The sequence below is a fragment of the Pan troglodytes genome, chromosome 10, assembly GCF_028858775.2.
Source record: "Pan troglodytes isolate AG18354 chromosome 10, NHGRI_mPanTro3-v2.0_pri, whole genome shotgun sequence".
Classification (NCBI taxonomy): Eukaryota; Metazoa; Chordata; class Mammalia; order Primates; family Hominidae; genus Pan; species Pan troglodytes.
Genome location: NC_072408.2, coordinates 134,436,412 through 134,508,500, shown reverse-complemented (window position 1 = coordinate 134,508,500; position 72,089 = coordinate 134,436,412). Strand labels below are relative to the sequence as shown.

Below are 72,089 nucleotides of genomic sequence, written 5' to 3'. Positions count from 1 at the left end.
TATAATGATTTTATTATTAATATATTATATAAATAATATATTTTACTAGTAGTATAAATTACATATAAATACATAATGCATATTGTTAATATACAATATAGTATATATTAATATACAATGTATTGTTATTAATATATAACATAGTATATATTAATTTATATTTTATTATTAATATATAATATTACATACGCATATTTTATATGGTCAAAATGATATTGAAAAGTGTGGGTGTAAGTGGAGATGTGGAAACAAAGGCCCGAATTAAACCTCTAGAAATGGAAAATCATATATGTGTGTATATTCTAGGATTAATAGCACTATCAGAAAAAAACAGTGAACTTGAAGATACAGCAACTGAAAATTATCTAAAATGTAACACAAAGATAAAAGCCAGGAGGAAATGAGCAAACCATCAGTGAGCTGTGAGACAGTATCAGTCAGCCTGATGTATATTTAACTGAAGTCACAGAAAAAATGGAGGGGAGATGTTCAAATAAGATTTTTTAAAAAAATAAAATCTATACATCTGCAGATCTAAGGAACTCAAGGATCCTCAGTTACAATGAACATGAACAAAACCATGCAAAGTTGTATCATAATTAATTTGTTGAAAACAAAAGTTAAAGAAAACATCTTTAAAAAGGATGCGTGGCCAACATGGCGAAACCCCATCTCAACTAAAAATATAAAAATTAGCCAGGCGTGGTGGCGGGGTCCCGTAATCCCAGCTACTCAGGAGGCTGAGGCAGGACAAACTCTTGAACCCGGGAGGTGGAGGTGCAGTGAGATACAATTGCACCACTGCACTCCAGCTGGGTGACAGAGCAAGACTGTCTTAAAAAAAAAAAATCATTATGTACAGAAAGACAAAATTAACAATGACAGCACAATTCTCAGCAGAACCAGTGCCAGTAAGAGGGTGGTGAAGCGACTTTAGATTAATGCACAAAAGTTTGTCATCCTAAAATTCTAAATCCCACAGAAATATTTTTCAGAAATGAAGGAGAAATGAAGATGTTTTCAGTTAGGCAAAAGTTGAGAGATTTAAAACCACCATACCACTGAAAGGAATATAAAAAAGTTAATCAGACAGCAGAAAATAAAAGCAACTGGAACTCTAGTCTACAGAAAGGATTAAAGAATATAAGAAATAATAAATACGTGGGAGAATTATAAAATGATTATTATTTCTTAAATATCTTTAAAAGATAAAAGACCGTTTAAGGAAGAAAAACAATTATTGTGAGATTTAGGCTTAAAACATAGAAATAAAATGTGTGACAGCAAGAGTATAAAAGTTGGGCAGGAAACATTGGAAATCTATTCCTATTAGTTTCCTGTACCATACATGGAGTAGTACATTATGACTTCATAGTAGGCTGCAATGAATTCAAATTATAGACTATAAATCTTAAATCACCCATCTAAAAATCGGGAAGCTAATAGGAGAATATGGAATTTAAAGTGGAAGTAAATAACAGTTAAAGTGTAAATAAAGCCAAAAGATGTTAAAAGGGAATAAAAATAATAGAAGATACATAAAGAAAATTAATAACAAGATGTTTGATTTAAACCTAACCATAGCAGTAACATAAAATATGTGGTCAAAAGATCACAATAAAAAAGACATAAATTGTGAAATTGGATATAAACAAGCAAACTATATGCTTTCTACAAGAAACTTAAATCAAAAAACAAAAACAAAAAACCCCCAAAAAACACAATGATAAACCCAGTGTAAATATAAAGACACAAGTTAGATTAAAAGAAAAATATAGGAAAATATTCACCCTGGAAATACTAATTTTAAAAAGCTGAAGAGGCTTTATTAATATCAGATAAGTAGGTTTCAGAAAAAGCACTATTGCTGTGAATTAGGGTCATTTCCTTATGAAAAATGAGCCATCGATTGAATGATACAATAATATCAAATGATTATGTACCAATAAAAGAGCTTCTAAATATATGCAGCAAACACTGATGGTGCATAAAGTAGAAATAGACACACCCACAATTATAGTTAGAGAAAAAAATTACCAATAAACACATACTACAATAACAGTATTAAAATCAATGACCTGACTGTTTACGTTAAAACATCAGATAAAGAAAAAGAAAGCACATCAAGCCCATCAGAAACAGAAAAAAAAGTAAAAAAAAATAGAAGTCAATAAAGTAGAAAAGAGAAAAAGAAATAGAGAAAAATCACTGAAACCAAAAGAACATTTGTGTCAATACTCAAAGTTGGACTAAGGTTATTTTAGTAGAGAGACGTTTTCCTTCCACTATAATGTGTGGGTTTTACAGCCAATAATTGTTGCTCTTGCAATGAAACCTCAGCTGTAACAGTTTCCTCTTGATGCCTGCAGACCTGCATTTCCTTCATTGTCAAGGAAGGAAAAGCATTATGAAGTTGAAACATTTTATCTCTATCTGAACTTTTTTTCTGAGCATTTGTCTTTGGCCCTGATGTTCATGTTTCATCAGATCGTCAACCTTCTATGATGCAACTCCAGCTTGTGTCCCCACCAACAGACTGATGTTATTTGTTTATGGGATGAAAAACAATACCTGAGGTTTTTCCTCTGGAATTAATATGCAGTCCCAGCGGGAGAAGGGACAGTGAGCCTTTTGGGGCATCACCATTGTAGGTGTATAAAAACATTTCTCAGTCATTGAGTGTTTTGCATTTTGCTATAGTCAGAACTAATTTATATTTCATGTTTCTCATCCTCATTTTTGTCCACTCACAGCAGGAGCTAGCACTTTTTAGCTAAAAAATAAATTTTGGAGATGGGAGTCCAGGAAAATTCCCTTCCTGTCATTCTTTCAACTAAACAAGATTACCTATTGGCTGGGTGTTTCTTTCAGTCTGTGTGAGATGCTGAAATCAGAGGCTTTTCTCTGACAGCGCCTGTTAATCAATCATCCACAAATAAATTTGTATTTTTGAAGTGCCAGGTAATTATAAATCAGATCCTAGGTTAAAAACAACACTAAAAAATGCTCCCCAGATTCAGATTTGATTGAGAAGTACAGACTCTGATGGCATTAGAAATAAATTTGCTGATCGTCAGGGATGACTTTGGAAAAATATCCAAAATTTCTCCCTCTGAATAGCAATAATAATACTAGTAGTATACTGCCCTAGTTAGTAATTAGGAGATATTACAACCCACAATTTTTTTTTAAACCAGAAAGGTACAGAGATTAATGTGAAATGGAGAAATGTTGTCTACGTTAAGATGGAGAATTTAACGTTTAGTTTCCCCTACTAGAATGTAAGTTACATGAGGGCAGGTGGATGTACTAGTATCTAGCATGATGTTTCACAGAGGCTGGTTAATGAATGTATTTGAAAATAAAAACAAATGAATTGCATAAACTGGTTATGATTTTTTTTTTGTTTATTTGCTTATTCAATGACAATGTTACTTAGTTCTGTGGCAGATATGTTGCCCTGATTTACAGGTGTCCACTTCCTCTGAACACACGGGGAGGGGCTGCACTTGCTGGCTTTCTTCAAGTTAGGCAGGGGAATTTTCTCTGAGTGGTTAATAATGTGTGAGCGGAAATTATCCACAGCTGGAATAATTTGATTGCTGGCATTTCACCCTCCGCGCTCATTCCTGCGGTGTGATCACGGAAGCGTGTGCCAAGGTTGTCATCCATCAGACTGAGTCCCCGAGTGAATACAATCTGCAGGGCCTCACCTCCAAGACCAACCGACTGTGCATCTTTAGTACGACTGCAAAATAGTTCCTTGTTCCTTTAAGCCAGAGATTGGCAAACTTGTTTTTTTCTACAGACCCAGATAGTAAGAATTTTAGACTCTTCCCGAAGCTACTCACCTCTGCTCTTGGAGAGTGGTATCAGTCATACACAATCTGGAAACAAATGGGAATGGCTGTGTTCCAACAAAACTTTATTTACAATAGCAGTTTGTGGATTTCATTTGGCTCTTGGGCCATAGTTTGCCAAGCCCCACCTTACGGCACTGAGATTCCGGGGTTGTTAACACAGTGTAACCTAGCCCATCTTGACAAACACAACACCACAGTTTTCTAAACATGATGATGAATAAGGTGGTCTCTGACCTCAAGAAATTAGATGTCTAGAAGAATAGCTAGTTAGTACTGAAGAGTTGATGCGAGGTGATTGGTGTAATGGATGGAAATCATCATCTACCACCACAGATTATGGAGGGTTTTTTTTTTTTTTTTTCTGAGATGGAGTTTCATTGTTGTTGCCCGGGCTGGAGTGCAATGACAAGATCTCAGCTCGCTGCAACCTCTGCCTCCCGGATTCAAGCAATTCTCCTGCCTCAGACTCCCAAGTAGCTAGGATTACAGGCGTGTGCCACCACACCCAGCTAATTTTTTGTATTTTTAGTAGAGACAGGGTTTCACCATGTTGGCCAGGCTGGTCTTGAACTCCTGACCTCAGGTGATCTGCCTGCCTCAGCATCCCAAAGTGCTGGGATTACAGGCATGAGCCACCGTGCCCAGCCCGGATGTCCTTTTTAAACACTTATTTTTTAATAATTACACTTTTTAATTTTCCATTGCATTGGGTTGTTATGACAACCCCTCACCCATGACATAACCAAGCCTTTTCTTCATACCATACTTTTCATGTGACTCTTATCTCGACCACCACTAAAAGTGAATATGAGCCCCGAGGCCCAATCTACCACCAACCAGCCCAGTGTCTCCTGCCTGCACAGCAGGTGTATTGTCCTAGTATTTGGTTCCTTCTTTATAGACAGGAACCAAATTACAAGAGACAGGTTTTATTGTTTGAATCATTTGCAAGTAGCATTCTAAGTCACCACTGATTTTGCAAGAATTGAGCACTATTCAGTGTGCACTCACTCATTTGTATATTATTACCATTTACATTAAAGTCTAAAATATCTTAAAAAAAAATGACCGCAAGATGGCATTAGCGTTTTTATCTTGGCGGTGGGATTAGGTGCAATAATGATATTTCTCTGTGATTTTTGGTGCCTTCCAAATTTCTCTCTAATGAGCATGTATTACATTTGTACTAAAAAAAGCAATTTATATAAAAGGAAAAGCATTACCATTGTTATTCTTAATAAGCCTCTTAATTATTGGGTAGATATTACACATTCCACGCCAAGTTGCACACAACCAGAACAGTCAGTTTGTACAGAATTCTCTAGAGCTAGGATAGCAAATTACGCTCAGCTTCCATGCGCTGTCTCCCTGTACATGGTATTTGTCTTGGGTAATGTGGTGAGAGGAATTCAAAGACCAAAGCCTTGCCTCAAAAAGAGACGGGATTGATTAATCATGTCCGCTGCAGGTTTAGGATAGGTAAGCAAGGATGTACTTACTATGTGTTTGACTAGCCTGAATTTATAACACCATTATAAGGCAATAGTGATTAAACATCTTTACTGGTGCTAACAATAATGGAAGTCATATAAAGCTAATAACGAGTCTTTCCTTCTATCATAAAATTCTCATCACCCCGAATCTAATTTGTGATGCTTAATACTACCAATATCACCAGATCCCAGAGATGCGACCACCTGTGGGGTAAAGGGTGAATTTTGAAGAAGTGAATAACATATCTCTTATTATCTCTGTATAAATAACACTGAAGAAAATATTAAAAATGCAACTGCACATGTATTCATATATGCAAATCATGTTTCCAGCAAATAAATTGGGAAATTAAACTTGTCAGCTCAACCCTAAGCTAAAACTTACATGATTAATTCTTACTTCGTTTTCTTATAAGTAAGTAACATACAGACTATCAAAGATTTGGATCTTATAGGTTACTATGAAAATTGCCTAAGGAAAACAATACTTATAATTTTACATTTTTGAGGTCACTTTTGCATGATAGATAAGCAATTCAGTTACTTAGTTACAGGCGCTTTTACACAGAGTAATTTATTTTCTCTCATCTACATGATGCTTTTTTATCCTTCAAAATTATCTTTTTAATAGAGCATTATTGCCTTATAATTGACATATAATAAATTGCATATATTTAAAGTATGCAATTTGATAAGTTTTGAAATATGTTTATACCGCTGGAATTATTACCACAATCAAGATAATGAACAATAATAGCTTTCCCAAAAGTTTTCTTCATGGCTTTTTGTATTTCGTCACTCCTGCTCTAGGCAACCCTGGACTGACTTTCTGTCACTATAGATTAGTTTAAATTTTCCGTGATTTTGTGCAAATGGAAACACATGGTGTGTAGTCCTTTTGTCTGCCTTTTTTTTTCACTCAGTGTATTTATTTGGATGTTCATCATTTATGCTGTTGGGTGTACCAATAACTCATTCCTTTTCACTGCTGGACAGCATTGCCTTGTACAGATAAACAGCAAAGTATTTTTCTGTTCACATATTGATGGACATTTGGGCTGTCTCTACTCTTTTGGCTAATGCAAATAAATCTGTTGTGAACATTCACATACAACTTGTAAGGAGATACCCTTTCATTTCTTTTGAGTAAACACCTTGAGTGTGACTACTGAGTCATAGGGTAGGTGTATAGTTAAGTTTAAGAAACTTCCAAAATGTATCCAACGTATTCCAAATCACGTACATTTTTACATTCCCACAAGCAATGTGTGAGAGTTCCAGGCCCTCTGCATCCTCACCAATATCTGGCATGATCAATCTTTCTAATTTGGCGTATTTTAATAGGAGGGTAGTGGTCTCCCATCTTGGTTTTGATTTGCATTTCCATGGTGAATAATGATGTTTAGCATCTTTATAAACTTTTTTTTGCTTTTTTTTTTTTTTTTTGAGACAGAGTCTTGCTCTGTCACCCAGGCTGGAGTGCAGTGGCGCCATCTCTGCTCACTGCAAGCTCTGCCTCCCGGGTTCACGCCGTTTTCCTGCCTCAGCTTCCCGAGTAGCTGGGACTACAGGCGCCCGCCACCACCCCTGGCTAATTTTTTTTGTATTTTTAGTAGAGACGGGGTTTCACCGTGTTAGCCAGGATGGTCTTGATCTCTTGACCTCGTGATCCGCTCACCTCAGCCTCCCAAAGTGCTGGCATTACAGGCTTGAGCCACCGCGCCCGGCCTACAGACTCTTATATTTCATCCTTTTCTCTTTTTATTAGATTAATGTTATATTATTTGTGGAAACATTTTACATATTCTGGATCCAAGCCTTTTATCAAAAAAAAAAAATGCATCATTCACAAACATTTCCAACAATCCTTGCCTTTTGATCAGCAGGTCTTCATTTTTATTCAATCAAATGTATTATTTTCAGAATCTGTTATGAATCATGCTTCAGATGTTATAGTAAATAAAACTTTGACTTCACTTCATACAATTTTATCCTAATTTTCTTCTAGAAATCTTATAGGTCTTTGATCCATTTTGAGTTGCCTTTCATGTATGAGGAGGTGTATGGGTAGAGATTGTTTGTTTAGTATATGGTTATTGAACTGCAGCAATTCTCTCTCCAGCTACTCTCACCTAGGAACTTCAGCCACTCTTATCTTCCTGGAATTCCATCTCTGCCTCTGCAACTGGAGATATCTAGGCTCTGCCAGTACCTTCCTCTTTACTTGGCAGCCTGGGAGTTTTCTCTTGGTGGTAAGCTGAAGCAATTGTAGGGCTCGCCTCATTTATTTCTCCTCTCTCAGTGACCAGTTGCCCTGCACTGCCTGAGGCCTGAGGTCAGAAACTCTTGTTTCTAATATGTTTTCCTATTTGTTGTGTCAGCCAGGAAGGCAAATTCAGACCCTTTTGTGTCATACTGACCAGCAACAGAAGTTCTTTTTAATCCAAAATCTATTTTAAAATACATTCTCTATTAGGTACAAAAAAATCAAAGCAAATTCTAGAAATCACCAAGTCACATGCTGTCAAATGACTGGCAGTACAGCAAGTTCATCACCAAAGTATGTACATGGTGTGAGAAACTACTATCACATTTGGTCATGGTTAACAATGTGGCAATCAATCCAATTTCTAATATCAGTACGGGGAAGTAAATGCATTGATACTAGAGAAGGCATATGGAGTTTAGGTTGAGATTTAAGTTTTCCAAATTAGTTTCACATCAATTGCATTCATTCTTTGGGTAGGGTGATCTTCTCCCACAGGATTATAAACATGCATATTCTCATTTATATATTCACATGTTATAAGCAGCTAAAGTTATCCAAATGTATGCATAAATGTAAGACATTTGCATAGCAACTTTAAAATATTTATTTTCCAAGCATTCTCCATTCTATCTTCCTGTTTTATGTTTTGGTATATACAGAAATATTGGCAAGGTTTTTATGACATGCAACACTATATAACCAATTTGTAGATCTTTTTTATTTTTCTTATAAAATAAGCCAAACATATTGTTCCAATCAATCCATCTTTCTTCTTAATTAATGCTTTCTTCTTATGCAATGCTTGCAGGGATTTTTGAAGCTATAAAATGAAGTATAAATTACATAGAGGAATGAGAAAAAAATTATATATGTTCCTATCTGTGGCATTTTAATTTTTTCAACTGTTTAGTAATGTTGATTTGAACTAGCCGTCATATTTACTAGCAAATGCTAAATCAAGAAAATGTTCTAAAAGTTTACTAGAAAGAAAAATCTGAAAAGATTAGGGCAGAGAAGGCACAGCCTTCATTTTTGTTTTTCCTGAAGAGTAATTCTCTTTTTATTTGTGCTTTCCTTCTCTACCAGAATAATGGAACACACTAAATTGTTCTAAACTCCCATGGAAAACATTCTGCTCACTCCCAATACTTTTCATAATATTAGTCCCAAGAGTTTGACTAAGTAACATTTTGGGAAGATCATTGCTATCCAAAAATACATTTACCTTTTTTACTCCAAGAGAAGTATAAATTCATCTTTAATACTTTTTCTTTCCACATTCCCTCTCATTTATATGATATGGGTATGCAATGTAAGAGAAGCAGAAGAAAAAAAAGGAGAGAAAGCAAGGGAGTTAGAGAAGGAATTTAGCCTGCATTAGCCATCTAACTTAATCCTAATTAACATTCCTATGGGGCGCTACTAAGGTTACCAGAATTTTATACATAACAACAAAACCAGCTATCACTTATGACACATCTACTGTGAGCGATGGGCTGTGCACTTTTCCATGCATTATCTTATTCTTGGAAGCAACAGATGTGATCGATCCTATTATTACACTCGTTTTTATAGATTTGGCATTTCCCCACTGGCGAGGTGCAGGGTTGGGACGTACTGCCAACCACGTGATATGATCTCTGGTGAGGAGACCATCATGTGCTTGGCAGGGATCCTAACACTCAATAAAAATTAGCTTAAAATAGCGTGATCCTGGAACCAAGTCTAAGCCCCGGGGTTTACCTCGCCAAGTGCAGAACAACTGAGACAATTATTTTAATGAAAACAAAAAAATGGTGACTTTCTACCAATTATGAAGATGTATGATTTCTCTGTAGTAATTAGGATTGTGGTGTGGGAACAAGGGTAGCCCCATAGAATTCAGGCCTGTCCATGTATCCTGTTTTGGCTGGTACATCCTTAGCAGATGTGATGGGAGCAGAGGCTTTCCATGGGCTTTCTGGGCTTCGCTTGAGCACTTGTGCTCCAGTCCCAGATGGATGCTTCCTCTTTGGATTTCATTGACATTTAAAACGGGGCCAATGCAATGATGCAATATCATCCCCAGCCTCCTGTCTGAAATGTCATCTAGCCATTTTCTCAAGCACTCTACCTTAGAGCTACCTCTGTTCCCTTTTATCTGAGACTGTCTCCCATCCTCAAGTTCTACCTTTTAACATCCACTTTTGTGTCAATTCCATCAGTGACCTACATTTTCCAGTCCATTAGATTGAGATCATATTAAGAAATCACCAAATTAGGCATTGCTGGATGCCAACTTTTAATGGGCATTGGAAATGTCAAGGGGTAGAGAGCGGGATCTTTACTGAATCCCTCTCAGTGAGAGAGCTGTATAGAGTAAGAAAAAATATCCCCAGCATGGGCAACGTGGCGAAATCCTGTCTGTACAAAAAACACAAAAATTAGCCGGTTGTGGTGGCATGTGCCTGTAAACCCAGCTACCCAGGAGGCTGAGGTGGGAGAATTGCTTGAACTGGGGATACTGAGGCTGCAGTGAGCCAAGACTGCACCACTGCACTCCAGCCTGGGTGGCAGAGTGAGACCCTATTCCAAAAAAAAAAAATAAAAATAAAATAAAGAAAAAATATCCAGTCATATTTTCTAAGAGAATATTTCTGATTAACCACATGGTCTGTAATTGTTATTGTTACTGCTGTTGTAGTCCTTCTTTTCGCTTTTTTTACAGTAGATGTGCAAATTAGGGGCTAGAGCTGAATTGCTCAGAACAATAAAAGTGAAAGAGAACAATGATTACCTCTGACCACTCTTCCCCCGTAGATTACTCTCTCTTTCTCCTGAATAATTGTTGTTATAGTTTTAAAATACTGACTTTAAGAACTGCAGGCTTGTTAGCCAGTCCAGAACACACCCATTTAACTCAATACAGCCCTATTGTGCGTTACAGAAAATGTTTCCTTTCCACAGAAAATTCCAAACTAGGATCATGTCACTCTCTAAAGAGTTGGTCCAAAGATGGGGAAATGGCCTGGAAAAATTTAGAGCCCTTGCTGGAGTTCATTTTTGGCCTGAGCCAGTTTTCCTGTAGTGAATGCAATAATAAGATTCCCCCCTCTAGTTCTGTGTTGGGAACACTGTGAAAGCAATGTTCTATTTACTTTTTAAATTTTCCTAATTCTCAGACAGCAGTGCCTCAAACCATTTCTGATAGTAAATAGATTAAAGATGCAATGTCAAATTTGAACACCGTCACTAATGTGAGAGTTTTGATTATCTGCTTGGCAGAGATCCTAACACTAAAACAAGCACACCTAAACTAAAACAAAAAGGGAACCTGCTCCATGGCAAAAATTCTTGACATTATGTAAAATTTCTCAAGTGCAGAAATATTGCAAAAATTCCAAATCAGTGGGTCTAACTTTTCTAGGATCCTGCTCTAGATGAGGCCGGAGAACTCATGTTTCTGGGAGAAGGGTCCCCCGACAGCTGAGGGTTGTAGTCTGTGATGCCCAGTGGCAGACAGTGACGGGAAGGGGAAGCCAGGGTTTTACCCTCGTTTACTTGCTGCCTGGTGGCAGCTGAATCTCCCGTGTGGATCCATCTCCCTCTGCATGGGTTTGCTATGGTTCAAGATTTAAATCTAAGACCCAGGCTCCCGCCTTTAATAACATCACCATGTCCCTTTGTCTCTCTAGCTGAGGGTGAAAGCCACTTGCGTCAGTTGTTACTATCTGAGTGGCTTTTCAATCACCTCTGTGGAAATTTCCCTGAATTAAATTCCTTCTGTTTGAAATGCCTGTGCTGTCTGCTTTCCTGAATGAAACAACATGAGAAGATAAATTTACCACTGCAAACATTTATTGAACATCTACTTTTTGCCAACATTGAGAAAATTCCCTGCTGTCCTAAGACAAGACATTTCTCAGTGAAGGCAGCGTTCTCCAGACCACTCCTCCCAGCCCCAGGGTACTTGGTTCTGCTTCTGCTTGTTGGGGTCTCATCACCTGCAGGCTGACATCCTGATGCCTGCCAGCACCTTTGTGAGGATGCAGTTACTTCTCCACAGGGACCCTATCATTGCTCCCATGCCAAACAGGAGACTCCAGACGCAGCATCTCTCCTGTAGGCATTTTGAGGAGTGTTTTTGGTCCTAAGTTTGGTGCTCCCACAACTTCCAGGGCAAAGTTCTAGAATTTTATCTCCCACTTGGCTTAAGGTGAGAGACAAATACTCCTCTTTCTAGGTCAAAAGAAAGAGGGACTCTCAGTTGATGTTAACTCTCTCAAATGGGCTTCTCTCTTTCACATCCACTTCCTGAACTCTTCAACTTCCAAACTTTTGTATACTCTTGTTTTCTAGTGTGCAGATGGATAATCTAGCAATTTGCTTTGGAATATGAGAATATTTGCCAATACCACTGGTTAGTAGAGCACTTTTGACCTTAAAACACGCAGTAACAAATGTAAACCATCATACAGCCACACCCAGGGACCTAATTCTGATAGCCATAGAAACATACTTCAGACTGTGCAGGGAGTGTCACCAACAGGCTTCAGCTTCTCTGCCCTGAAATTCATCACCACATTTGCCCGGTTTTAAAAATAGCCTTGTTGAGATACATAATTCAATGCCATAGAATGCTCCTACTTAAGGTGTATAGGGGCCAGACTCAGTGGCTCATGTCTGTAATCACAGCACTTTGGGAGGATCACCAGAGGTCAGGAGTTTGAGACCAGCCTGGCCAACATGGTGAAACTCCATCTCTACTAAAAATACAAAAAATAGCCAGGCGTGGTGGCACGTGCCTGTAATCCCAGCTACTCAGGGAGGCTGAGGTACGAGAATCACTTGAACCCAGGAGGCACAGGTTGCAGTGAGCCAAGACTGCCCCACTGCATTCCAGCCTGGACAACAGAGTGAGACTCTGTCTCAGAAAAAAAAAAAGTGTGCCGGTCAAGTTATTTTACTGTATTAAGGGAGCTGTGCAACTGTCATCTCAGTCAATTTTAGAACATTTTTGTTAACCTCCCCCCAAATTTTTGTACCCAGTAGCAGTTGCTTTTCATTTTTTCCCCAATCTCACCAGTCCTGGGGAATTACTAATCTACTTTATTTCTCTATAGATTTGCCTATCCTGGTCATTTTCTATAAATGGAAACACGGTGTGTGACTGGCTCATTTCAGTCCACATAATGTCTTCTAGGTTTGTCGATGTTGTTGCATACTGAAGGAATTTCTTCTTTTGTAAGGCTAAATAATATTCCCTTGTATGTGAATATCATGTTGTCTTTATCCATTCATTTTAGGATGAACATTTATATTGTGTCCATAGCTTGGCTATGGTGAATAATGCTGCAGTGAACATGGGCGTGCAGATGTCTCTTCAGAATCCTAATTTTACTTCTTTTGGGTATATACACAGAAATGGGATTGCTAAACCTATGCGATTTTTACTGTATACAATTATAACTCAAGGAAGCGGATTTGAAAGCAAACAAACAAATTTAATTTTTAGAGCTGCTGAGTTGCAGAGACATTTGGATGCTCAGCCAAGACAGGTCTGTTGTGTAAAGGTCTGGAGCCCTGGAGCATGGGGTGGGATGTCCCCCGCTGAGGATGCTGATGCCACAACACTGCCCCTGTGCAGATGGCTTCTAGGGTTGGACCACCCTCCCCTCCTAGGAAGTAGCACTCCCTTGAGTATACTGCAAAATCCTTCAGGCAACAAGTGCTCCCTCAACTCTGCGCCCAGTTCCCTTCCTGACTGCCAGACTAACAACTAGGGTTGACACCTAGCATAAACCAGGTGGGTATATGTTGATACTGAAAAGGTAGTGCAGAGAGATCAGACATTAAAAAAACACATGGGACAGATGAGCCTGCCTGCATTAGCACGAACGAGGGGAATTGCTCACTTTTTGGGGATGGATTTTAAGGGCCAGGATGGCAATACTGCATACATGAGCATTCATTGCCTTGAGACACTTTCTCTCATGGTATTTACACCCTAGAAGAGTCCCAGATACTGGGATGAATTCACTGCTGGGAAGATTTTTAGAAGCCTAGAAAAAACACTGCTGATGGTAAGAAAAAAGAGGCTGAGGGAAATCAGTGTGTTGGAATGAATATACTAAGTCCAGATGACTCAGCAGAAAATCGTGTTTCTCCAGAAAGCCCCTAGGAGATACCAAGGCGATGGCTTATGCTGCAATGTGCATGGGAATGTGCTGGAGAGACAGCACGGCGTCTCTAAGAGGGTTGGTGGCAGTTCTGCTTTGCAGGCCAGAGCTGACCATAGGAAGGCTGTTTGATCACCTGGCCAGGACCATCAACATCCATAGGGATGTGGAAGCCCTGAGGTAACACAGGTGGCTGCACTTTAAACCCACAAGCCAGAAGGCTGCAATCAACATAAAACTCTCAGCAAGGGTGCAGGGACATTCGAGGGAGTTTGACCCAAAGGCATTGTGGAGATGGATAGCAGAGAATGGCCTTTCTCAGAACAAAATGGATGGGCCAGCAACCAGGGTGCTACTTAACATCTGTATCTTTAAAAAGGCAGGCCGGTGGTGGCTCATGCCTGTAATTCCAGCACTTTGGGAGGCTGAGGCAGGTGGATCATGAGGTCAGGAGATCGAGACCATCCTGGCCAACATGGTGAAAACCTGTCTCTACTAAAAATACACAAAAATAAGCTGAGCGTGGTGGCGCATGCCTGTAATCTCAATCGGGAGGCTGAGGCAGGAGAATTGCTTGAACCAGGGAGTCGGAGGTTGCAGTGAGCCGAGATTGCGCCACTGCACTCCAGCCTGGCGACAGAGTGAGACTCTGTCTGAGAAAAAAGAAAAGAAAAGAAAAGAAAAAACAAAAGGCAAGAAGAAGCAAGCAGGAGTTTGAGGATGTTGCCCCATAAAAAGTTACAATCCCTTACACAATGTCCAGTCTGAAGCCGTTTTTCAAGTCCTGACATCACTGACGGAAGAGCTTGCCACAACCCTAAGAGGAAGACAAAGGACCTTGCAACACCGTGGAAAGGAGATGCTGTGATGGAAAGCAGGACTGAGACATCACGACTGAGACATCATGCTTTGTGTCTCGCCTCTTAGAAGGGCTCCTGTGGGTGCCAGGTAATAAATGGATCCCTGGATGAAGTTTGGCTCACAGTCAGCCCACTGTGTGTGTAGACCCAACTAAGTGATGTGTGGGCCAAGGCCCAGGGTCCCCTAAAGGTCTGTTGAGAAATGACTGACATGAGGCAGATTGATTAATAGGAGAAAAGGCATATTTATTTAACATGTATACACGGGGGTCTTCAGAATGAAGGCTTAACCCGCCGGTGAGGTACAGAAGCTTATACACCATCCTGAGGTTGCAGAAAGAATGCAGGCTCAGAGCACAGCCAAAAACAGGTTTTAGTGGCAAGACAGGTCATAGGAGAGAGAAAGGAAGAGTCTTGGCTGGCAAAGGTGGCCTTATCATGTGAATGAAGCCTCTCAGGTAGCATCCCGCAGGCAGAATAGATGGCAGCTGCCTCTTTCCAGACTTTTAAAGGTGTCAGACTCTCTCTTAGAATCTCTGTTAGATCCAGGAAAGGCCTGGAAAGGGAGGCCTGGCTGCGTTACTGAAGATTCTCTACAAAGGCAAATTTCCCCCACAAAAGACGGCTTTGCAGGGCCATTTCTAAATATGTCAAAAAATATATTTTGGCATAAAATGTTTTGATGTACTTCAGTGGTCACTTCTGAAGTCCCCAAGTATCAGTTGAATTTGGTACAATTGGTGTTTGGAGGAACCTCCATATTGGGTCTGTGTCCTGTGTGGTAAGAATTTTTATAGTGAGGAAGTCACAGTGGAAACCTCTGAAACTACCTACCTAGGTAAGATAACAAATTAAAAAAAAAAATCTCATGTTGGAGAAGCAGGAGAAAGCAAAAATAAATGGATTCATTGAAGGTCTAAAGGGGGCTCTGGTGGTCCCTTTTATAACTCCACTGAATTCGCCAGGGATCAGCAGGAAAGGAGAGGGTCTCCTGTATTGGCAAGAGTGTCTACTGATTAGTAACACCTACCAGGAGGTGACACAGGGCTGCATTTATGCAAGGGCAGGAAGGTGTGGACGTGGAGCTCGTGTGACCTGCATGGATGCCTCCTGATGCTCCCCCACCCCATCGTTACTGTGAGTGGGCAAAGGCAGCAACCCCAGCCTAAAGGTTCTGCTCAGACTGCAGTGAGACACCAAGGCCTGCCCAAGAGATAGCTGAGAGTGACAGGATTCAGAATGGATTGTGCAGGAGGGAGAGGATGCAGTTGCAGCTCTGAGATCAACTACAGTTATTGGGGCTATAATTCCTGCCACAAATGTCCCTCTTCTAAGCTTCCTCTCGCGAAGGAAGGCCCTGTGGGGACTGCAGAGAAGATGCTCCCAAGATATATGGGAAGCAAAGGGCTGCATGGTGGAGAGGGTGGGTTGTGGTGTCTGCGAGAGGAGACTCGGATGTCCGCGTGTGGCAGTGGACCAGTGACCCATGCTGCTGCCCTCTGGACCTCACCACTAGGTTTGTGCTGAGACCGCACCTCCCAGCGGTGGCCCCAGCCATGATGCCCCACGGGCTCCCTAAGGCACACTACCCCAAGAGACTGGGCCTTCTTTGACGGAGACTTTGGTTTGGGGCTTCCATGCTGACTTTTCTAAATATTTCAAACTCCACAGCCGTCTGAGACTCTCCTGCCCACCATGCCACCCCTCTTCCCTTCCCAGACAACTGGACCTGCTTTGTGGTTGGATGGCTCTTCCCGTCTCCCCTGACTCCCTGCCTATTTTCTCTCAAGAGTGTTTCTCCTAATACAACTCCTGCATGTCTAATCCCAACTTGCTTTCTGTTCTCTAAAGACCTAGACTAACACATCAATGCTGATTTTAAGAAGAAAATACAAATACCATTGAAGCCAGCTGGATACTCTTCCCAAACTTCCCAAAGTATCCCTCTCCACTTAGACATAACCACTCTCCTAAGTCTAGTTTATCATAATTAGTAGCTCTTTTAATTGGGGATTTGAGGTGGTTTTCAGCATGAGAATTTAAACACACCATCTACAATTCAGGGCGAGAATGTCTATAACGAGGCTAATTTGCATTAAGATTAGAGTCATCAGATCTAATGGGTACCATTATTTCATTAAAAAATACTTAATCTATTTCATTATATTTTACATTACTTAGTCTAATAAATTCTCTGCCTCCAGCAGTGCTGAAACATTTAGCAGACTTCATATATAATTGATCAATATTAACTCATTTATACATTTATTCTAACTTTGGAAGCAGGCCTAGTAGCTACTTTTTTTCTGCTTTCTTGCAAATAATCCATCATTTATAATTATTGATTTCACATGTGACAAGATACTTAATTCTATCAAATGGCAAGGTTTGCCAAGCACATAAAAATGAATTCGCCTCTAATTACTGGTTTTGATAATCCTGACTTCATTTACTGTTCTCCAGTGACAGTGCATTGCCAGCAATCCTTTCAATATGATCAAAGAATTAAAGCTATTACAGAGAAATGAGCAGAGTTCACAGAAATAGCTAAGAAGAGTCTTGGAGTCACAGAAAGTTGCGAGTGGAATTTACCTTGCTTAATTCAGCAAAAAGATATTCATTGCAGGTCTTTGACTTCTGGAGGTGTAACTCTCACGCAATAAGTAATATTTTCGTGCACAACCTGACTTTAGTTCTTGCAGGAAAGTGAATTGAAAACTGTGAGTATTTGACTTTTTGTACTCTAAGATGTGTGTGTGTGTGTGTGGTCTGTGTGTGTGCGCGCGCGTGCATCTTTGGGGTTAAAGGATTGTAACAGGCTCTGACCCTTCCTGGCAGCTGCAGGAGGTCTCCCAGCCATCCACTGGGCCTGCAGTAACGCCAGGGATGCCTTCAGTGCTGGTGGAGATTGCAATAGCGTCCACAAGAGGGCACTGCACGTCTTTGAATTTAGGCGTAAATATCTAAAATATTTGGCTGTCATATCTGCTCAGAGGAAAACATTCATTGAATCCTCAGAGAATGTTAGAAGCATTTCCTTTGAAAAACATTTGAAAATAAAGCTAATATCCCTCTTTAGAAAACAATGTGGACTGCTACGATATTTCTTTTGGAGAAACAACTGTTTTTCAGTAATTGAGAGACGGAAAAATGCTTTATCTTGGCATTATCTGAATCAAACAACAGTAAAGTCTTAAAATGCTTTTTCATCCTTTGCCAGATATTTTTGCATATTCAGACCTAGGAAAGCCTATCCTTTTTAAACACATAAAAGCAACACTACAACTTAATAGCTAATTGTTCAAGCATCTCTCCTTGGACCCTGCTAAATGCTTACCAAAAGTACGGGCTGCTGTGCTCAGTAATTTATTTGGAAATGGTGGAGGACATTGCCAAGGCAGAGACAGGCCTCTCTTTAACTAAAATGGAGTTTGCAATTGACAGATAGCACAAGAGTCAGTGCAAACATGGGTTGGGGTCTTTGTCAAGGGCGAGGGTCACTAGGAGCTGTGTCCGTGGCAGGTGCCCAGCAATTGTTTCTGACCTTGACAGCCATAAGGATACAGGAGGTCTAATTTAACCTACCCTGGAAACGCAGGGTCTCTAGTTCAATGAGGCTTCAGGGTCAGTAAGTAGAGACCTGCTGACTGTTTCTTGGGCCTCGTCCTGTGCGGCTGGCTTCTTGGCTTGTAGATGGCCTGGATCTACTCCCTGGATCTAAGGCCTGGACCTGCTTCCTGGATCTTCACATGCAGGAGAAAGCAAGCTCCAGTTTTTTCCCTTCTTACTGTTAGGACACAAATCCAATCACGGGGGCTCCATTCTTAGGACATCATCTAGATCTGTCACCTCCCAAAGATTCCACCTCCTAGTACCATCCCATTGGATGGTGGCATAAGTCTCATGCAATTACATTTTGGTGAACACCTTAACATGAGGGTTAGGGTTTCAACATATGAACTTGAAGGGAACAGAAGCAAGCAGTCTTTAACAAGACACAGCCGTTATATGGCTGTATGTGTCTCTCCCTCATACCTCTATTTATATCCATCTATACCTAGATCTGTATCTACATGGATCCCTATGTCTAGCTCTATGTCTATGTCTATGTCTATGTCTATGTCTATATCTATCTATGAGAATGCCAGCATAAGCGATAGAAACTGTCTTAAATGTCTTAGACATTTTAAATATTTATATTTTTTGATCCAATATAATCAAAATAATAGTATAATCAATAATAATAGTATTAAATCCAATACTGTTCAGTATTTGCCAAAATGATACTGTATAGAATGTACATACTGTGTGATTACCCAAAATAATTGCATTATTTATAAAACCATTATTTCACCGTCTATCACTTTTTTGGTCCAGTAAAGGAAGACGGGTTTTCCAGTACTTTCCTAACCATCGCTCACCTTCCTCCAGTCCTGGGCTGTGGCTCTGTGACAGTGTTCACAGCTGCTTTGGCAGAGTTGAGTCATGGTGACAGAGACCATCTGGCCTGCAACGTCTGCAATATTTGCTACCTAGTCCTTTACAGAAAAGTGTGCCAAGCCCTGCACCAGACCATCTCTCCCAGACATGCCAAGAGACTGAGAGAAGAAAGCTGCAGTGCTCATCATCACCCGCATAGATTCCAAGAGAGGCTTTGAGATTGGAGAGGGCAAGGGAGAGGACTTCCTTATGTCAGGTTGTCACTGATGTTTCTATTTCCCTGTGCCTCGTAGGGAGGCATGGAGAGGACCTCATCCTCACCCCAGGTCAAGAGAGAAGGATTTTAAGACAACCACTCAGAGACTTTGATATGTGCGAAGTGGAGTTTGTGAAAAGCAAGGATGGGCCTCGAACGCTTATTTGGGAAAACTTAACAGTGTTTGAGGCTGCTCCCCTGGCGGGAGGGTGGAGGGAGAGGTGGCTGCATTGGGGGCGATCTGCACGCGTGCCATGGTGGAGGCCAAGCACTGGGTTCTGAGAACCAAATGTGAACCTCGTGAGAGCAGGCCAGCCTAGGACGACTCAACCGAGGATTCTACAGGCAATAAATTCCTGGGGAAGAAGGAGAATCCAACAGATAGAGTGTGGGAGGGCTGGCTGGGAGGAGCCTGGGTGCTTAGGGAAAGAGTGAGTGGGCAGAGAAACAGGGTCCACACCATGGGAGCTGGGCTGAGGGACTCTGGTTGGGAGGATCTGAGGAGACCACCAAACCCCATGAAAGAAAGCACCAATAACTGAGCATCTATATGCCCCAGGGCAGATTCTACACCTGCCCAGCCCTGTAGAACTCTGCCTTTTGCCCTAATTCCCCCCCTCCTCCCAGGACTGACTCTGTAAAGGTGGAAACAGAAAGTAACAAATGAGAAAGGCTGGAAGGAACACAGCAAGGCGGAGGCGTTTGCGGGAAGCAGACTGCCTCCCTCTCTTGTCTGGACTTCCGCAGGAGGCCAAGGCAGAGGTGGAAGATGATTGAAGATTCATCAGCCAGATTTGTTTTCCTATTTTGCACCAGGTATTAGAAATGAGATTTTTCTTTTTTATGTTTTTTGAGACGGAGTCTCACTCTGTGCCCAGGCTGGAGTACAGTGGCGCCATCTCGGCTCACTGCAAGCTCCGCCTCCCGGGTTCACACCATTCTCCTGCCTCAGCCTCCCGAGTAGCTGGGACTACAGGCGCCCGCCACCACGCCCGGCTAATTTTTTGTATTTTTAGTAGAGACGGGGTTTCACCGTGTTAGCCAGGATGGTCTCGATCTCCTGACCTCGTGATCCACCCGCCTCAGACTCCCAAAGTGCTGGGATTACAGGCGTCAGCCACCGCGCCCGGCTAGAAATGAGATTTTTTAAATGTGAATACAAAGGAACAGAAAGCTGTGGACACAATAAAGACTTTATCCGGAGTGAGTAAAACCCAGTCCCAGCCGGAGCCTGTTTGACGGGCAGTGGGGAGAAACAAGACCTCCACAGACACCACGTAGGTTGGAGCTGGAAGAAAGCTCACCTCCTTGTCTGCGTCTCCCGTGTAGGGCTGTGTCCCTCAGAAGCAGGGGGTACCTCTCCTTCACAGGTGGGTTCCCTGGGACAGAAAGTCTGTTCAAATACCAGCAAGCCACAGTAAACGCTCACGGGTCCTCAAACGAGAGAGAAGACAATTTCCTGCGGATTTCACCCTATTCAGATTACTAAGATTTTACTCACAAAAACCTAGTATTTTGTCCATAATTTCAGGCATACCCTGGATCGGTAGATGGAACCAGATGATGAAATACTGGAGGCAGCCTCCTTTGCCCCCTTCTGTATATTAATGAAACAGACCCCACGATTCTCCGAGGCACATTTTTGTCCTAAATTCTCTAGAAGCAAGGGCATTCTATCAGTCTGCTTCACAGGAAGCTACAGAGAATCTGGCACAAAATTACAAGAGCGGGAGGCTCACCCAGGGAGTGGATATATCCAGGTCCCTCCAACTAAACAGCACCCATTGAGCACTTGGAAACGTGTGTGCTCATCCCTGCTCAGGAGACACAAAAACACAAAGATGGGGGAGATTCAGAACTCAACTCCAAGTAAGAGCCCTGCCCCAGTGGGAAGGTGAGGAAAGGAATCAGGGAATCGGGATAGAATACACCCAGCACCGATAGACGTGCCTTTCACTTGGTTTTCAAAGAAATGGCATGTCTCAATCTTTTCACACTCATTCTTTCTATTTGCGTAATATCTAATTATTTATGCAATGAAATAACAAGGAAGAAACCCAAAAGATGTCTACTACATGGAGGAGAATTAATTTGGTGGCCAGTATGAGTTGGAGCAAATAAATAATAAATGTTAAAAGAGCAGTAAGTAGCTATCATAGCTTGGACCCCAAGTTCCAGATCATGATAACACATCATAAAAGGCAAGGAAGGAGCAGGACCCAGTTAGATTCTGGAACTAGATCGAGAAGAAGGCAAGTGGCTCTACACTGGAGTGCAGGAGACGTGGGATGAGACCCTTGGGGATAACAAAGAGCTTCAAATAACCTGCCAGTTCCATTTGCAATAGAAGCAAACTGTGTGTGTGTGTGTGTGTGTGTGTATACACACATACATACATATATAACTATGAGTGTGTATTACATATATTGTATATATACTACATATTACATAGTATATACTTAATATAATACAATGTATAATATTGTATATAATACAATCAATACAGTTGTACATGTATTATAATATATACTATATATAGTATACTATTACATATACTACTATAGTATATTATATATACTACTATGTAATAGAGTATATACTATATATAATATATAGAATATATTATAATACATATACTACTCTATTGATTGTATTATATACAATATTATATATTGTATTATATTATATTAAATATATACAATATATGATATATAATATATAATGATATATAATAATATATAATATACAAATATATAATATGATATATGTAAAATATATAGGGCCTATTATATATAATATGATAATATTACAATACATATTATAGTATATAATATACATATAATATATAAATACAATATATACTATATAAATATAAATTATATAAAAACAATAAATATAATATAATAAATACAATTATATAAATACAAAATATAAATATGATAAATATAATACATATTATATAATACATTATATAATTATATTACATAACATAATACATAAATACATTGTATTTATACAATATATAAATACAATACATATTATATAATATATATAATTTTTTTATATTGATATGGAATACACATATTCCTTCTTTTAAAAATATATTTTATCAAAATCCTCAAGAACTTCAATTATTTACAATGACTATACACTCTTTTTTAGAAGATGATTTTTATGCTAAATACCAAAAATGTTACAAATCATAACACAACCAACTGCTTGATGTGAGAGTTCTGTATATTCAGAAACTAAATTGTATATGTAATACACACATGCGCTCAGATATATACATATTTTTTTCAAGTGGGCAGTTGGGAATTTAGCTTATTATCTGGGCAGGAAAGTGGATACAATTAAATTAATCCCAACACAGGGAAGTGAAATGTGAAAGTTTCCCAGGCCTTTGCCCTTTATTACATAATCAGAACCCATTGAATAAAATCACATACATTTCCCATCTCATATTCTCAGCTAAACGTGCCAAAGAAACACTGGCAGATTTAAGCCTGAAACTTCTGTGACTCTAGGGTCTTGTTTGCAGCAGAAGATATTTATATTAAAACTTTAAATTTTTCAAGGAATGAAAAACAAAAGCTTAACCCAGATTTGGATTTTTAAATTAAGTTTAAATTTATTATATTTTATAATAAATGAAGCCGGTATCTTTAGTTCTTACTGGTAATTGCCTTTCTGATTGTCTTTTGCTTTAATTCATGAGGAATTAAACAATGGGTTCCAAATCAACAGTGTTGGAAATGATTGCTGTTTTCCTTCTTTGAACTAACATTATGGTGTTGGGAATTTTGTTTCCATAATGATGAGCAATGCCAATTTTCAATAACACATTAGCAAAGAGAGGCCGGGTTCCTTCAGCTTGAACTAAGTGTGGTTGACAGGAGTCTTGTTCTGTACCTAGTGTTCATCTCTGAGGGGCCTCTGCTTTGAACTGAGAATAGAAAAATATAAAATCATATGGAGTTTCCTGCTTTGTTTTCCTTGTGGCTTATTTGCCCTTACTCTTTTCTAAAAGCACCTTAATTTCTTACACTGGAACTAACAATGGGTATTACCACTGCAACTTTGAAGTGCTAATGCTCTTCCATGCTTGGTGGGCGGGCCCAGGACCCAGTGAGAGGCTCCTTTAGGGGTCCAATGACAAAGAAGCTGAACTTCGCTCCATTCCATTCCGTGCACAGGGATGTCCTTTCCTAGGTGGCTGCCAGAATGGGATCTCTGTCAAGGTTCCAGCTTCCGGGGAAGGCACAGTCTGCACATGCCTCAGACAACAGATCCGACTCATTTCCACTCATTGAATCCCTGCACCGTGCACCACCACCGAGGATCCCAGCCAATATTATGCATTTCACAGTGCGTCTGTTGCAATTTAATCAACATAACTCTTGAGTACCAGTTAGTGGCCTGGGATTTTTTTTAAAATTTTTTGAGGCAGGACCTCTCTCCTCAAGACTGGAGTCTAGTGGTGTGATCACAGCTCACTACAGCCTTGACCTCCTGGGCTCAAGCAATCCTCCCACCTCAGCCTCTCCAATAGCTAGGACTACAGGCACGTAACACTACAACCAGCTAATTAAAAAAATTTTTTTAGAGATGGGGTCTTGCTCTATTGCCCAGGCTGGTCTTGAACACCTGGACTCAAGTGATCCGCCTACCTTGGCCTCCCAAAATGCTGGGATTATAGGTGTGAGCCACCATGCCCAGTCTTGGCCTGGGATTTGTCTGAGTATTCTTAAAAATATATTTTTATTAATATCAAAACCCTCAAGAACTTCAATTCCTAAATACTATTTAAAATGACTATGACACAGGATTCTTTCAGTGCCATGTTGCCAGCTGGAAATCTCCACAGCTGGTGTGCCTCTCCCGGGCTTTGCTCTGCTCTTGAGCTTGCTACTGGGCTTGCTCTACCCACTCGGTCTGGTGGGCTGCGCTTGGCTCCTGTTACCAGCCTCAATTTCACACCCACTGTGGCTCAGTGCTCAGCCCGTGGCTGGGCCAGGTGTGCTGAGATCTGCTTCCACCTTGGTGCTGGAGTCTGGAGGAGGGGAAAGTGGTGGCACCCCAAAACTCAGAGATGCCAGCAACTGTGGAGCCCCAAGGGGTCTTAGTGCTCTCGCCTGGTGAGTCCCAAAGTCTGAGCCCCCTCCAAGAACTGTTACTACTCTCTCCCCTTCCCAGCACCCACAGCAACAAATTGGGGGGCATGTTACCGCTCATTTGTGTTACAGCTCGTTGCCAACACCCACAGCAGTGGGCAAACGAGGGAGGGCAGCATGTGGTGCCCAGCAGCTTTTTCTCCCCTCTTGCTCAGTGAGCAGGAGGGAGGGTTACTGTTACATCTCCTTTCGCACCCACCATTTAGTGGGTTCCTAGTTCTTATCCCACGTCTAAGAGGAATGACGTATGCAGACACTGGAGAGTGAGCAAGGTGGAGAAGAATTTTATTGAGCAGCGGGAGGAAAGCTCTCAGCAGAAAGGGGCCCTGAGAGCAGGTAGCCCTCTGTGTGAGGGGGTGCCTAAAAGCAGATAGCCCAACGTGTGGCTGAGTTAGGGGTTTTTATGGGCTCAGAATGTGTGAGTGTGTGCTGATTGGTCCATGGGTGGCCCGGAAAAGGCACCATTCACTAGGCTAAAAGGCACAGAGAAAGTTTTCACTCCGGTCGTCGACTCTACCTGGAACTGGAAGCTCAGTTTTCAGTTTTAAACTGTCTTTGGCTTGAAGGTTGGATTTCACTGGGGATCCGCCCCTGTCTGTCTAGGAATTTGTCTGTCTCCTGCCACTATCAACTATATACTCTAATTTTTGAAAAGATGGTTTTTATGATAAATACCTAAAATGTTACAAATCATAACACAACCAACTGCTTAATGGGAGTGTTCTGTATATTCAGAAGCAGATGAGATGGATATAGATTGTGAAGGTTTGAGGGAAGAAGAAAATTAAAGAATTTACACTGTACTCTAGAAAGGAAACTACTAGGCTAACTGTATTCCATTATGCTTGCAACACTGGGGATTTTATTGCAGTATACACACATACACAATGGACATTTCTGTATTCCATAGGACTAGGAAAGTCTGATGATCCATTTATCTCTCTCTCTCTCTCTCTACACATACATATACATATTTAAATTTATTAATTCAATATTTATTTAATATTTTCTAGGAGTTATAGGATCCAAAGATGAGCCTTGGGAAAAGTCAGATCTAATCTCAGTAACAGTACTCCCTTCCACTGATATAACACTTTAATACTCTAACTCATTTTTGTTAACTATTAGTATTACTATTATGAACTACTACTGTTTTTATCTACTAACTCATTGGATTCCCATGACTTTCCTGTAAGGTTCCTGAGGTTTGCAGTTATTGTGATTCCATTTCTAGGTGTGCAAGCTGATCTCCAATAACTTGCCATTGGTCACACAGCTAGAAATGGCTAAATCAGGACCCAAAACAACAACAGTTATAAAAGCAGAAATCCCATGTCCTCTCTCTGCTGCCCTGCTGTATTCCATATTTCTCCAGCCCACAGTAGATACTATACACCCACACATGACTACATGTTTTTATACCAGACTAAAATTATATCAGGTAAGACACAGCAGCAAGAGTAATTCCATAATAAAAACAAGGGCAATAAACAATCACAGTATTTCTCTTCTTTTTCCTGTACCCTAAATAAAAACCATGATTTCCCTTCCTAATCTTTCACAGGGTTAGCCTGCAGCCTTGAAGTATCTGAGGATCCCCTGAGGTTGCCCACTATTTCTAGCTTTGTCTCTTTTTTCCCCTGAGCCCTCACCCCAGCACCTCCTTAGAGCTGCAGGTCTACCCTGTCTATGATCCCGTGAAGTGTGTGAACAGCCTCTGCATATTCATTCCTTTTTTACTCTATGTTTTTCTTAGTTCTTAGAGATGTCAATCTACATTGAAGAGCTGCAAGGAGAAGATATTTTAAACAACACCCTCCCATAAGTGTCATCTACCACCTTTAATCTTAAAGAAAAATGAATCAAACATGAAGCTTATGCATAATCCACACCGCAGTGTAAAATCATACTTGAGATATTTAATAAATGTCAGTTTTGGAAATTAGAATTTATCAGGAGGTTTTTTTTAAACAATTTTTTTTTTACAAAAATAAAAAAACCCCAAGTCCTAGGAAGAGTTTTATATTAGGTTGGTGCAAAAATAACTGTGATTTTTACCATCAGTTTCAAAGGCAAAAAATGCAATTACTTTTGCACCAACTTAATTTTTTTTTTGACAGAGTCTCACTCTGTTGCCCAGGCTGCAGTGCAGTAGTGCAATCCCAGCTCAATGTTACCTCCACCTCCTGAGTTCAAGTGCTCCTCAGCCTCCCAAGAAGCTGGGATTACAGGTGTGCACCACCACGCCCGGCTAATTTTTGTATTTTTAGTAGAGGCAGAGTTTCACCATGTTGGCCAGACTGGTCTTAAACTCCTGGTCTCAAGTGATCTGTCTGCCTCGGCCTCCCAAAGTGCTGGGATTACAGGCGTGAGCCACCACACCCAGCCCCAACTTCATAGTTTCAAATGTTTCAAGTGAATATCTTACGGGATATAAATGAAGTAGCTTTCTTTTGGGGAACTAAGATGTTCAGAAACACATGAAATCGAACTCCTTTTCAAGTGAAAGCTATGAAGATGATCACTACATTCTACAGGCAAAGAATGTTGTGGGTTCTTTTGGGTGTCTTTCAGATTTTTGAAAGTGTGAAAAATGAAATTGAGAAAATCATTAGCATTTCGTTAGACACAAATATTTGAAAAAGAGCCTTCTTTGAGCAATGCACACTATTATTATGTTTTGTCACTGTATTCTGTGTAGATTCCTGGGTTGAATTTTCTACAGGACAATCAGTCCCATGAAAGTGTAATTTTCTAATACATTGAAAGGAGTAGGCAAAAGAACCTGCCAACTGTCTTCTCATGGTGAGAAACTTTTATTTCTGGAAGAAATGAAGCATAGAAGGTGGAAAAACATCAGCACGTGATTCTCAGCTATACTTCAGGTGTCCACACCTACGTCAGTCAATTATCAGCAAAATGGCAAGTGGCCTCCATTGATTTAGAGGGAAATAAATGAATGCACACTGCTGCAGATGAGGCCCATGTATGAAGTCTCAGGAAGAGGAAAGGAACCAAAAATATGCTGCAGAACAAAATCTGTGAGAAGTTAGGGTGGTCAAAAGATTTGCAGGGTTTCTTAGCTTCGTGGCCACACAGCAAACCCTGAGTGACTCTCTGGACTAGAGATTTTCCAAAGGTTGGTCAGCAAAGTTCTGCCTAGAAGCAGAAAAAGGCTGGAGAATTTCCCAGAAGAAATGGATGAGGATTCCTCAGCAAACAAAATAGATATCTATGGCATGCAGGAATGCATTCATAAATTACACTGCCGACAATTAGGAGGGTTCTTTTAAGAGCTCCTTAGAAGGCATGGTAGACCCACTGAGTCTATGCATTTATATTCGTGAACCTAGGCAAGGGGAAGCTTGATGGATTCCAGGAATAATTTTCTTCTGCTTTGCACTAGCTTCAGTTATTCATGAAACAAATATTGAATGGGTATGTACCACAGCACAGCTGTGTGCTGGACATAGGGTGACCATGATAAACAAGCTCTCATCCTTCCTTAAATAACTTATTAAATAATGTTCTGTGTCTTCCCAGGCAAGAAATGCACAAGAAGCAAATGCAATGGCATGGGTGCTACCAAAGGAACATGCTGAAAGCAGTGGAAAGAGATGGCTCATCATAGAAAGAACAGCCAGGGAAAGATGTAAAAATGAAAAGCGTTTGAAGAGCTTCTCAGTAAGAAGTATGAAAAGACAACCAACAGGTTTGGAGAAGTGGCTCCACAGACCAACACTGTGCTTAAAAACATTAAAATAAATATAACCCAGACTCTCCATGACATTCTCTCTGTCTCTCTCTCACTGAAACACACACACACTCTCTCACACACACACACACACATACACACACACTCACACATGTGCACGTGTATCCACTGTACTCTGCTTCAGATACCAAAATTGCAAATACAGAACTCTTTTTGGAAGGATACCATACAAGACGGCTAAAATAAAGTTGTGATGTTTAAAGATAACAAACTTTTGGATGTGTAAAAGAATCACTCATTTTCAGCAGTGAAGAAAGCATACACTTTTTTTTTTTTGAGACACGGTCTTGCTCTGTCACCCAGGCTAGAGTGCAATGGCATAATCATAGTTTATTGCAGCCTCTAACTCTTGGGCTCAAGTGATCCTCCTGCCTCTGCCTCCTGAGTAGCCAAGACTATAAGCATACACCACCATGTCCAGCTAATTTTCTTCTTATTTTTTAGTTTTTGTAGAGATGGAGTTTCACCATGTGGCCCAGGCTGGTCTTGAACTCCTGACCTGATGTGATCCTCCTATCTCAGCCTCCCAAAGTGCTAGGATTACAGGTGTGACCCTCTGCACCTAGTGGCATGTGGGGTTTTTTGTTTTTTGTTTTTGTTTTTTGTTTTTGTTTTTTTTGAGACAGAGTCTCGTTCTGTCGCCCAGGCTGGAGTGCAGTGGCGTGATCTCGGCTCACTGCAAGCTCCGCCTCCCAGGTTCACGCCATTCTCCTGCCTCAGCCTCCCGAGTAGCTGGGACTACAGGTGCCCGCCACCGTGCTTGGCTAATTTTTTGTATCTTTAGTAGAGATGGGGTTTCACCGTGTTAGCCAGGATGGTTTTGATCTCCTGACCTCGTGATCCACCCACCTCAGCCTCCCAAAGTGGGCATATGTTGTTTTTAAAATATTATCTGACAACTCTTCGGCTTGTTTTGCTGCCATATTATTCTACAGACTGGTGTTTGTTTTTATTTTGCTTCAATGTGCTGTTAAGGCAGAAGTGACTTTCTTCCCCTTCCATTCTGGCCAGTGGCTCTTCTGGTGTGTAAAGATACCCAGCTGGATTCTCTGGTGCATTCAGACCCTGGCTGGAAAATCAGAAGTCAGGTGCATCGTGGGAGGTAACAGAGTAGCTGACAAGGAATCACTGCCTAGTTCCTGAGTGTAGGATTAAAGAGATAAAGCAAAAATCCAAGACCCATCCACATTCTGAGAGACAAAAACCGGTGATTCTGGTTGTGGAATCAAGCAGACCCATCCAACCTCAATGCTAATCAGCCCTCACCCCAGTGCCCCTGTCTCCTTACCTCCCTGAAACCAGAGAGAGATGTGTTCAGACAGATTTTCTCCCTAAGATACCCATGACTCAGTATCAGATGGCAATTCAGAGCATTTTTATAAATGGAAAACATTTTCCGGAAACGAACGGGACTGTTTCCAGGAACAGATTTCCAATGGACAAGAAATTAAGAGTCCAGAACATAGAGACCCCATCCAGAACTTTATGTCACTAGTTGTAATTGTACAAATGGAGCCATTAATTTATTGCATGGAAAATTTAGGGGAAAAAACATGAAAAACATGCAGCCGATAGTGAGTTAACTACCTAAATTGAGTTGCAGAAAAGAGTTGTGGAATTATAAAGCTTAGGCAGCTTTGGTGTAGAGAGAAGCACACCACTGCAGTTTTCTAAACGCCATCAAATTTTCTGTGTTATTTCTTGCTGCTTCTAAAAACCAGAAAAGTGAGTGGGGCTGGAGATTGTCTTTATAACATTCTTAAAGATCCACATGAATAGTGCAGATTCCATGCACACAAGCAGGTTGCTCGTCTCATTTGCCAATCCCTGCATGAGAAAGCTTGCAAATATCCCAATGTGTGACATCACAGCACAGATAGCACTGGTGGGATCTGCATCTGGAAGATGGCTCATCTCACACATGGCCTATGTCATCCAAGTGGGTGGCAATCGGTCTTGTGTGTGACTTCATTAATTCCCCTTGGTCATCTGGGATTACTCTGAAATCTAAAGGAGCATTTGCCATAAACTTAAGATAAAGCTTTTCCAGTAGAGTACAAAAGGCAATTCTTAGAAAAATAAAGTGAAGGTCATGGCATTAGGCAAAGGGTAAAGTTTATGGAGTAAAACAATGTGTGACTGGGAAAGTTAAATATTGAATGTAAAATTAAAGATGATGACTTTATAATTCACAAAAGTGGATGATCTACATCTAATGGTCAATTTTCCTGGCTTTGCTCACTTCGTCTATCTGCCTCTTAACATTCTTATAAAAGACACCAGCAGCTGAAGAATAGCCACTTGAAGATATTGTGGCCCTGATTCTTTTCAACCAAAACTAGGCTATGTGTCCATTCCTGAACAACTCACTAAGCCACTTGGATGCTGGACTCTGAAGACCAGGGCTGTGGCACATGCTTTCAGGAGGAAGGGGTAGGGTCTGTCCTGGACAGCTCAGGTGTAAGCCTGGTGTCCACATACTCATCGAATTAGGGCCAAGTCTGAAAACAGTCACATAAGTTTGCACCATCAGAACCAAATGGACCAAAGAATTGAGGGAAAAAGCTCCCCCAGGAAAACCGATTTAATGTTATTCCCAGAGCAATTAGTTAGGGATGTTGGCCAGGCAAATAAAAACACGGCCCACTCTACCATTGACTTCTTCTGTGCTGAGCTCAAATGAAGCATTCATTGGAATCTTTCCCACACTTTTTTCTCTGTCCCACAGGCAATTGCCTCTCCATTCTTAGAACTACAACTAGTGACCATACTCTGAACACATGTTTATCAGCACACACATTATGACCATTGCCTCCCCATCTGTCTTTCATGGAAAGTGATCAAATCCAATTCTTCCTTTTATCTCTGGAATCTAGTACAGAGTTTGGGTCATTCGTTAATTCTTTCATTCACTCACTCAACAAATGTTTATCGGGCTCCTACCTTATGCCACATATTAAGTCAGGAGCTTTAGATATGGCAGATAAAAAGCAGACATGTTCCCAGCTCCCCTAGGAGAAACAGTCAGTGCCTGGAGGATGCCAGGCAGAGGCTGGTGAAGAGGGCAGTGTTCCAGGTAGAAGAGCACGTGCAAAAGAAATGACAGAGGCCTTCGGAGAATAGTGGGACCATTGGAGGCAGGTGGTAGAACGCAGTGAAAGATGAGCCTGCAGAAGCACACATAGCTAAGGATTTGAAGTTTTTATCCCAAGGACAGTGGGAAGCCAAGGAGGAGTTACAAGACTGAGGGAGACCAAAGGACAGGTGGAGATGGGAGAGGATCAGATCTGCAATTTGGAAAGATCCTATGAGGTGCAATACGGCCACTAGATTAAAGGAGCTGATAGGACATGCCAGGAGACCAACTGGAAGGCAGAACATCCATGGTAGAGGTGCTGGAGGCTGGAAATAAGTGGGAGATGGGAAAGGGGGTGGAAAGGCAGGACACAAGCCACCTGGGAAAACGTGCTGAGCACTTGTGTTACAGGTTGAACTGTGTCCCCTGCCAAAACCCATAGGTTGAAATCTTGACTCTCCTAGGGCCATTGCAGATGCATGGAACCCCAATCCAAGATGGCTGGTGTCCTAAGAAAAAGAGAAATTTTGGGACACAAAGACACACACACAGAAAGAACATCATGTAAATATTATAGTTATGCTGCTGCTACAAGCCACGGAATGCCAAAATTTCACCAGGTTTCAAAAAGAGAGGAAAAGAGACCCCCGCACCCAGTGCCCTCAGAGGGATCATGGCCCTGCCAATACCTTGATATCAAACTTCTGGCCTGCAGAATGGTGAGAGAATCCATTTCTGTTGTGTATGCAGCTCAGTTTGCTGTGGTTTGTTATGGCAACCCTAGCAAAGTGATATATCAGGGTTGTTGACTTAAATTACCATAGTTTAGGCATGTAGTACATTCATATCCATCCCTTTTTTATATTCCTATATTTGAGAAGGAAGTGAATGGAATAAAAGAAGAATCATGCACATTTAAACAAGTTTCTTTCTTGCAGGACCTTCAGGATCATTAATATTTTAATTATACCTCATGAAACTCCAAGATGGAGATACAGTTTGCATGGTCTTCCAGGGTTCACTGTGGGAGAGTTTGGCTTTGATCAGTACAACACTGGATACATATTGCCCCCTAAATGCTTGAGACACCTGGAACTTACCCACTCTCTCATTTTTGTGATTAGGGAACATGAGGTCCAGAGAAACAAAAAGCAACAAGCCCAGTCTCTCATCTCTGTTACAGAGTAAGAACCGGAAACCTTGACTGTGTTCCCTTAAACACATTATTTGATTTATTTTATTCAGTAATTTTAGTAATTCTCTTCAAGGATCAAAAACAGTTCCTTTTTTGGGAGCAACCATTTTTACCTATAAGTTCCTGTTGCATCAAAACCACAATTCACAACAAAATCAGGACCAGGCTGGGCACGGTGGCTCATGCCTGTAATCTCAGCATTTTGGGAGGCCCAGGCAAGCGGATCACTTGAGGTCAGGAGTTCAAGACCACACTGGCTAACATGGTGAAACCCCGTTTCTACTAAAAATACAAAAATTAGCTGGGTGTGGTGGCGCATGCCTGTAATCCCAGCTACTCAGGAGGCTGAGGTAGGAGAATTGCTTGAACCTAGGAGGTGCAGGTTGCAGTGAGCCAAGATCGTACTCCAGCCTGAGTGACAGAGCAAGACTCTGTCTCAAAAAAAAAAAAAAAAAAAAAATTCAGAACCAGGCTTTTACTAGCAGAACGCCCTGGTGAAGAAAGCCACTCCTGAGAGTTGGCCCTTTTTCAGCTATCTCATTCAACAATGAGGACCTCCTTCTTATTCTCACTTTCTATGCAGAATTTGCAATTAAAAGTAAAACAATTGTTTCTTGGATGGCACCTGAAGGCACTCTGAAATTTCTCCCAGTGTTAATTAACATTCTGCCCATACCAAGGTCAATGTTCACTGAATTATTTCCTTTTAGTGTTGGAATAATAGACAATATAAAGAAATAAAAAAATTGTTCTGGTGCAGGAGAGAAAAACAGGTATGCAAGATCTAAGAATGAGAATTAGAATTTGGCATACAATCCATTCCAAGAGCTCTCTGGGAGAAGGGAAGGGATGGGAATTCACAATAAAATAAATAGAGAATCCAACAGAAAAGCTTTCTATTATTTATTATCTCTATAATGATATCTTGGATTTAGGAGCTGTAATTAATTATCAGCAATGACAATTGGTCAAGGCAAAGCCAATGGCAATGGCACTGGTGGCTGACGATCTACTGTGATTTGAGAACATCTTGTCACATCCAAGCTGGCTAATTTATTAGGCATTCAGTCCTACTCAACTGATGCTCCAAAGAGAAAGTGCTATAAATAAAGAACAACTTCAGAGAAACTCATGCTAGTAAAATGAAAAGCCAGTGACGATCCCAGACAGTGTGGCTCTGCAAGCTTGTGGGTCTTCCTTGTCTACGTGGCCATCTCTTCCCTGGACTGTGAGCACATGTGGGCTGCTCTTGGGCTTAAATTGTCCCAATGCAGTGTCCCTAGAACACAAAGCCAGGCACAGGATGGAGGCTATTTGATTATTTTAAAACACTTTCTGAATTGAAGAGAGCCAAATAGGACATAATAAAACGTAGAAAACAAGAACAAAAGCAAAGATCTCTAAGTCTTAAGTGGAAAGAAACAATCTCAAATTCTCGGCTGGTCTGTTTACACTTATTTAACCCAGATGCTTCCATGAGGAGCAGGAATTGGGCAGGTATGTAATGCTGCCCAAGGGACAGATGGTCTCAGGGACCACATTTGCCAAAGCATGACTTCATTCTCACCCCACATCGGGGAAGCGTGAGTAGGAAAGGATTCTTCTTCATTAGGTTTTGAAGCACAAAATAAAGGTCTATCTGACAGGATGTGACTTCCCTCTTAAAGCTTGAAGGAAGGTTCCCAACAAGTTTGCTTAGTTATTTGGAACATTTAAAGATGGAATTATTATCCTTCGTATAGACAGAGAGGTGAATTGGGGAAGGTGGCATGTGTGCCCACTCTCTCAGGCCACCCCAAAGCCCAGGAAATAGCCTCTATTCCTTGAACTGGTTCTGCTTATTCAGTGCGAATAAGCTCACCCTGAAGTCAAATGCAGAGATGGCACCTTATTGCTGGGAGAATCCACTTGGTGAGATTCTGTGAAAGGCCACTTTCAAGAACTGGAGCCAAACTGCAACCTTTTTAGGCATTAGGAGGGAGAATTACATTTAAATTTTGAATATTAGATCCAAATCTTTGCTACAGCTTGGCTTAGCTGTAGCGACTTCAGCGAGAGGAGACTGATGAGTGAGTGATTAATCAGGAGGGCTCTAAAGGGAAGCTGGCTGGCTGGGAGGGGCTTTGCACAGAGCAAGGACCCTCCAAACCTCCCTTATGCTCCGGAGATGCCCCTTCTCCTCAGTTCTGGGATAAAGAACAGAAGTAAGGAAGGAAGACAGAGCCTGCCACACCAGCTTCCCCAAAAGTGGCAGAGCTGGCAATGGTAGTTGATAAGGAGGCATTTTAGGCCACTGATAAAAATGCCACTTTAGTTCCTGATACCACTTAGCATGGAGACAGTGGGGCAAACTGAGGCATCCTGTGTGTACTATGAAAAACAAACTCCAAAATAGAACACACAGTTACATCTGTGTGGAAGAAAATACCCAGCAAGAGTACAACATGATTTATCCTCAACCATTATTGCTGGTTACCTGTATGTTAAGTGCTGAAATTGCTGAGGGGAGAAGGGAGAGGGTTAAGGTTAAGGTTAGGATCTTAAGGAGATTTAGTCACACATTAAAAGTTTAATTTTACCTTAAATTATTTAAGTAGTTCAGATGCAATTAAATAGGAATTTAAACAGCTTTTGTAATAATGATTATAAGAATAGTAAAAGGGCAATTTTTACTCAGGTGCAGTGAAACATATTTAAACTGTTGACGAAGTCATTTGCAGGTGGTTCAAAAAATCCACGTCTCCATTGCAAACTCGAAACCAACAATGATCGTTAATTATTTTGCAGGTTCTATAAAGCTACATTAGAGTCCATTACTTATGCAGAATACATGAACAATTCATCTAATTTGGAAAAAACAGGACCTTTGTCATGTCTAAGATAAAAGGGTTTGCTGGACCAAGAAATAAAGATGATTGAGGATACTTAAAGGAAATTAAGATAAAAGCATTTTAAAAACAGCTTATTATGGCCGAGGGCTCGGTGGCTGATGCCTGTAATCCCAGCACTTTGGGAGGCCGAGGTGGGCAGATCACTTGAGGTCAGGAGTTCAAGACCAGCCTGACCAACATGGTGAAATGCCGTCTCTACCAAAAAATACAAAAATTAGCCAGGCATAGTGGCGTGCACCTGTAATAGAAGTTTCTTGGGAGGCTGAGGCACGAGAATTGCTTGAACCCGGGAGGCAGAGGTTGCAGTGAGCTGAGATCATACCACTGCACTCCAGCCTGGGCGACAGAGTGAGCCTCCATCTCAAAAAATAAATAAATAAAATGATAGAGCATATTATATGTATATACAGGTTAATAATAATAGTAACTACAAAGGCATATGGTTCTGCTAATATTTCTCAAAGGTCGTTGTAAATTCCTCCACTTGGATAGCCTTTGCCAAATTTTGTAAATTCAGAGTATGTATCTGCAAGTCCCCAGTGTGCTTTTTTTTGGTATAATTTCCCTAATTAAGAAATTATATGCTGTGAGAATCACTTGGTGAAATTCTATGAAAGGTCACTTATGATTCTGTGAGTGCAAATTTTGTATTCAAAACACAGTCTTCCAGAAGAGGCAGTTCAGGGCAGCGGTTAGGGTCCTGGAATCTGGAGCCAGACAGCCTGAGTCAGATCCCATCTCTCTCTCCTGCCAGCTGGGTGACCTGGAGCCATGTGCTCTGCATCTCTGGGCCTCAGTTTCTTCATTTGCCACCGGGAATGGTGCAAACGCCTGCCTCACAGGTTTGTTGTGAAAACTAAATGAGCCAATATTAACAGTATCTTCCCCACGTAAGAAGCACCATATGAAGATTAGCTTTATTGTTATTACCCGATGCCATAAAAATACTGTTCATGGCTGTACTCCTGGCCCATCTGCCAATGAAATCTCTTAATGTTGAATGTGATCTGCAGCACTGAGGGAGCAATGTGCCTAGAGACCATTTTCATTTGCTGTTGCTGCTGTAATAAATCACCATAAATCCAGCAGCCTAAACACACACACACACACACACACACACACACACACAATTTATGATTGTGTAGTTCTTTTTTTTTATTTATTTTTATTTTTTGAGATGGAGTCTCTCTCTGTCGTCCAGGCTGGAGTGCACTGGTGCAACCTCTGTTCACTGCAACCTCTGCCTCCTGGGTTCAAGCGATTCTCCTGCCTCAGCCTCCCAAGTAGCTGGGACTATAGGCATGTGCCACCAGGCCTGGCTAATTTTTGTATTTTTAGTAGAGATGGGGTTTCACCGTGTTGGCCAGGCTGGTCTCGAACTCCTGACCTCAGGTGATCTGCCCGCCTTGGCCTCCCAAAATGTTGGGATTACAGGCGTGAGCCACCGCTCCCGGCCTTACTATCCTATAGTTCTAAAGGTCAGAAGTCCTTAGATTATGGTACAAGCAGGGCTGCGTTTCATCTGGAGGCTCTAGCGGAGAATCCATCTGCGTGTTTCTCCCAGCTTCCAGAGGCGCCACATTCCTTGGTTCCTGCCCTCCCATCATCTTCTCTGACTGACCCTCTGCCCACTCTTACAAGGAGCCTTGGGATGACATGGTCCCTGTTTGAGTCGCATTAGTTTTGCATTGCTATAAAGAAATACCTGAGACTGGGTAATTTATAAAGAAAACAGGCTTAATTGGCTCCCAGTTCCACAGGATGTACAAGAAGCATGATGCTGGCAGCTGCTTGCCTTCTGGGGAGGCCTCAGGAAATTTTCAATCATGGCGGAAGGTGAAGGGGAAACAGGCACATCTGACATGGCAAGAGCAGGAGGCAAGTCGGGTCGGGTGGGGTCGGGTGGGGGTGGGGAGGCAAAGCGGGGGCGGTGGGGGATGTGGGTAGAGGCCAGGTGTGGGGAGGCGAGGCGGGGGCGGGGGCGGGGGGTTGGGAGGGGTAGAGGCAAGGTGGGAGGAGGTGAAGCGGGGGAGGTGAGGCGGGGGAGGCAAGGGGCTGGGAGGCGAGGCGGGGGAGGTGCCATGCACTTTTAAATGATCAGATCTCAGGAGAACTCCCTCAGGATCATGAGAATAGCACCAAGAGGGAAATCTGCCTCCCACCAGGCCCCACCTCCAACACTGGGATTTACAATTTGACAGGAGATTTGGGCGACAACACAGATCAAAACCATGTCAGTGGCCCATGGATCATCCAGGATCATCTCCCCCATAGCAAAATCCTTTTCTTAAGCAAATCTGCGAAGTCTCATTTTCCACGTACAGTAAGGTATTCGCAGGTTCTGGGGATTCGGTCGTGGACATCTTCAGAGGACCATTATTCCACCTAGCACGGGGACATGCCTTCTCAAGCCCTTTATTTCACCCCTTTTTCCTAAACCTGCTCCTCCCCCTCCCAGTCTTCCTCATCCCAGTAAATGCCAGCAGCCTTACTCAATGCATCTTTAACTACCAAGAAAAAAAAACGGCCATGACTCTGATAAATTTCTCCAAGTCATGAGAGCCTCAACTGATATTTAAATAAAAACTTGCCTATTAAGCAAATGCACATTAGAAGAAAAAAGGAATAAACAGATGTCTCTCATTAACAAAAGAAGGGCTTTTATTTTTACCCAACTTTACTTTTATTGCCCTCCTAAATGCTCATCCCTAAATGGAATGAAATGAAGAATTCAGCTAAATAATAAATTTTTTCAAGTTTCAAGATGTAGGAGACTCAGTGAAGTTGAGATAAAGGGCACCGCAGCTCGGCCGGAGGCTGGCCAAGGAGACAGCTGCCACGTCCAACTTGTTCTGGGATCATACGACTCTCAACATCTTATTCAAATGAAACGATTTCCCTAAAGCAGACTGCATGGATTCAGCCAGGGTCAGAAGAGCAGGAAGAGCAGGCAGGGCACAGCATTGACCTTGACCCGACCTTGCAGCCACCACCCCATCTGTACTTGGCCCCAGTGCTCAGGAAATTTGCAATGACCCCTGTCATCTCACAGGGCTGGGGACAGCATCCAGGCCCCACAGGGGGCTAGGTAGGTGGTAAGATGAAGCACACTGTGGAATTTCCTAAGACCCATAATTGTATTTGCATTTTAAAAACTTTCCAAAACAACTATGGACTCTTCCCCTTCACTAGAAATAACTGATCCTATTAGTTTTTCTTCTGCTTACCCATAAAGACCATGGCTTTCAAAAAACGTTTAATTTCCCTTTTACCCCTGACCACACACAGCACAGAAGCCTGGGGAGGGGCATCACTGCCCCCCAAAAGTGCATTCTTGAAAGGTGCGATGACCTCCCTGGCACAGGGCCTGGTGAATGCTTCTCCCTGTAAATATCTGCTAAATGAATCAATAAGTAGACTAATAAGTAGATGAAATCTACTTCTCTGAGGATGAAAGACTCATCAAATCAACATGCCCTGCTCAGGAGTGGAAGTGGGTCCACTTCCCACTGGATTATTTTGTGCTGGAAATAATCCAGCACAAACATCCTAATGACTGTAACTTCTGTTCACCCCCCCATGTCTCTGATAAACGGTGAGGGGTGGGGGCTGGGGGAGACTGGGAGGAGAGACCCCTTGCAAAGGGGACTTCTCACCACCATGCTGGCTGCCAGGTAGGAAGAGGAGTCCAGTTACTGGAGCTCCCATCTTCACAAGAAAAGACAGGAGAGCTATATTTTACTTGGGGCCTTCCAGTGTTTATGTGTTGTCAAATAATTCAGTCTTTCTAAACTAACGGAACAGTTTGGCATCTCTGATGTATGCATGGGAAAAACATCCTTAATTTGCCTCTCTGGGAAGTAGATGCTGAAATAGTGTCAGGAGTGCGGGGTGCCGGCAGTTTACTGGAGGCAATACTCATTGTATTAGTCAGGGTTTTCTAAAGGGCCAGGACTAATAGGATAGATGTATATATGAAGGGGAGATTATTAAGGAGTATTGACTCACACAGTTACAAGGTGAAGTCCCACAATATGCTGTCTGCAAGCTGAGGAGCAAGGAATCTAAGCTGAGGAGCAAGGAAGTCAAATCTTAAAAGGAGGGAAGCCAACAGCGCAGCCTTCAGTCTATGGCTGAAGGCCCCAGAGCCCCTGGCACACCTAAGTCCAAGAGTCCAAAAGCTGAAGAACTTGGAGTCTGATGTTTGAGGGCAGGAAACCTCCAGCATGGGAGAAAAAGGAAGACCAGAAGACTCAGCAAGTAGGTTACTTCCTCCTTCTTCTGCCTGCTTTACTCTAGCTGCGCTGGCAGCTAACTGGATGGTCAGATTGAGGGTGGGTCTGCCTTTCCCAGTCCACCGACTCAAATATTAATCTCCTTTGGCAGCACCCTCACAGACACACCCAGGAATAATACTTTGCATCCTTCAATCCAATCAAGTTGACAGTCAATATTAACCATCACACCTCTGAACCTTAGAAGAGGGAGGAAGTGGGAAAGGGATCTGACAAAGCCCAAGCCAGCACAGATGGGGCTCCAGCCGTGGGGAGGGGGTTGCCCATTAGAGAAGTGCTGCATTAGAGGGAATGGGTCAGACCCCAACATCTCTGCAGCGCTTTGCTCCATCATCAACCGGCTGCCCGGGAGGAGCGTGGCCTGGGCTCAACAACAGAGGCAGATCTGGACCACCTTAGCAGGTGGGGCCTGTCGGCTACTGAACCCTTGGAGCTAAATGGCGAGGCATAGAAATCTAGGTGGCATTGCTCCACATGGTGGAGCACAAAATGTTTTGCAATGGACCCACTTCCACTCCTGAGCAGGGTGTGTTGATTTGATGAGTCTTTCACCATCAGAGAAGTAGATTTCATCCACACATTAGTCTACCCATCGATTCATTTACCAGATATTTACCGGGAGACAACAGTCACCGGGTCCTGTGCCAGGGAGGTCATTGCACCTTTCAAGAACACATGCTCTCGGGGGCAGTGACTCCCCTCCCCAGGCCTCTGTGCTGTGTGTGGTCAGGATTCTGCACAGCACAGAACAGGGCCACTCACTCAGTCTCAGAGCCGGCCTTCCAGGGACATCCACAATCAATCCATCCGTTTGACTTCTCTGGTGGCTGAAATCCTGGCTTATCGGAAATTCATAGTGTTACAATGACCCGCCCACACATATTTATCTGAAACACACAACTGACTGCCAAGACCAGTCACATTTCAGTTTCAGGGTTGGGTGGTTGATGGAAAGTGGAAATGGAGAGGAGAAAATACCTGGCTGGTATCATACCTTGACTCGCAGAGAGATCAGATCACAGTGCATTTAAATCTGACCTCACTTTTGGAGCAAGTAAAAGGAAAGGAGGAATGGGAATCTTAGCTAAGAAAAGACAGAGATGCCAGCTTATTCATTCAATATTTTAAAAAATGACAGCCCCTCTGTGTACGCCTTGTGGGTACATTGTGGGTGACAGCAGCAACACCCCTGTTTCATGGTGCTTGTCATCTAGTGAGAAAAGTAATACAATAAATTGGTGAAAAGTAAACGCGTAAGATAATATTTGACAATGAGGAATGCTTTGAAGGATATGAAACAGGTTGGTGTGTGAGAAGGACTAGAACTATTGAGAATGACCTGAATGATCCCACAAGAAAAGGGTTCTATGGAAAGGGGATGGCTCAAATGGAAACACCCAGAAGTAGGAACCAGCCTGGGTCATAGAACTGGCACATGGCCGTGTGGTTTGTGGGGAATGGGAGGGTGGAGAGAAGGTCATGGAGGAAGGTGGGCCAGGCACACAGGGTCTCGGGGCCTCTGAGCACTGAGATCCCTTGCTCCTCAGGTGTTAAGAACAAAGGAGCAAGTCCTGGTGTTCAAATACTGTCCCATGACACTGAAGAACAGAGACCTGAGGAATGCACACTTTCTGCTCCTCATCAAGTCTCCTAAACAGGCTGCCCAACTCACCAACCTGGAAGGAACCTCCTTTCTCCACCTTTGTGCCCTCGTCCCTGGAGCCACAGCTATGAGAACAGGTGTGCACACTGGATCTAGGTGCGACAGGCATATACCCTCTCTGATATGGTTTGGCTGTGTCCCCACCCAAAATCTCATCCTGAATTGTAGTCCCCATAATCCCCACATGTCAAGGGCAAGACCAGGTGGAGATAATGGGATCATGGGGGCAGTTTCCCCCATAGTGTTCTCATGATAGTGAATTCTCACGATATCTGATGGTTTTATGAGCATCTGGCATTTCCTCTGCTTGCCCTCACTCCATCCTGCCGCCCTGTGAAGAAGGTGCCTGCCTCTCGGCCATGAGTGTAAGTTTCCTAAGGCCTCCCCAGCCATGCAGAACTGTGAGTCAATTAAACCTCTTTCCTTTATAAATTACTCAGTCTTGGGTATTTCTTCATAGCAACGTGAAAATGGACTAATACACTCTCCTTTGGAACCCCTGGGCCAGTCAGTGGTACAGAGCTAAGGTCCAACACCAGGGGGACTTGAGGTTATAAGGTATTTGTGAGACCCCCCAAACCTAGGAAGGATCAGAACCAGAGCAGATGGAGGAAACGGTCAACAGAGAGGGTGGCTAGAAATAAATCATAATAATAATAGACTAGGCTTGCTCAACAACTCATTATAAACCAGACCCCCGAATCTAAGCACCAAGCATTAAGACAGTTAATTGTGGAAGCGAATAATGGCAGATGCTACTGTTATCCTTATTTTACTAATGTGGAAACTGGGCTAATTTGACAATGAAGCAGAAACAGAAGCAAGACAAGATTGTATTCTGCTCCAGGGACAGAGACTGAGAGACCAGCTACCCCCTGCTGCAGTAAAATAAACCTTTGTGTAGGACAGGATACTTCTGGGTTCTCATAGGCCACCTCCATGGCAGCTCCCCATGAGGGAGGGGAGGTCACCCCTCATCCAGCCTTTGACAGCACTGGCTGATTGACAGGCGCAGCCACAGCCTCCCCATTCCACAGTTGGGTATAAAGTGTGGTGGTGCACACTTCCCAGTCATTTCTCAGCCATCATTCTCATTGTGCTTGTCAAGCCTTTTCACTGAGTCTTTAATGGGCATACAGTTTATTTCTCTAGTGTTTTGAACCACCAACTAGTTTTGCAGAAATCTCCTCCTAGGCCAACATTTTTTACGTTATTGCCTGCATTGACCATGATCACGCAGTACCTAACAAGGAGAGATTCTGCTGCAGATGGGGATGTGGGCGACATTTTAATACAGCACTTCCAAAAAGCAGACAACATGATGAATAGGTGGTGATAAAATGGTCATCTTGCAGGTGGCTGGATGTAATAAAGTGATGTGTAATGGCCCACCAGGGAGCTTTTCCAAGAGGGAGAATGGATTTCTTGGGAGGGTCAAGGCTCCATCAAAAACCTCATTCCTTCTCGGCATTGAGGGGTTGTCTGCCCTGAAGTGGACTGTTAACCACATTGATTAAAAAGACACCAGCTCTTCTCTGAGCACCTATTTGTCTGGTACTGCCTAGGGCTGGGATATATAGCATGGGATATAAAGGTAGATGAAAGCCTCCACTCATGGGGCTTATATTTTAATGGGGGAAGACCGACAATAAACAAGTATGTAAGTTAAATACATAGTGTATCAGATGACCGTAAGTGCAACTGATAACAGTAAGGCCAGGAAGAGGAAGAGAGTACTTGGTGAATGGGGGTACAATTTTACCGAAAAGGGTTAGGGATTCCTAACTGAGAAAGCGACCACCTTCGAACAACTCAGTGTAGCAACTGAAAGACAGAAAAGTAAAATGATGATAATAATGACACTTTCAAAGTTATTACTCTGTACTGTGTATTGTCCTAACAATTCAACTCACTGATGCTTTATTTTACAAGTATGGAAATTGAGATAAACACTTAAAAAGCCTTTCCCAAAGTCACACGGGCAATAAGCTGTAAAGACAGACCAGACGTTGACCCAGGCAGTCTGACTCCAGCAAGTGTGACTTGAAGCCCATATCCCACTGTCTTTCATGGAATACGGTAGAGAGTACCTAAGGCCATGAGCCTGCTGCTGTGTAGAGGTTCAAGAGTCCTGCCCTACTGCACTGCTGCTGTGTAGACAAGGCTGCCCTATAGTCTGCTGTGGTGTAGAATGGACTCAAGAGTCCTGCCCTACTGGACTGTTGCTGTGTAGACAGGGCTGTCCTACTGGGTTCCTCTTGTGTAGACAAGGTTCAAGAGTCCTGCCCTACTGCCTGTTGGCCATGTGAACTGGGGACTCATTTGACTTCTCCTTGCTTCCTTGTTAGTATACTGGGGATATTAATAGTTCCTGTATCTCATGGCTCTTGTGAAGTTAAAATGATGTAATAAATGCAAAGCTCTAAGAAGAGTTCCTGGCCCATGTTAAGTGCTCAATCAAGAATGTCATTCTTGCCAATATCACCATCTAGTCCTTATTACCTTTTAGATCATGTGTAGGATATAGGGAAAGGTATCAACATCATCCTTGGCAGGGAGAAGGTCAGAGATCACCCACGTGTTGTGCCCATGGAGTGTCTCAGGAGTAGGTACATTGCCCCATTCCTCACTTAGTCACCTAATCAAACGCCATCTGGGGAGGTCGTCCCCAGTGATTTTCCTATTCCTAACCATCAACAGGGATTGAAAGGTCGATGGGATGTGCAAATAGGAGGAAGGTGAGTGCTAGGGTCTGGATGTCTGTGTCCCCCTCACATTCCTGTTTTGAACCCCTCATTCCCAAGGTGGTGGTATTTGGGGATAGAGCCTTTAAGAGGGGATTGAGTCGTGGGAGTGGAACCCTTATGAATGGATGAGTGGTCTTAGGAAAGAGGCCCCAGGGAGGCCCCTTCTGCCCTGTGAGGCTACAGGGAGAAGACAGCGGGTGATTTATGAGGCCGGACACTGAATCTGCTGGTTCCTTGATCTTGGACATTCCAGCCTCCAGACATCTGAGAATACATTTCTGTGGTCTCAGCCACCCGATATATGGTATGAGACTTAGCCCAAACAGACTCAGACAGTGAATGACATTGAGACCACTGGTAGCTCCCAGTGAGTCCCTTGGGAAGAAACAAGTGCCCCTGTAACCCTATCTCATAAGTTTTGTGGTTTTGCACCTTGGAACATTTTTGTAAGTTTACGTAGGACTCAGTTAATGTTCTGGATTTCTACCTGGGTGTGCAGAATTCATAAAGTTCAACCTCTATACATTTTCCGCATAAATGTACAAAAAATTAAAGGAAAGATGTAATCACAAAATAATTGAGAAAACAAATCATAGAAGAGGGTGTTCATAGATATGTCCAAACGAGTGTGTGGTATACACAGTGACAGGAGTGCTGGCTGCATTGGCTGGTGCAGTTGGGAGGTGCCAGAGCCTCTGGGACATCCTGAGCTTCCAGTCACTGGGCCAGCAATATGGTGTCCACAGACATTCCTGCCCACTCAGCCTGGCTAGAGAAATGGTGGCACAATTTCCTGTTTCCAGGCTCTACTTCATTCCATTCTACCAGTCTTAATGGATATCTATCCAATCACCAACATGTGTCACTCATTACTTGTGTTAAAAGAAAAACTTCAGCCACATTAAATTTAAAGGACTTCAATTGAGCAATGAATGATTTGTGAATTGGGCAGCCCCCAGAATCAGCACATTCAGAGAGGTGCCTCCAGGCATGCCTCGTGATGAGAACAAATTTATAGACCAAAATAGTAAAGTGATATACAGAAATTGGAAGTGAGGTACCAAACAGCTGGATCGGTAACAGCTGGACGTTTGCCTTATTTGAACACAGTTTGAACACTCAGCAGTGTATGACTGGTTGAAGTATGGCCTCTGGGATTGACCAAGACTCAGTGATTGTTAAAGGCGCATACTGCTCAGTTAGGTTTTCAGTCCTGTCTACCTATTAAGTCGGGTTGCAGTTCATCCACAAGGACTTAATTATAGAAGTACAGAGTCTTTCTCAGGCCATGTTTAGTTTGCTTCAACACTTGAAAATGCTTTATAGCTCCAAGGATCCACTGAATAAAGGCCAATAGCTTAGCTGGAGCCCAGCGGCCCTCCACAGGCAGGCTCCCACCACCAGCCACATCACCCATCCTTCCTCCCCGTGCAGCCTGCGCCAGTCACCCAGGATGACCCGGCATTTCCAGAATACACAATGTTCTTTTTCTGCCTTTCCTAATGATAATAAATTAAACAAGATACAAATTTATCACAATTGCAAGATTTTATGATGATGATTTCCAATGTGGTGTTGTGTATGATTCTCCCAATAACTTTATACGGTAGGGACCTAACGTTGCTTCCCTTTTGTTTATAAGAAACTTCAGATTTGGGGCTATTCCAAAAAAGCTGAATTTTGCTAAGGTAACAACCCCAAATTTTCCAAGACTTAAAACAACACAGTTGATTTGGCATTGTCACAATGTGAGAGGTCACAGGATCTGTTTCCTGTTGTTCTGTCTCAGGAACTCAGGCTGAAGGAAGCCCCTCCATCCAAAGACTTGGACTTCTCAACAGGAGGTTGCAGGTTCTGCCACAGCAGGAGAGACAGCAGGCTGGTACCTTTCTTTTCAGCCCCAAAGATCATGAGAGCACGTATTATGCTACTCAGAAAAAATATTATCTATTTTACTTTTCCATATACCCTGAATGTGCTCTTTTCTTAGAAGCAAAAAACGAACAATGAATCCCAAGCCCCTGCTGCTGTGTAGATGCGGTTCAAGAGTCCTGCCCTACCAGACATTAGAGAACACAGGAAGAGCCTGGTGCCTGGAGGGGAGAGGGTGTGGCTGCCCTGATGACGGGAAGGAGGGGCCCTCTCTGTGTTTTGAGTGTAGCCCACATGACCTGTTTTCTGCTTTAAAATAAAACATTAAAAGTCCCAATTTCTATTGTTTGTTCCTCCTAGATTCATAGTATGTTAATTGAGTCAATTACCTGTGTGCATTTTTCTCTTCATCTCTCTTAGGCAAAGTACTGATTTAAATTCAACCCATAGTTACCTGGTCATGTCTGAAGGCCTTGGCCCATCACATTTGAGCGAATGTGGTTAGATAGATGTGTGATGGCTCAATCCCAGACGCCTCCACTTAATGCTATTGTGGGTATGGAGAGACACAATACTGGAAATATTTGTCAATCTCAGCAAATGTCCTCAAAATGCCCCCCAGGAACACATATGGATTCACTAAATAGTTTTCCAACCATACAGTGTAAGAGACTGAAATTCCATTTTCAGCTACAAATTAACTTGGGGAATTTGGAAATATCCCACGCTATCTGTGAGCTGGAGATCTATGAATTTCAATCTGTCAATATCCACAAATAATTCCAAGACATTTAAAACACACAGACTCGAGAGCTAGGGACATCTGGTTTACCAGGCGTTCTCCCTCCAGCTTAGTGGCTGCACGTGTTCCTGTTGGCTGCTGGGAGCTATGATAGTGTCACACAGGTAGCATGTCTTTCTGCCTGAGTTAAACACATTTAACTCAATCAGTGGAGTTATTGTTCTGAGGCCAAAACGTCTCCATCTCATATCTTCACTTTTGTTTCTCATACAAGTAGGATATTAATTTCTAACTCTGAGTGGCAGATTCCTCCCAGAGCTATAAAAACAATGGCAGAAAGAAGAGGAACATTTGCTGAGCACTCCCCAGACGCATCTTTTCATTTCACCAGTCACACCACAGCAGCAGAACAAATATTGCAGGCTCATGTACAGTTCCATAACTAATCCAATAAATGACAGGGGCCTCCCACTCTTAGCAATTCTCATTTAGAATGCGATTGTCCTCTACAATGTTTATTCCCCAATTCTTAGTGTCATGAATTTATTTACGCAAAAGCTTCATGGAACCTGAAATTCATTATGGCATATCCTCCATTTACAGCTCAGGAAATGCTGGCTCTAGTCATCGTCTCCCCTGTATCAGTTTAATCTGAACATAAATACATGCATTTGCTGCAGGAGTCACTAATGTGAAATTGTAAAATTGTCAGAGTAAAGCCAGAATTCCTGACGGAGAATTGTGTTCCATTTCTTTCTCCTTACTACATGAAGGATTGCCTAAGGCTGGTTACTACATTTTTTCTTGAAAGAAGTGGGAAAACCAGTACCCTCTGATGCGAAGATATAGATGAGAGCATACGCCCACCCCTGATGACTTCAGCCAGAAGCAGCTGAAGAGGGCAGCTCAGAGACCTGTGATCCCCTGCTTCAGGCTTGTGGAAAGCTCTGCGGGACAGACACATCTACCGGCATGGCCTTCCAGGGATAATGACTTTCACTTAATTTCTGTCTTAGACACCTTATTTGTTTTCCTCTCATTGGAAGGGAGTTCTGGAAACTAGAACTAAAACTCAGGGCATGCAGTCTTCATCAATAACCATTCAAGCCTAGAACCTGGGCTGCCTCAATGTGGCTAGCTCATTGCCAGTGGACACTGATGCTGTAAAGAAGTAGAAAATACATGAACATCAGGTGATAACTCAAAATTCCATCACCCTCAGGTCATAAACATTGAAATTGTCACTAACCACCATTCACATCTTTTTTTTTTTTTTTTTTTTTGAGGCGGAATTTCACTCTTATCACCCAGGCTGGAGTGCAATGGTGTGATCTCGGCTCACTGCAACCTCCACCTCCTGGGCTCAAGCAGTTCTCCTGCCTCAGCCTCCTGAGTAGCTGGAATCACAGGTTCCTGCCACCACACCCAGCTAATTTGTTTTTTATTTTTATTTTTATTTATTTATTTTTTATTTATTTATTTTAGACGGAGCCTCGCTCTGTTGCCCAGGCTGGAGTGCAGTGGCATGATCTCAGCTCACTGCAAGCTCCATCTCCCGGGTTCATGCCTTTCTCCTGCCTCAGCCTCCCTAGTAGCTGGGACTACAGGTGCCCGCCACCACGCCTAATTTTTTATATTTTTAGTAGAGATGGGGTTTCACTGTCTTAGCCAGGATGGTCTCAATCTCCTGACCTCGTGATCCGCCCGCCTTGGCCTCCCAAAGTGCTGGGATTACAGGCGTGAGCCACCGCGCCCGGCCAATTTTTGTATTTTCAGTATAGACGGGGTTTCACTATGTTGCCCGGGCTAGTCTTGAGCTCCTGACCTGAGGTGATCCTCCTGCCTCAGTCTCCTGAAGTGCTGGGATTACAAGCATGAGCCACTGCGCCTGGCCTAACAACCATGCATAGCTTATCTTGGTGAGGTTTTCCTGAATTTACAGGGAAATTGATGCCACAAAAATCTAATTTCTTGGAAAAATGAGAAACAATAAAGAAAATGTATTTTTTTGTTTATCTTATCTTTCCCATCTTCCTCTTCCTCCTCTTTCTTTTCCCCTCCACCTGCTTCTTCTTCTCTTAATTATCTCACCTCTTCCAATCCCCTATCTAGCTTGGGATCAGACATAAATTTTGCATTTAAAACTTCCTAAATAGGTTTTCTGAACAGCAAACAACTATTCAAGGGTTGTGAACTTTACTTCCCAAGGGAAATAAAACCTTCCAGTAAGCCTTTACAGGTACAATGATGGAAACATCATCATCACCATTGTCATCATCAAATAATTATGAAAACATTAATAAACATGGACCATGTCTCCTCTATTCATGGCTATCTTATTCTGCTTGGGCTGCCATAACAAAACACCATGAACTGAGGAGCGTAAACAACAGAAATTTATGGTCTCACAGTTCTGGAGGCTGGGAAGTCCAATATCAAGGTGCCAGCATGGTTGGGTGTTGGTGAGGGCTCTCTTCCTGGATTGCGGATGGCAGCCTTCTTGCTGTGTCCTCACATGGACGTGAGACAGAGTGAGAGCAAGCTTTCCCATGTCTTTTTATATGCTTTTTAAATTTCCATAGATTTAGGGGGTACAAGTGCAGATTTCTTGTGTGCATACATTGCACGGTGGTGGAATCTGGGCTTCTCCCTATCAATTGAACAGTGAACACTGTACCCAGTAGGTGATTTTTCAACCCTCACCCCCTGCACACCCTTCCACCTTTGGTAGTCTCCAATGTCTCAATGTCTATTATATATCTCCAATGTCTACTATATATCCATGCGTATCTAGTGTCTTTTTTATAAGGACACTCATCCCATCATGGAGACCTGACCCTCACAACCTCATCTAAACTTATTCAGCTCGGAAAGGCCCCATCACATGCAGAGTTAGGGTTTGACCATATGAATTTTAGGATGAAACAATTCAGTCAATAGCAACTTTCATTCCAGGTACAGGATGGTGACTGGTGTATAATACAAGATTATTATTATTTTGAATAAATTAATGAATGAAAGATGGTTGCAAACTTATTTTTTTTCTTTCTTTGATAGATGTAAATCTGTGTTGGATTATTTTTTGCTAACTTAGCCACCCCACTACGTCCTCTTTTTTTGAGACTGAGTCTCACTGTGTCTCCCAGGCTGGAGTGCAGAGGCACAATCCAGGCTCACTGCAATCTGCATCTCCCAGGTTCAAGTGATTCTCATGCCTCAGCCTCCCAAACAGCTGGGACTACAGGCGTGCCCCACCACGTCCAGCTAATTTTTGTATTTTTAGTAGATACAGGGTTTTGCTCTATTGGCCAGGCTGTTCTCAAACTCCTGGTCTCAAGTGATCCACCCACCTCAGCCTCCCAAAGTGCTGGGATTACAGATGTGAGCCACCTCAACCGGCCTACCACTACTTCCTCTTAAGCCTAGAACTCTTTCCAAAACTCTCTCCCAATGAGAGGAAATACATTGAGATGTGTAAGACAAAAATGAGGTGAAAGCTATTGTCACTGGCAGGCCACGCAGGTAAATGTGTTGGCTTCACACAGCTCTCCATAAGCTCAAAGCAGCATATCAGACTTCTCTGTGAGCCCTGGCTTTTCCATTGCTTTAGGCAAGTCCTTAGTTGCATTTCCTCTGATCTTCCTGCTGCCGCTTCCTAGACGTTCCTTCTCCCAGTTCCATCCACCATCTAATTCCAATATTATGCCCATTAAACTTCTAATAATTGCACCTGTAGCAACTGTGGTGGCTCCATTTTTCTGATCAAACTCAGACAGGTACAATATCCGGAAGAATATTTTTATTGAGTTTATTGTGTCACAGTTTTGTTTTATCAGAGTCTTCTCCAAAAATATTCTCACTCATAGAAGTCCACCCTTTTTCAGATTTTTGTAAGATTGTGTCAGTGGAGAACACAGGATGAACCAAGTTAAACACAGGGAATAATGCTGGCATAAGCAGGTGTGAAACGAAAATAAATCTTGGGACCCCCAAATCACAAACTAAAAGGAAAAGTCATCCTGGGAACTTCTTAGGGCCAATCTGCCTCTCATTCTATTCAGTCATCCCTCTGTGACTCCCCTGACACAAATGCCTATCTGATTGCTCCCTCTCCCCTATTGTTTATGTAAAAATGCAGATTCACTGAGCCAGACTAAACTGTGTATTTAGTGGAAGGCTGATCAAGCACTCGAAAGAATGCAACCTTTTGTCTCTTACCTACTTCTAAACTGGAAGCCCGATCAAGCACTCGAAAGAATGCAACCTTTTGTCTCTTACCTACTTCTAAACTGGAAGCCCGATCAAGCACTCGAAAGAATGCAACCTTTTGTCTCTTACCTACTTCTAACCTGGAAGCCCCCACTTCGAGTTGTCCTGCCTTAACGGACCTAACCAATGCACATCTTATCCATATTGATTGATGTCTCACGTCTCCCTAAAATGTATAAAAGCAAACTGTACCCCTGATCAAGTTGGGCACATGTCTCAGGACTTCCTGAGGCTGTGTCTTTAAACCTGACAAAATAAACTTTCTAAATTGACTGAGATCTGTCTTTGATATTTGGGGTCCACACAAGTATAAACAGGAAACAAGTGTATTAATTGGAAATGTTTCCAGGTGCACGGCACAGAAGATTCAGCCAACAGGTCCTTAAACCATGAGGATATGTGTGCCGGGCGCAGTGGCTCACACCTATAATCCCAGCACTTTGGGAGGCCGAGGCGGGCAGATCACGAGGTCAGGAGATTGAGACCATCCTGGCTAACAAGGTGAAACCCTGTCTCTACTAAAAATACAAAAAAAAAAAAAAATAGCCAAGCGTGGCGGTGGGTGCCTGTAGTCCCAGCTACTTGGGAGGCTGAGGCAGGAGAATGGCGTGAACCTGGGAGGTGGAGCTTGCAGTGAGCCGAGATTGTGCCACTGTAATCCAGCCTGGGTGACAGAGCAAGACTCCGTCTTGAAAAAAAACAAAACAAAACAAAACAAAAACCATGAGGATATGTGTAATTTCCTTAAGAAGACTGAGGTAAATTCAGAACGGGTTTGTGATTAAGTCTTAAATTTGTGTCATCTTTCCAATGCTCCTTCCCAGAACAGCCTCTAAAACATGATGGGAAGACAGAGGCAAACGATGAGCTTTCTCACATTACAATTGTTATCAAAGAGGTAAATATTGCTCAGAAGGCACAGAAGGTGTTACCAATGGAGGGTGTCCAGGTTCTTGGCTTCCTAAACAAAGAATTGGACACAACGTACAAACAAAGCAAGGAAAGAATGAAGCAACAAAAGCAGAGATGTATTGAAAATGAAAGTACACTCCACAGTGTGGGAGTGGGCCCAAGCATAGGGGCTCAGGGCACCGTTACAGAATTTTTGGGGGTTTAAATACCCTCTAGAAGTTTCCACTGGTTACTTGGTGTACGTCTTAAATAAATGAAGAGGGTGAAGTAAAATTACAAAGTCATTTACTCAGCGTATGGCCTATAGAGATGACATTTCCTGTCACAGCTGATGTGTAAATTGGCCTTATGTTCCCCGCCTCCAGACCCTATTTTCCTGCCACAAAGGTATTTCCTAATATCTGTTTGAGTAAAACTGGGTTACCTGCCCCATCCCTGAACCAGTCATTGATAGGGGAATGGGATTACCTCCACTGGATTAGGCTAGTCATGAGCCATCCCTTGGGATGGGGGGAGGGTCTACAGCTGCCTATCATGGTGGACTTCCAACCTGGTCAGCCACAACATGGGAGATTGTTACCTTAGGACATAATTCTAGATGACACAAAATCTGCCATTTAAATTACACTCGATTATACGGCGACCAAGGGATTCCCTTTCCACAAGCTTTGGGTTCTTCTGGCTGTTGGGTTTTGAAGGGAAGGCGAGGGCTAAAGAAAGATAGAGAGAGAGTTGGCGGCTCTACAGCAAAGCAGATTTTTATGTCCAGCACTAGACCTGCAGAGGAGAGGGACCAGCTTAACGCCAGAGCCCACTGATGCTTACAGGCTGGCGTCATTTATAGGTTTGGCCGGGGGATGTCTGGGCAGTACGGTTTGCTGCCCAGCAGGATATTGGTAAGATGGTCCTATGATCAGGCGGTTTGGCCCTTTCTCCTGTGAGATGTGATAGGATGTTCCTTGGACCTTTGCCCAGCGGGATATGGTAGGGACATTCCTTCAGTTGAGCCTTTGCCTGGCAAGGTATGATAAGGATGTTCCTGTGCCTTGCGGTCAGGTGGTTAGTAGGATGTTTCTCACGGCCTGAGCCCCGGTGGAATGTTTCACTCTCATCAAGGTCTGTGAAACTGCGGGGGCTTACAAAATGCTGCAGTTTGGACTAATGCCAGCTACATTGAGAATTCTGTTTGATGCTTACATAACTGAAAATCCTCCTGCTACCACTGAATCTTCGTTTCTGATCACTCCCAAAGAAAAGCAGAACTCAGGCAGTAAACCTGAAGCACATAGTGGTACCTAGGTAATGATATTTCATGTTTATCTACTGTATTTACTTCCATAATTACCTTTGATTTTTGACAAGTGATAATGGTTTTCCATTCATCATGTTGGTATAGTTTCCTGTTAGAATGTCCTTTTCAAATATACTTATTTAAGTGACATAAGACTTTTAAATTAAGTAGATTAAGTAATCTACTTAAGTAGATAATAGTACAGCCATTATGGTAATTATAGGAAATTTTGTAAGAATATTTGAGGATGGGGGTGGTGGCTCACCCCTGTAATCCCTGCACTTTGGGAGGCCGAGGTGGGTGGATCACTTGAGATCAGGAGTTCAAGAACAGCCTGGCCAACATCATGAAACCCTCTCTCTACTAAAAATACAAAAATGTAGCCAGGTGTGGTGGCAAGCACCTATAATCCCAGCTACTAGGGAGGCTGAGGCAGGCAGGAGAATCGCTTGAACCCAGGAGGTGGAGGTTGCAGTGAGATCACGCCTGGGCAACAAAGCAAGACTCCGTCTCAAAAAAAAAAAAAAAAAAAAAAAAGAATATTTGACAAAAGACTGAAAATTGGAAAATGCTATTTAAAGCACAGTAGGAGAGACACGGGCCGACAGTGCAGCTAGACCCACACGGTAAACCAGAAAGCTGCCTCCAGATTAATTGATAAGGCAAATTACGTAAACATAAGCCCTGAGCCAGGTCTTGCTTTCCTCTGACAGCATCTGGCCACTCCACAATCAATCCCCGAACACCCAAATTGTTATAATTTTAATCATCAAAATATTGCATTGTTTCAAAGTTTGAGCCAACAATGGCATTTGTTATTAACTACTGCCAAAATTACTGTTATTTCTGAAAACATCCTGATTCAGTTCAGTCATTATTAATCATCTATTGATTTCTTGTTTTTATATTTGAAAGTACAACGACTGAAGAATTCATAGGCTGATATTTTTGTGTACATAACATGCACATCTACACAAACACCCACGGTCAATATTTCACACCCAGAAAAATCTTGTGCTTCACCCTGTGTATTTAACATAGCCTCAAAGGAACAAAAGTCTTGATTTTGGATAGCACATATTGTAATGATGTTTTTCAAAGGGTGCCTGCTTCACTGGTGTTGTACAATATGACTTTACGTGACACCCAGACAGTGTTAAACAACATAAAGTCACATGGGAGACATTTTATTTCATCTTCCATCTTCATTTCAATTCTCTCTCAACCCTTCACATTACACTGAAGAGAAAGTCTCATTTGGGGGATGAAATATCGTTAAGACCTCCAGCCCTCACTGGTTTTCCTTTTAATCAAAGGCAGCATGAGGATCAAGCTCAGCCCCTTTGGAAAGCATCAGAATCTAATAGCAATGGGCATTTTTTACTTTCACCAGTCAGATTGCTTAACTACGGTTAACAGTTGAATGACGTGGATGATGAATTAGCTCTCACAACTGGCGGTCTGGAGACATGCCTTTCTCAGGGATCTAAGGCTCTGTCCGTGCAATTCTTCCAGACTTCCTTAGACAGAAATTCCTGCCCGGGTGCCAAACATAAAATCTATCACCCTCCCAAGCAAGAAGAAAGTGGGGCAAGAAAAAAATGTGTTTTTTTTTTTGAAAGCTCTATCTTGTTTCTCTTACGATTTTTTTTCTTTAATTGTTTATGTTGGCTTGTCTCTTTATTCTTATTTGGCTTTTGTCCTTTTGTTGTCATTGTTCTTTGCCTGTCCCCATTCCCAAAGCACCACGTCTGACTTCCCCTTTTGCCTCATTGGCCACTATCAGGTCACATGCCCATCCTTAGCCCAATCACTGGCAATGGGGAGTGGTAACACATGTCTGATTCAGACCAATCAGGCTTTACTCCTTGGGACAGGGGATGGGGTACCCAGTTACTCTCAGCACAAAATTGAGATTGTTTGGCAGGAAAACGGAAAAGTGGCTTCTGCTTGGGCAATGAATACAGTCAAACACAATTGTTCATATGTACTATTTTTCAGTTTAAATTCCATGTATGACAACAATATAAGACAGAAGAACTGTAAGCTCATCAGAAGAGACACTACATTGCACAAAGGTGGTGTGTGGTGATGCTTGGTACTGAGTGGATTTGGCTAAACTATTAGATAGGATTCCTGGATGGCTGACCCTAGCTGTGTATGTTATATTTCATGGGTGATTTGTGCAGGGTTAGAGTTTGTCAGAATAACCCCAGGACCTAGGAGAGATGGTAGAGTAACACTTAATGCTGTTCTTAGTTTTGTTCCTGTCTCTGCCAGAAAGACACTCAATGAGTGCCAGATGGAGAAGCGTCTCTGTTTCCCAGGCGCAACTGGACGTGTGGGAACTGGCAATTGGCGTTCAAGGTGCAGCAAAGTTAAGCTGTCCCTCAGGGTAAATCACAGCAGAGCCACTCATTCTTATAGTGAGGGGATGCTGGGGCACACCTCTGCACCTCTCAATCCAGTTTTCATTTTTCTCAACTTGGACATAAGATTTCCAGCAAAAGGCTGAGGATCTGTTGTTCCAAAGGAATGAACACACTCTGGATAAGGAAGAGTATGACCAATTGCTCATTAGCTAAAACAAACTAAGGTTTCCGATTCCATAATTTTTTTTTTCTTTTCAAATAAGACTGTTGAGAATTCAGAATAGAAGTGCAGCAAAATCGTATACCCTTCTAATTGACAAACATTAATTCTCCATTAGTTACAATTTGAATTATTAAAATATTGACATCAAATATAATAACTGTCAAATATAGTACTTATGGTATTCAAATAAAATTTAAAAACATCTAACCACACTCTTTTTCCCCCCAATACCTTTTAAATCATTTGATACCCCAGCAATTTGGGAGGCCGAGGCGGGTGGACCATTTGAGGTCAGGAGTTCGAGAACAGCTTGGCCAACATGGTGAAACGCCTTCTTTACTACAAATACAAAAATTAGCTGTGTGTGGTGGTGCATGCCTGTAATCCCAGCTACTTGAGAGGCTGAGGCAGGAGAATTGCTTGAACCTGGGAGGCAGACGTTGCAGTGAGCTAAGATTGCACCACTGCACCCCAACCTGGGCAACAGTGACATTTCATCTCAAAAAAATAAAAAATAAATTAAATAAAATAAATAAATCACTTGATAAGACTAAATTGTCACTATCTTATCAGCTCAGTATAAATGTGGACCTGTTTATTTATCCCTTGCAAGGGCTGGTAGTACTTCTGTACTTCTATCATTTGATACTATTAATTTTGAAATATTTTATTCGCTTACCAGATATTTTCTTAATTTATACCTTGTCCTTGTCCAAATTATCATAAATTTCAAATGAAGGGCATTTGAGTTAATAAGATTTATGAACCGCAAAGTGGTTTTAGAGATCAAAGGATAGTTTAATCAGGTCTAGGTATATGTAGAAAGCTCTTTCTTTGCCTCTTTTCAGTTGCTTTCCCCTTTTTTTTTTTTTTTCTGATACAACTCACAGACTTGAGAGGATTTCCAAACTCCTTTGTCAAAGACGTGTAACTAAATCCTGGTCAAAGATACCTGTGAGGACATCTCAACGGGCACATCTGTAAGGGGATTCTTCCGTCATTAGTGAGACGCACATGTAGAAACCTGACTTTGTCCTTCTTTTGAACATGGTTGTGTGAATACAGTTGTATGGTTATACGATGCTAGGAGCTCTGGTAGCCATTTTAGGGCATGAGGTGGCAATATAAGGACCAAGCCAGTAGTCAGAAGAAACTGGAACAGGGGGATGGAAAAAGCCTGGGTGTTGGAAGACACTGGAGCGTTTCTGAACCAAACACATGGATGTGTGGCTTTAGGTACCTTGTTGTAGGAAAAAATATAACTCAGTCTTGGAAATCCTCTACTTGAGTATTTTTTAGTTGGCAATAACACAAGGTCACATTGGAAGAGGGTTTCCAATGAAACTGATTTTCTAAAGCTGAAGTTCCAGAACCTGAAATACGTAGACAGAATATATTCTGGGTTCCCATGTAGGATTCCCAGAGGCCCTACCATTTTTTAAAAAAATTAATAAAATATAGAATATTTCTTATTGTTTTGGCATAAAATTGACCTTAGCATAACTACTAGTTCTTTGCCACTGCAAATATTGACGCTTTTCCGTGCATGTGTGAGTATAGATTTCTTCCATGGCACAAACTCAGCAAAGTGCACAGGCCTCTCCTTTCCTTCTATTCAGCATTTTAGAGCTCTGGGCTAGACATGTGAGACAGAGAGTTTCAATAAAGAAAGACTGATAAATGCAGTCAAAACCATTGGGATCTGGAATTGATTTATGGAGGTGGGGAAATCTGGCTTATTTCTTTCTGTTTCCAGTGAAAAGCACAACTTTCTAATGCCACAGTATTTTGGAATATCTCATAAGAAAAACATAAAATTACCTTTTTTTTTTTTTTGGTAAGTGGCCTTAAAAAAATCTCCAAACTATATTAGCAAACTGAGCATATGAAAATTATTTTCCAGTTCAGATATATCAATTCTTCCCCCTAAAAGAAAAACAAAAACCAAATCAAGCTGAAACTGAGCTTCCTCCGTATTTTCCATGATTTTATTGGGCTTGTAAAAAGTAGAGGTTTTATTAAACTGTAAGACCATGGCAGATGGAGAAAGTATAATTTAGGGAGATTAAATGAGCTGGGTTTTATATGCCTCCAGTATTTAAGGCATTGAAAAGTATCTAAATAATTGGAAAATGATGCATTGTAGACACCAGGCTATTTCTCAGCTGAACGGCTCATAATCACTCCTTCCAGTCTTCGAGATGTGTGTGTTTCTTCTAATAATGAGGAGTTAAAAATAACACTCCTGATTCTTCCTCCAAATGTTGATGGGCAGGTCCCTTGCTACCAGGCATTCCGCAAGAGGGAGGGTTGCAGGGATCTCCAGAAGAGCCCCACAATAAAACAAATGTGCATGTTCATCACATTATTCAAATGAAACATTAATTATTTCAGAACTTGCTCCAAATGTTCCCAAGCCTGGCTCATGATAATGAGCTCCTGGGCTTTTGTCTTACAGCTCACTCTTAATGTCATGCTAAATGGACTGCAACTGGACATGCTGCTTGGATGAATATTTATGTGCTGGAATGTTGTTTGATCTGGGGTTTCAGGGCCTGATGACATAGCTCATTTCCCTTCTCCCCTCCCCAGCTCAGCAGCTCCTTTCTCATCCATTTTTGTGGGGTAAAATACATGGTGCTGGCATAAGCTTCTGGTGCTACAACGAACACCAAGGGGTTTCTTAGCTCAAGGGGCTGACTTTAGGGTTTCCTCTACTTTACACATATGGAATGACTCTAATACTTAAGCCAGCCACTGCACTTTGTGGATGACACAAGAAAAGGGACTGAATGGTCTCTGGCACTACATTTTATAGCTGTAGCAGCAGCCTCATTCTTATGACCCAAGGGCAGTGGTAGACTTCCATGTGGGATTATTGGAATGAACCATGGAATAGGAGGAAGGCTTGGATCCTAATCATAGTTCTTCCCTCAATTCACTGAGGGTTTATGGGCCAGTTCTAATGGCCGGGGTTCTTATCTGCAAAATGAAACACTAATATTCTGACCTAGCTGCCTCCAAGTTTCTTGAAAGGGTAAAATAATAGGACTGTGGGAAGTTATTTCCCAAGATAAGTAGCACCTGCAAGTTTAAGTCAACATCTACCCCCAATCAATTGTGAGGTCAGACCAGGAAGACAGAGGCCAAACCCAGCATCACACTTTGACCTCCCCGGGAACACAGTGGGTAAGAGAAGAAAACATGGAGAATTATTTTACACTGTGACGTTGTCAATTGTACAATATCTACTCCAATTTCCTCCCATCTTTGAGATGACTGATAAGAATGCCTTATGTGTCACACAGGATCATAACACAAACCTTCTTCTCTTTCCTGATGCCCCTCTCAAATTTACTCAGTAGGGGGAACTTCACCTTCTCCTATATAAATGGGCTTTTCTGCTTATGTTTAAATAATAGGCCATTGTGTGGCAAACAACTCTATCAAAAGTTCTGTCTTTTACCCTAGCTCCTGGGAAATAACCACTAAAGTCTTGAAATGTCTTGAGTGATTGGAGGACCTTTATTTTTCACACCTGATGCCTTATGCTGATGAGAGGACTCAGCAGGGGATGGCCAGGCCAGAAAGACCGGAACTATATCCTGAGGTTTGAGTTTCTGAGCTAGGTGATGTCATCCTCCAGGTAAGGAAGGGGGGCCGAAAACTGAGTTTAAACATGCGATCCATGGTTCAATAAATCATATCCACGCAGTTCAGACCCAATACAAACTCTGCACATTGCAGCTCAGGCGAGCTTCCTGGTGGGCACCACTCTGTGTGTACTGTCATACATCATAGCCTGAAGAAGGGAACACTGTCAAGGCCTTCATGAGGAGAGGACTCTGGAGCTTCACCTTGGACCCCTCCTTATGGGTCTCATCCTTTGCTTGGTTCTAAATTTGAATCATTTCACTAAACAAAACTGTACTCATAAGGATAGCACTTTTCTGAGATCTGAGCATCATCCCAGTAAAGTGTTAAAACACAAGGTAGTTTACAGAAACCTCTATGCTGGGAGTTGGTGTCAGAAATGTCTTGTGGGATCAGTCCCTCAACCTGTGCAGCTTGCCTACCTCTTCACATCCACCCATGGCCAGCTTGGTTAATGAACACAGTCTCACTGTCCCAGATACAGATCCAAACTATGTTCTTGATTTAACTGCAGACTTTCCTTCTCTAGCTTGGCCGGCCTCTGCCTGGGAGCCTCTGGTGTGAAAGAGAGCAGGTAAGGCATTAGGGAAGGTTGTACTTGAGCTGTTAATTTAGTAAAAGAACATATGTTCTCCAATCCAGCACATGTTCACGCTGCTTCTTTGGTCTTGTCAGAAGATCCCTGTTGGGTTAAGCTCATCTCTTGCTGTTTCCATGACCTACGTGAACACATCACTGGTCCAGCAGGTCACTAGCTCCTCATTTGCTAACCCATAGAAATCTCTACCTCATTCTCCTTCCATGCATTGCTGCGTTCATGCAGACGCCTTATCAGACAGTCTCCTGGGAACTTCACTCCAATTCTCTCTCAAACCTATTCTAGAAGCCCAGAACTAATTCATTGCTCTGAGACAATAGACTGTAGCTGAGGACTAATGACTGGTGTGCAAACTAATTTGTGAGAGGACGGCCTGATATTTAGATACATATTATAGATAAGCAATGCTGTCAACATTAATTTCCCACTGATACAGCATAAAAGCCATTTCCCCCCAAGAGCCCAGGTATAATTAGGGAAAGTGAAAGTGTGTATCTTTCATAGGGTTTTATAACCATTTCTTTGTTCCTGGTTTTGATCGTTTTTGTTATTTAATTTTTCACTTCCAGTGCTTGCCTTTCCCATGTCTAGGAGTTTGACTAAATCTTCAAAGATATGTGAGGCTTGCCTAGAACATCATCATCAGGAATGCTGGTCCTTCAATTTGTTTTTTGAATTGAAGTGTAGTTTACAGTGATCAAGTTGAAAATAAGGCTCTGCATGAAAGCTAACTATTAAAAGGGTGTGGGCACAGGAGCAACCAACACAGACCCCACAGTAATCCCAAACCTATGCTAAGAGGGAGCAATTCCATCCCTCCAAACCTGTGCTAAGAGGGACACCTCCATCCTTCCAAACCTGTGATAGGAGGGAGCACCTCCATCCTTCCGAACCTGTGCTAAGAGGGACACCTCCATCCTTCCAAGCCTGTGCTAAGATGGAACACCTCCATCCTTCCAAACCTATGATAGGAGGGAGCACCTCCATCCTTCCAAGCCTGTGCTAAGAGGGAGCACCTCCATCCCTCCAAACCTGTGCTAAGAGGGACACCTCCATCCTTCCAAACCTGTGATAGGAGGGAGCACCTCCATCCTTCCGAACCTGTGCTAAGAGGGACACCTCCATCCTTCCAAGCCTGTGCTAAGATGGAACACCTCCATCCTTCCAAACCTATGATAGGAGGGAGCACCTCCATCCTTCCAAGCCTGTGCTAAGAGGGAGCACCTCCATCCTTCCAAACCTGTGATAGGAGGGAGCACCTCCATCCTTCCAAGCCTGTGCTAAGAGGGAGCACCTCCATCTTTCCAAACCTGTGATAGGAGGGAGCACCTCCATCCTTCCGAACCTGTGCTAAGAGGGACACCTCCATCCTTCCAAGCCTGTGCTAAGAAGGAGCACCTCCATCCTTCCATCTGGCAACCCCACATCTTTCTGTGCAGCATTGGCTCATGGAGTTTTGCACAATCTGTTGCCTTAATGCAGCTGTGAGGTGGTAAACCCCATGCCATTGCACAGCTGTGCTGGTGGAGTCTTCAACAACAGAGGGATGAAACGAGAGTGCTGAGTGATGGGTGGAGTGTGCTCACAGAAGCCAGCTGTGCTTGCCCCACTCCCACCCAAAATGTTTACCCACGTGGGAAATGCCTGCACTGCATAGGAGTACCCAAGGAACCCAGGATATAAAGAAACTTCTAAAATGGATCTGAAAGGGGGAAGAGCCCTCCCCTGTAAGGAAGCGAGAGAGGTAGGAATTAAGTGCCTTATACAGGCAGTGTCTACACTAGCACATTTTTGCTATTTAATTTGTTGGGTCAGATTTCATCATAAAAGTAAGGAGGTATTTAATTCTAAATTTGCAATAAAATATAAAAGTTAAGAGTGCCTGTTTTTTTACATGACTTTAGGTTGAAGAAATAGAGGGAACAGTGTCAGGTCAATGGTGATTTAAGCCATCCTAAAAAAAGTAAAATACTCTTAAATGAGTAGAGGAGGCAGTCTCTCACAGACCCTACGTTTCAAATTGTTCATCTCATCATATAGCCCTTTAATCCCAGTGACTAAAAGGGCTGCCTCTACTCTTAGCCTCTGCAGTGTCTAAAGAGATGATCCTGAACCTAAAATAAAATTAAAATATTTCATCTAAATAAATAACCCAAAGCAACAGTTAAAGCCAGAGATATTTTCAAGCTCTCCTAAAACACGAAGATTGGCTTGTTTTTTCTATGGATAACATCCCAGCCTTCTTAGGGTGAGAGGACTATGTCCCTGATGGGTTTGAAAACCTCCTGGGTTGCTAATTCCCATCAAGAAAGTATTAGTGTCCCGCTGGTTTCCAGCAAGGGGAGGGGTTTACATTAATCTATTTTCTACACTTTTCTATATATTTTATTTTTTCTAAAAAACAAACATCTCCCACCGTAACCCATATACATTATCTAAATACATAAAGAAATTTTCAGTAACTGTTAAGAACTTCAATATCAAAATATTTTCAATGCAGTGTTTGCATTTTGCAAATAAACTCCCAAACACAAAGTGTTTTTCTTTTCTGAATCTTATTTCAAAATGTCTCTGTTCCTTCTTTCTTTGAATCCAATTATACTAAAAGCTATACATACATGCTGAGATCTGGGAAAAACTCTCGGTGGCCAGCAGCTTGGCTCTCCTGTTTTCCCGTAGAAAAAGAACAGGATGAAGCTATTAGTGAAAATGGTGTTTTTTTCTAGTTGTAGGAAGTAATGTCGATAGGGAAGAAAGGGCTCATAAGTATGGGAGAGCATTTTGCCTCCTATTCTATCGACTCTTTGAAGCATGCAAGCATGCTGCTCCACAGGCTTAGCTGCACAGAGACGCACTACTCCATTTACTCATGGGCTGCCCGTGGGGCTTGGCGAAAGAGCAGGCTTGGCTTAGGGGAACTACTGAGACACATCCAGGTATTCAAACCGTGGGTTGCCAAGACTTCTCTTTTCATCCTGAGAGCATAGAATAACATTTGCTAAAATGTCAAAGGTGATGCTGGCAGTTTTGGGAGACGCAGAGATGGCTGAGAGTCTGCGGGGGCTTGGCAAGTGCACGCACCAGTCTCCCAGCTGACACATCTACAGAAACCTTCAGGGAGCAAAACAGAATCCAGGGTCATTTTGCACTTTTCTTATGTCTGAGTAGGTCTTCCTGTTCCACAGCATCAGCATCCCAGGGAACTTGGACCCATATAAATCCCTCCCCTCGATATGCACACATGCAACACTTAAACACACAAAGATATATGCACATAGAAACATACAAATGCATGTGCATACACACATAAATATATAATACACATCAGACACTCATCCAAGCGCACAAGCACATGCCATACATAATACATAAATGCACATACAACCACACACACACAGAGTACACATACAGTTACCATATGCAAACGTCCAAGACATACACACATACACACCATATATACACACATACATAGACACCCACATAAATACACACACACACACACACATACACGCATACACACATCTAAGCCATGAACAAATACAGCCCAATAGTGGAACAGGGATAACCATCAAGTAGACATGGAATATTAACTTTGGCTCTGAGTTTCAGTCTGGTTTGGCCCCTGAGCTGGGTTATAAGAAATACTCTACCTCTTCCTTTCTTTAACACTATGGGATATGCATCTGCAAATACCATTTGGCTGGCTACTATGAGAATAAATAAAATGCCTCTTGAAGGTAAAATTTCTACATGCTTTTAACACTTTTAAGTTCATATTTATCTTTTCAGATTTATTAAAAATCATCAACTTCAAATTATTTGGATGGAAACATTGCCAAATCATAGAGAAGTTTGCTACCACCCGCACACCAAGCAGCTGGGTAACTAGAAGTGCAGGATCAGCTTATTCACCTCTGAAAGCCTGCATGCAACCACTGAGGTCGCCTCTATTTTTTACATAGTTCTACTTGGTGTATGTAACCCCACAGAGAAACCTGGAAGAATGCATGAAACCTGGTAAGGCAACCAGCACATGCAACAGAATGAACCGTTTCTTTCCATCTGAATGCCTAAACGTGGACTCTGATCCTTTCTACCAAGTCCTAAGTTTGGGAAAAGAGGACAAGGACGGGGGCTCTGTCCCATATCATAATGTGCTTGTGAATGGCTAAAATTACAATGCTGAAATAAGTGTGTGTAATAAAATAATTGCACCAAATTGAAGAATGTTTCACTGTTTATTTTCATGTTTCAATATATGACACCCTGTGGTGGAAAGATGTCTTTATGCTGGAATATAAACTCTTTTCACTGCTGAAGTAAGTCCAGGAAAAATAAAATCACAAGGAAAACAGAGAGACTAGAACATGCCAACGATACCAGCAACCATCCCAAACGTGGGCCAGATATTTAAATGCAGTGCATTTACCTTGTTCTCTCGAAATGCCTCCTCCCCTTTCATTTAAATATTTCAGAGTTCGATGGCCGTGCGTTTAAAATCTACACCTTTGCATGCTTTTACTTTAAAGCATCCTTGTTCCAATATACATTTTAGTGTTTCAGTATGCTGTATCCATTACATAAATGGAACTCTATAGTCAATATTTTAGCATAATGTTCCACTATCCTTTTAAATTAGTACTCTTTGTAAAGTAGAGAATATGTGTTATATTAGTCAAGTGTGGTTTTAACTGGGGAAATGGCTGTTTAGATGGGAAGGCACATATGCTGTGCTTACACAGACAGAGAAGAGGAGGATTGAGGCTATTAAATGAAGAGAAAAGGATAGTTTGAATGCGTGTCGAGATGGGATGCAATTATTCTCCCTACTGCTAATGGACTTGGTCAACCCTGATGGGTCCAGCCTGCATTTTTTATTTGTTTCTTCTTCTTCTTAGTTTATTTTAATTGTATTGTGTTTTATTTTATTCCCATCTTTATTGAAGTATAGTCAACAAAGTTCTTTACATGGGCCTGGGCAATGATTTTTTGAATAGGACTCTAAAAGTACAGACAACAGAAGCAAAACACATAGATGGGAATGCATCGAATCCAGAATCCCCCAAGTCCGTGGAAAAGTTGTCTGGTTCCAAAAAGGTTAGGGACCGCTGATCTAGAGCACAGGAACTGACATCTCACATACTCAAATCTTTTAAGCTGCATGGTCTTATTGAAGCATTTGGACTTCTGCACCCAAAGCATTTTGTAAATGCTTCAGTAAGCATTTGGACTTCTGTACCTGAAGCATTTGCAAAATGAAAGAATTCTGAGATGATGTCAGGAGTTCTAGTATCTGCCTCAAGATCTGAACCACTGCATCCTGGAGAAAAGGAAGGGACTTTATGCCAGATTTTGGATGAAATTGTTTTTCCAGATCAAACGTTTGGATATCTCATCCACTAAGATCCTACTTGATTCAGGCAAATATCTTAGGACCCACCAAAAAGCTGCATCTCAGAATCTAATAATTCATGTTCATTTTTCCATATTGGTTTATGTTCTTCGGAGTGCAATACCTATTCTGTTTGAGGAAAACAAGGGTAAATATAACCCATGGTTTCTAATTGGCAAGAAACATTTAGAGAAGAAAAGACATTAATAAAATTATATTAACCTGATGAAAGTCAATGGCAAACCTGAGAAAAAATGAAGAATCACAATCCAATGAACTGCAGCCTTTTGTTGAGTTTTTGACGAGGAGCTGAAAAAGTTCTGGCACAAGGAAAATCGGTGACTGCACGGGAGAGACTCTCAGTGAGCACTTCTGTCATCTCTAGATGTTCTCTTGACAGAGCTCTCTTTGAAAAAGTGGTGCAGTTTCCAGCTTGGATGAGAACTTCTGCCACATCATCGTACTGAGTTTGCTTCCTGTACCACACTGAGCCCTCTCGCCATGGGAACTGTTATACTTCAGGCTGCCTTAATTGGGTTTTTCATCACTAAGGTGATATCCATTTTCTCTCCCACCCACCAGGCAAGCTCTCCCCATCCAACCCCCAAATTCTACAAAGTCCCCGTTTCCAGAGGGATCTGTCCTGGCTGACGGTGTATGACTCATCCTGTAATGGGGTTTTGAGGCTCTGGTTTCAGAAATGAATTCTCATTATGCCTGGGCCAAATGTCAAGCATTAAAAAGGAGAGACCATAGAAAGTAACTTTGAGAGGCAGCAGGTTTCATTTGAATAATTATATCTCAATTAGCATGTACTTCTCTCTGCCACGTGGGGCTGTCTCCCCAGGGAACACTGCAGAAACCGTGGAGCTGTACCCTGGCTAGCAGAGGAGCTCTGACTACAAGCGCTAGTCATCTTTTTAAATAATCTGTTTACAGCAAATGTCTTGGGTCTCCTGGCTTCATTGGAATTGAAAAAGAAAATCAAGTGTTACCAACTTCACCTTCCAACTACAATTTTAACGTCTACAGGACTCATTGAACACCCGCTCATGGCGACAGACCCACATCACTCATGATTTGCACACAGCCCCTAGACTCACCATGGACCTATGGACTAGAGATACAGGAAGAACTTCTTGGCTACTAATGTGATGAGATCATCAAGGAAGCGAGCCTGGGATGCTTCCATCCGTGGACATCTATAATTGGAGGATGGCTGCACTCTATTTTGAATAACTGAGTCATCAGCCTCTTGAAGTCATGGAGCTACCTCAGATGACTCCTGCGAGTCTTTCCAATGCCTGCTCCTTAAAACTCTATTGCTTAGAGAAGAAATGGCTTAACGGAGACTCTCATAAGCCAGTCTAGATCAATATCTGTCTCAGCAGCCGGTCCATCTTTACGGATATATTTTTTATTAAATCTTCCTGCTCTTGCATTCTTGCTCTGTGTAGGATCATTTCTGTGGTTAATTCAGAAACATTTCCTATTTTAAAAGTAATGCAGAAACTATGCAATTTTTTTCTTTGTCACTTTGATTTACAGTACCTGTGTTTTTCCTGAAAATTGCTTCTCAATTTTTAGAATGTCTATTCACTTCTATGATTTCTTTTTTTTTGCACTACCTGCCAGTTTCTCCCTCAGTGAGCATACTATGAATGTTTTCCCTCTACCAGAAAGACAATTGTGAATATTTTCTGGTCACCCTAGAGGTGGATATCTACATACTGGTAAATAGAAACATTCTTCTATATATTTATTTTTATTGTTGTTCAAGCAAATGGAAAGTCTCAGCTGCAGATGTTTCCCAGGCAGTTTCATGTTTGTGCATATCAATACTATTTTTAGATTTCATGTTGGATACCGAGATATGATGCCCACAAAATGTTTGCATATGTAGAGCTAATAGTATTTTAATTGGGAGATTTTAACTCCCCAAAATATTAGCTCCCCATGAAGTTACAACTACCAGAGAGGAAAAAAATATATATATGTATATGGTTCTCAGTGTTTCCCCAAACTCTACAAGGTTTATCTAAAAATCATTTATAAACTAGTACTTTTTTATTATACACTCACATGTTAAATAAAACTTCTTGTCCAATTCATATACAAAAGATTTCTGGAGGTTATCATCCTTAGCAAACTAATGCGGGAATAGACAACCAAATACTGCATGCTCTCACTTAGAAGTGGGAGCTAAATGATAAGAACTTATGAATGCAAAGAAGGAAACAACAGACACTGAAGTGTACCTGAGGAGGAGGGGAGGAGGAGAGAGAGGAGCAGAAAAAATAAGTACTGGGTACTGAGCTTAATATCTGGGTGATGTAACAATATGTACAACAACCCCCAACAACACGTGCTCATCTATGTAACAAACTTTCACGTGTATCCCCAAGTCTAAAATAACAATTAAAACAGACAAAAACAAAAACAAAAAAACCCCTCAAGATTTCAAAAAGGGAAACAGGAAAAGATAAAGTCGGGATAAGAATTTAGGTACTGCCCCTGAACACTTATGTGAGGAAAAGTGGAAAAAAACTGACAGCCAGCATGGATACCCAGTAAATGACATGAAAAATCCCAGGAAATAAAACATATATGCCAATCAAACAGATTCTTGAAATCAACATTGCTTTAGTGTTTCCTATTCATATTTCCAGAAAAATTACACAGGCCAAAGAAATTAGCTGCTAATGCATACACAGGGAGGGTATAGGAAGAGATGGATGAGGTACACTCAGAGTCATGTAGTACACCCTGCAGTACCCCGCAGCACCCTCCAGCACCCTGAAGCACCCTGCAGCACCCTTCAGCACCCTTCAGCAGCACCCTGCTGTGCACTCCAGCACCCTCTAGCACTTTCCAGCAGCCTCCAGCACCCTCCAGCACCCTCTGCCACCCTGAAGCAACCTCCAGCATCCTGCAGTACACTGCAGCACCCTCCACTACCCTCTGGCAGCCACTCCTTAGTCCCAGCCTTTTGCCCAAGTACTCAAAACAAGAGCAGTGCTCATTCCAAATAAGGGTGGTAACATTCCATTATCTTTTATATGCACCTACTCTCAGGCCAAGGACAAGCGGTGGCCACTATGCTTCGCAAGAGACTAAGAATAGAAAAATCAATACCCAAATCCTTTCTAATTCCAAGCAGCTGTTTACCTGCAGATGACTAGTAACATCAAAAGTCTTAGATTTATTGTATAGCACTGGTTCCAGGAAGTATGTGAAAATGTTGTCCTATGATGTTTCCAGCATCTCCTTGTCATTGTCTGGGGCACACCCTCACTTAAAAGCCATCTGCTTCAAACCTCTGTTACCTGCCTAGAAAGGGATCCTACAAGATTTCCACAAATTAGGCTTTGCTAAATCATCCTCTACTGACGATAAAACTCACCACTTCACTATTTAAGAAACCAAAAGATATGCAGATGAATACAAACATAAGAAAGGAGTTTACATCTGGTCTTGCAGTTTTCCCATATTAAATAGTCCCTTGGCATCCACGGGACATTGGTTTCAGGAACCCCGTGGATACCCAAATCCAAGGATGTTCAAGTCCCTCATATAAAATGGTGCAATATTTGCAGATAACCTCTGTACATCTTCCGCTATACTTTAAATCACCTTCCCCTATACTTTAAATCATCTGCAGATAACCTATGCACATCTTCCCCTATATTTTAAATCATCTTTACATACTCATTCTATGTAAATATTGTTTATGCTGCATTATTTTAAATTTTCATTGTTTTTATTGTTGTATTGTTACTTTTCATTGTTTTTTGGGGGAATATTTTTCAATTTGAGATTCCTTGAATCCACAAATTTGGAACCGCAAATGCAGAGGGCCAACTGCAGTCTCCAAAGTCCTGGGATTTCCCCAGCTGCATACCTTGGCAGACCCACTTGATGGTATCATTGCTGTCAAACAGGACAGAGTTGTATATGGCCCACTGTCCCCTCAGAGGATGCTGGTGTAGGAAGTAAACTTGACTCTTTTCTTCATCGCGAACCTGAAAAGCTCACTAATCATCATTTCTAACTTAAACAAGGGCACCTGTCCTTCACCTTCTGCAAACACTACCAACCATTTGGACTCAAGGTTTGCCTGGACAGACACCACCATTTCATCCAAGGATAAGACAGCAACTGAAAAATCCTCAGGTTAATAAATCTCTAAAGAGATCACGGGACAAAATCAACTGAGCAAACCATCACTGAACAACATCCAAGGACTATTGCTTCCTAAAGAAAGTGAAACCAACACAGGTTCTTTCAAATTTGTGAACATGTGCACAAATGTGGTCTCCTATAAAATACGTTTTCTGCATAACCAGGAAAATAAGCTTCTGTGTTTTAGAATCCAGAACAGTGGCTGTCATATATTCAACTGACATCAATAATAGTTTCTAGCTCCAGTGGTGCAAGGAAAAAATGATATACTTTAATGAATTCAGTCATGTGTATATTAACTGATTGAATGTCATATAACAGAATTTGACTTTGGCGTTTCCAAAAGAGTTTGAAAGATCACATGATGCATTTGAATCAATTTCAGGTGCAACTAATCAGGCTCAAGACAAGATCCTGTCAAGCATTTTTATAAGGAGCCATGCTAAAAGTGTCTGAGGAAAGATGCATTATGGGAGATTGGCATGCTTGAAGATACAGTGAACTTGGGATAATTGAAACAGATTGGCTTCAAGTTCAAAGATGGGTCTGTGGTTTAAGAGTTGTTAATAATTAATATAAACCAACAGGAATTGGTGCCTTTTAGCTTGTAAACCAAAAATAAAATTCGAAGGCCTCCCACTCATCGCTCCAGCATCTAAATGAATTTCCTCCTCGCTAGAGTACTGTAAAATTTAATCTGAAAGACTGGTTCAGGCCATGACGGGAAGTGGGGATCCAACACGCCTCATTATGCCCCTCCAGCATTAACATCGACGCAAATCTTAAATTTGATAAGAAACATTTGCAATTTATTCTCTCTAAAGCCTGCAACCTGGAGGCTTCATCTGCATGATAAAACCTAGATCTCCACAACTCCTTATCCTAACCCAGACATTCCTTTCTATTGATAATAACTCAACAACTCTTTCAACTACTTGCCAATCAGAATATATAAATCTACCTATCAACTGGAAGCTCCCCCTACCTTCCAGTTGTCCTGCCCTTCCAGATGGAACCAACGTAAATCTTACATGTACTGAGGGATGTCTCGCATCTTCCTAAAATGCATAAAAACGAGCTGTACCCCAACTACCTTGGGCACGTGTTGTCAAGACCTCCTGAGTCTGTGTCACAGGTTCGTCCTTAACCTTGGCAAAATGAACTTCCTAAATTGACTGAGACCTGTCTCAGCTATTTGGGGTTTGCAAGCTCTATTTGTTTAAATTGCTGAAATAGAATTTCAGGAATCAAATATAATTCGTTCTAGAAAAGTGAAAACACGTGATCCTTTGGTCGTGGTCTAGCAGCAGGCTGTGCCTGGCACAGATAAGCCCAGGGGAAAGCAAATGGTGTCTAGGGATGTGCTGGGTGGAAAAGCACATAAGAGAAAATGTGTGTAAGCCACTGAATACTTTTCTCAGAGACAGGGTAGCCTGGATAAGAAGCAAGAAGCTTCAAGAATCCCCAGTCCTAGGCCTGAGGGCTCTCCTGCTCTCCTTCGCAGGATGTGCTAACTGAGAGAGAAGTCATCTCCACTGACCAGCGACGCAGGGCCCCTGAAACGCTCACCTGCTGTGGGGACAGAAGAACGTCCAGGGCAGCGGCTGTGGAGACGATGGCCCTTTTGTCTGCTCGGTGTGGCTGCAGGGAGAGAGACATGCCAGCTACGAGCTGCACTCCCAGCTCCGCGATGGTGACTCGGTCATCCAGGACAATCACCGTCTTCTCAGCCAGGATGGAGTCAGACAACGGCAAGAGGACCTGAAAAGTCAGCGAGAAGACTCATGCATCTCTGCTCCTCATGAGTACCATGAATCCCTTAACTGGGGCTCCCAACAAAGTGCTCTCCCAGCCCTCAGCTCAATGCATGCACCTGTGGGAATTGGTTAGGAAAGTGTTATGCTGTTGTTCAATCACGCTTAACACTTGCAGGAGTTTTATAAAGATCATCTTGGTCTATTTACTTTCCTCTGATTTATGCCATGATATCAGCAGTGTATTATTCATGAGTTTTCCGGGAAAGGGGCGGACAATTCCCAGAACTGAAGGTTCCTCCCCTTTTTAGACCATATAGGGGAACTTCCTGATGTTGCCATGGCATTTGTAAACTGTCATGGTGCTGGTGGGAGTGTCTTTTAGCATGCTAGTGTATTATAATTAGCCTATAATGAGCAGTGAGGACAAACAGAGGTCACATCATTGCCATCTTGGTTTTGGTGGGATTTGGCTGGCTTCTTTAATGCAAACTGTTTTATCAGCAAGGTCTTTATGACATGTACCTTGTGCAAACCTCCTATCTCATCCTGTGACTTAGAATGCCTCACCTTCTAGGAATGCAGCCCAGCCAGTCTCAGCCTCATTTTACCCAGCTCCTGTTCAAGATGGAGTCGCTCTGGTTCAAATGCCTCTGACACATCCACCTATTCA

General features: G+C 42.1%; 2 long non-coding RNA genes across 2 annotated transcripts; both read left to right on the top strand.

Annotated features, from left to right (window-relative positions):
• The first annotated feature begins 39,672 nt into the window (after positions 1–39,672).
• Positions 39,673–46,364, top strand: LOC134807443 (uncharacterized). Its single transcript, XR_010147914.1, has 4 exons — positions 39,673–39,710; positions 43,918–44,013; positions 45,945–46,033; positions 46,146–46,364. It is a non-coding gene; the product is annotated as an uncharacterized LOC134807443 (long non-coding RNA).
• A 12,595-nt stretch (positions 46,365–58,959) lies between these two features.
• On the top strand, positions 58,960–64,312 carry LOC736749 (uncharacterized). The gene is made up of 4 exons (XR_170244.2): positions 58,960–59,025; positions 59,308–59,482; positions 60,020–60,064; positions 63,878–64,312. It is a non-coding gene; the product is annotated as an uncharacterized LOC736749 (long non-coding RNA).
• Positions 64,313–72,089: the final 7,777 nt, after the last annotated feature.